We start from the raw sequence: 72,089 nt of genomic DNA on the forward strand, positions 1-72,089 counted from the left end.
GTGGTCCGTGATTTTTTTTCTCTACACTGGAGGGTTTTTCACGTAAATCTTGGTGTGCTTTATTTTTCATGCGTTTTTTTATTATTGATTGTTGTCTATTACTGTAGGTATATTGCGATATATTGCTTCTATATTGTTGTGATTATTGCTTCAGACGTAACAAATGGTATCAGAGCGAGGGTTATTTTGAGACATCGATACAGAAGCAACTCAGGACATAAGTAAATCATGTTTGAGATCATGGAAAGTGATACAGGTTCCATGATAAAATTGATAGAATCGAATTGTTCAATTTGAAAGCCTATGATGGAAGATCATTTATACTGTAAAGATTTGTATGAGCCAGTATTGGGTGATTCGGTTAAACCAGTAGATATGAAAGATGAAAGTTGAAAGAAGCTAGGCAAAAAGATGTTGACTACAATCAAAAAATAGGTTGATATCAGCGTGTTTCATCATATAGTGCAGGAGTCAGATGCTTACATTGTTTGAGAAAAATTGATAGCATTATATGAGAAAAAAACAGGTATGAATAAAGTTATGCTTGTTAAAAAGCTTGCAACTTTACAGTACAGGGATGGACGATCTGTTACAGAGCACTTGAGTGATTTTCAAGATATATTTAATCAAATGACTACTATGGAGCTTAAGATGGATGATGAAATGAAGACGTTATTTCTTTTGGGTTCATTACCAGACAGTTGGAATACTCTAGTTGTGACTATTTTTAATTCAAATCCTGATTACAAGGTGACATTGGAGATGATAAAGGACAGTATGCTTAATAAAGAAGCAAGGTAAAAAGATGTAAACCCTGAAAATCAAGCTCTAATCACAGAGAATAGGGGTAGAAACATCGACAGAGGTCAAAACTCAAAAGGCTATAGTAAGTCTAAACATAAATCCAAGTCCAAAGATAAAGTGAAGTATTTCCATTGTGGTAAGATAGGTCATATAAAATGACACTATAAAATCTTAAAGCAAGAGCGAAAAGATGAGAGAAGCAAGAGTTTAGATTATGGCAATGTTGCAATAGTGAATTCAGATAGTGATTTAGTTACTTTGGTTTGTACACATGATTGGTGATCCTGGCATTGAGTGGATAGTTGACACAGGAGTGACATATCATTGTGTTCTTAAGAGATAATTGTTTACAACTTACAAAACATGAGACTTTGGTTGTACCAAGATGAAAAATAAGAGTGTGTCATAGATTATTGGAATTAGTGATATTGTTGTACAAACTAGTACAGACTGTATGTTGACTTTGAGGGATATCAGATATATTTTAGATATGAGAATGAACTTGCTTGCTATTAATGTCTTTGATAAGGAGGGATATGAAAGTCGACAAAAGAATAGACAGTGAAAGCTTCTTAAAGGATCTATGGTAGTTACAAAGTAAAATTATGCTGCACAATGTATAAGATATGGATGTAATTGAATGGTAACAGGGTAAATACCATTGAGAATGATGTTTCAGCAAACTTGTGGCACAAGAGGCTGACACACATAAGTGAAAAAGGGTTACAAGTTTTGGCAAGATAGTCTCTCATTCCCTTAACCAAAGGCATGTCTCTTGATTCATGTGATTATTATTTTTTTGGTAAGCATCGTAGAGTTTTTTTTTATAATAGTTCTCAAAGAAAAAAATAAATTAGAATTAATTTATTCTGACGTATGTGGTTCCATTGAGGTTGAGTCATTAGGTGGTAGCAGTTATTCTGTTACTTTTATTAATGATGCTTCACGTAAAACTTAGGTGTATATGTTGAAATACAAAAATCAGGTATTGCAATATTTTTAAAAATTTCATGCTATGGTAAAAAGGATGACAGGATTATCCTTGAAGTGTATTTGAACTAATAATAGTGGGAAATACACATCCAAAGACTTTGAAGAGTATTATTCAAAACATGGGATCAAGTATGAGATGACAGAACTTGGAACACCATAGCATAATGGTGTAGCTGAAAGAATGAATCACACAATTATGAAAAAAGTCAGATGTATGTTGAGGATGGTAAAATTATCAAAGTCATTATAGGGTGAAGCAGTCAACACAGCTTGTTATTTGCTTAACAAGTCACCATCAGTTCTTTTGAGCTTTAACATTCCAAAAAAAGTATGGATAGAGAAAGATACTTTATACTCTCACTTGAAAGTTTTTTGGTGTAAAGCATTCATGCATGTGCTAAAAGAGCAAAGGTCAAGCTTGACAGTAAAGCCACATAGTGTGTGTTTGTAGGATATGGTGATAAGAAATTTGACTACAGGGTATGAGATCCAGTGAAGAGAGATAGTCAAAAGAAGAGATGAGGTCTTTCATGAAAAAAAAATCATAACAAACCTTGAAAAAAATGAAAAGACTACACGAGTTACTATTAAGCGTGATATTTCAACACCAACAGGGATTCCACAGAGAAGAGCCACAGATGATGAAAATGAGCAAGAAACAGAACTTAGAGATATGAATGAGCCAGCCACAGTTAGTGATAAGCTACATGCAATTAGTTTTGAGCAGGAGGAGAAATCCTCTCTACCTGAAAGTGTTGAGCAATGGGAGCTACCTTAGACATAAGGTGATGTAGAGTCTTAGCTTAAAAGATCTACTAGAGAGCACAGACCATCTACCAGGTATCCAATTTCAAATTTTATTTTAGTTACTAGTGAGGGAGAGCCAGAAAGCTTTCAAGATGTGCAAGCTACTCCGGATAAAGAGCACTGGCTAAAAGTAATGAAAGAAGAGATAGAGTCATTACGAAAAATGGTACTTATGATCTTGTTAAACTTTCAAAAGAGAAAAGGTCGTTAAAAAATAAATGAGTGTTCAAGTTGAAAAAGGATGATGACAAACTAGTGAGGTACAAAGCTCAATTGGTAGTAAAATATTTTTCTCAGTGGCATCGATTTTGATAAGATCTTTGCTCCAGTTGTAAAGATGAGTTCCATTCGAGTGGTATTAGGATTAACAGCTAGTTTGAATCTTGAGCTTAAGTAACTTGGTGTTAAAACTACATTCTTTCATGGTGACTTGCATGAGGACATTTATATGAATTAGCCTGAGGGTTTTGAAGTAAAAAGGAAATAGCACTTAGTTTGCAAATTGAAGAAAAGCTTATTGGCTTAAAACAAGCTCCGCGACAATGGTACAAGAAGTTTAATTCTTTTATGGTGTGTAGACACCGATTTTATCCGGGTCTACTGTTTTATTTTTTTATAATAATAATATTTAACAAAACAAAACAAAAAAGAAAAAAAATAAAACAAGTAAACAAACAAAAAAAAAAGAAAGAAGTCAAGGAGTTGGTGCGATGCCGAGCTGCCTCGACCAACTCCTTGACCAACTCCTTATCAGCAACCCAACCAGCCCCCCGACCAGCTTCCTGCCAGCCACCCTACAGCCAGCAAAATCCCACTTAATTGAAACTCTATAAAATCAACACATAAACGTAAAAAAAAAAAAGAAGGAAAAAGAAAAAAAAAATTTTCAGGTGAGAGTTCTGAAACAAAAAATTTTTCCAGCTTGAGAGTTCAAGAATGAAAAATTTCGATCTACCCACCCAAACACCCAAAATACCCAAACACAAAAACCAACCGAAAACAACCACAAACAGAACCGCCACAAAAAAAACCAAAACAGAAACAAAAATAAAAAAAATACACAGTCCTCTCCTACAGCGAGGAACCTCAGCGCCAAGCTTCCTGCACGAAGAAGAGAAAGAAAGGTCAGCTTCAAAAAAAAAAAAAAAAAAAGAACGCAAAAAAAAAAAATTTTTTTTGGCCGAAAATTTGAAGACAGATCTAGGAATTTTGAGACTCATTTTGGTGAAAAGGAGGTCAGATCTACGCTCAGGGGGTCGAGAAGAGCTTGTGGGAGAATTTTAGAATTTTTCGACCACCGGAGACGGCGACCGGAGACCGGCGGCGACGACGGACGGCGGCGGCACCAACGGTTGACCGGCGATCTGCTGAAGAAGAAGAAAAAAAGTTTTTTTTTTTTTTTGGAAAAATGAAAAACTGACCCAAAAAAAAAATTTGAGCCTTTTATATAAACTGCCAAAATCAAAACGACGTCGTTTCATTAAAGGCCCAAAACGACGTCGTTTTAAGCCCGAAGATCCGCGCGTCAACCCGCGACCCGACCAGGGGTCCGCGCGCCAGACCCGCGACCCGCTTCCTTCATCCGTTCTGCCCGGTCTGACTGGACCGGACCGAACCGCCAGACAAAACCTAACCGACACTGAACCGCCGAACCAACCAGACCGAATTGAACCGCCGATCCAACCGTCGAACCGGTCAGACCGCCCGGACCAGCGTTGACCGGACCGTTGACCGGACCGGTTCAGGTAAAAAAAAATTATTTTTTTTTAATTTTCTAATTTTTTATTATTATTATTATTTTGTTATTTTAAATATATTTTTATATTTATGCATGATAAATTTATAAATTTGTTAGAATAAATGTTTAATCTTTTAATAATAATAAAATTAAAAACAAATAATAATTAAAATATATTAAAATGCTTTAAAATAATAATAATAATTTTCCCTGCCTAGATGTTGGAGGGAATAAAAATATTTTTCTAAAACAATAAGTCTGCCTAGATGTTGGGGAATTATTGTTAATAATAAATAAACATAAGAAATTTTTAATTAATTTTAAAAAATTATTAAAATCGAACTTGCTTCAAAAATCCGCCTAGATGTTGGGGATTTTTAGAGATGTTTGTATTTTCTTAAAAACGAAACCTTAAGCGCTATTTCTTAATCCTAGGTTTCTAAAACCCTTAAAAATTCAAAATTCATTAAATCCAAAACCGCTCGAAATCCAAAATCCTTGAAGTCCAAAGTCCGAAAAATCCTAAGGACACGTGTGAAAATTTTATTAGAAGCAATTTGTTCCCGAATGCCGCCTAGATGATGGGGTATTTAGGAAATTTTACTTCATTAAGTCTTTTCACACGAGTTCATAATTCATATTAATAATAAGATTAATAAATAAAATGTATAATAAAATTGGGATTTTAAATATAAACAGTCGCACCTAAGCTCTGCCTAGATGTTGGAGAGTCGGGGTGGTCTCATTATATTTAAGAATCCAACTCTTAAATTGCATTTTATTAATAATAAGATTAATAAATAAAAAAGTATAATAAAATTGGGATCTTAAATATAAACAGTCGCACCTAAGCTCTGCCTAGATGTTGGAGAGTCGAGGTGGTCTCATTATATTTAAGAATCCAACTCTTAAATTGCATTTCATTTTACATGACATTCATTAGCATACATATGTTATCGTATTATCATCAATAATTGTCTGCATTATTCTCTCTTTAATTTACTCATGGTACTCTGCCTAGATGTTAGAGAGTCACCAACAATTTTCTGTAAAGAGTATTATTTCATTTTAAGGATTGTTATGTTAAATCTTAAACGAAAAGGGTTACTTTAAATTCTGCCTAGATGTTGAAGAATTTTAAGATAATTCTTTAACTTAAAGATTTTCTCAATATTCCTAAATAAAAATTTTAGCAAAAAAAAAAATATTTTTTAAATAAAGGAAATTAATGTTAAATTTCAAATTAAAACCATTTTTATCCGACATTGAAAATAGCGCATAGTTGAATGGTACCAATTTATGGACTTTGTGGGGGTACTAATCCTTCCCCACGCGTAACCGACTCCCGGACCCAACCTGATTTTTTCGTAGACCGAAATATATCTTTTTGATAAACTTTAAACAACCCGTTTTTATAGTTTTATTAAAAAGATAAACTTTTGGGTGGCCAATCACACCCTAATAAAGATTAGTGGCGACTCCCTCTTTTTTTTTTATTTTTCTCAATTTTAAAACAACTCGTTTTTATGTCTGGCGGTCTCAAAACTGTTACGACAGCTTGGCGACTCCGCTGGGGACTTATTTGAGAGTCAGGCCAAAATTTTAATTATGCGCTATTGACAATGGTTGGATTTAATTGATTTTATTTGATATTTAATTTAATTTCTTTTATTTTAATTTTTTTTTCTGAAAACAGTCATGTTAATAAATGAAATAAATTATGTGCTAGTTATTACTTCATTTTGATTTTGGTTTTTGATTTATTCATGATTAATACATTACCTTGCACACACTTTGCATATTCACTTGCATACATGAGCTCTATACCCAGGCTCCGTCCTTTTAAGAGGAAGTGAAGTAGCTACGCTCTCGTGAGGTGATAACCTCCGCATTTGCTAGCGAAACACTTTCACTCAGATTGAACCCGTTCCGTTAGTAGCCTGTAATGGGTGAGGATCGGGGAGCCTTACTAGTCTATAATGGACGATGATGTGAGGAATAGTCTGGGAACCTTTAGACATGCAAATCTTAACCCAGCATATAATGAGCCGTAAAGTCCAACTTTAGGATAGAGCCATACTGTCCATTTTGTGAAAAGATTACCTAAATTAGGACACTATGTATATTCTGTTATGCTTGTTCATTCATTTACTCAGTTTTATTTATTTGTTTTATTTACATTATTGATTTGTTTTATTGTCTTCAATTTTGTTGCATGCATCATATAGGTACCATTTTTAAAAGGGTATTGTTTTGGACCAATCTAAAAAAAAAAACTTTCAAAAAACCTAAAGGATGTCATCTGTGTGTAAGAGCTACTTAGAGGTCAAGAGCCATTCAGAAGGTATTCAGAGGAAAGAAGGAGATTGCTTAGTAGATGGTCACATATCGGTGCTATTATAGTCAGTGCATGTGAATCTCAGTCAGAATAATATATCAAAATTGGAAGCCATTTGGAAGCAGTGGAGAATAGAGAAAAAAGAATCTTTTTCCAAGAAATACGGGGATGTGGCACTGCTTATGTCTGTGAAGGTTGATGAACAGCTAATGAGAGCCGCAATACAGTTCTGGGATCCATCTTATCGATGCTTTGTATTCAACCAAGAAGACTTGGCTCCCACGATCGAAGAATATTCTTCTTTACTCCGGATAGAGTCTACCAATCAAGACAAGATCTATTGGAAAGAGCATAAGACCACTGGATATAGAAAAAAATTAGCCAAGATCATGCAAGTGGAGGTTGAAGCGATAGATAAGCACAAGAAAGAAAAAAATAGGGTTGACATCATTCCATCAGCTTTTCTGCTCGAGTACATAAGAAAGTATATTGATACCGATCAGGGGTCGGATGTGTTTACTTTGGCCATCTATGGATTGATGATATTCCCTAAGGTTTTAGGACATATAGAAGCATCAGTGGTTGATTTCTTTGAGCAATTAGATAAAGGTATAAACCCTTCACCAACTATTTTGGCAAAAACTATTAGATCACTTAATTTTTGTCGAAGAAAGGGTGAAGGACGATTTATGGGGTGTGCTCAGTTACTATTTGTCTGGCTCAGAAGCCATTTTTGGGGAAAAGAGAAGACATCATTTCGACCATTCTCCGTGCATTTCAGTCCTATCAAGGAGTTTATGACTAAAGAATGGAGAAAAGATTGGACAAAAGGTCAGTGGTTGACATTCTTTTTAAAGCTCACTAGTGAAGATGTAACATGGAGGGCACCATGAATGCTTTCGATGGCTATCTTATATAGTTATGGAGATGAGTCATGGGTACCTCTGTTAGGAATATGGGGGGCAGTGAGTTATGCGCCCCTTATGGTTCAAAGACAATATGATTCACGACAGTTTATTCCTATGACTCATAGGCTTGGTTCACTCGAGTTTGATTATGGAACACCCGGTTATATGAAAAGGGTTCGTGAAATCATCAAAGCATGAAAGCAGGTCAACCGAATGAGCCCAGCTAGACTCACTGATAATGTTGCTGAAGGTTACCTTGCGTGGAGGATGAAAAGAGTTAACGAAATTAGGCCTCTACCAGCTGATGTTTCAGAGAAGTTGTCGGCTCCTGTTTCAGTATCGGTATTGTCGACTCTTGAGATCGCTCAACGAGAGTTTGAGATTGAAAAGAAAAGGTTAAAGAAAGAAAATGTGGCTATGATGGATCATGTTAACCAATTAAGATATGATTTGATGATGAAAAATGATGCAGTACAGAAGTTGACTAAAGAATGAAAGAGGATCTGCAAGATTTGCATCAAGAAAATAAGAAATTAAGGTTGGATAGTAGACCTTTGAAGGGATCCAAGAAGGAGGTGGAAGAACTACGAGACATGGTGGAATATTGGAAGAACAGAGCTCGAGAGAACAAAGAAATGATCTTCACACTCACCAAAGAGCAACATGAATGGAAAAAAAAACTTTCAGGGGCCTCTGAAAAGGTAACAAGGCACCAAAGAGAAAGTGAAAAGCTAAAAGCTGAGCTAATGAGGGAACAAAGCAAGAACTCCGATTTGTAAAGCAAGAAAAAAGCCTTAGAGCATGAATTAATGAGTTTGGAGCTTCAATTGACAAGCAATCAGAGGCACATAAATGAGATTTTGACTGAGTGGCAAGATAGAGAAGATTATTGGGCTCGCACTTGTAATATGGAGGTAGATGCTCGAGAGATGTGGAGAGCAGAAAGTTTAGGGAGGCAGCAATACATCGAACACCTGACTGCTCAAATCTACAAGGCTGTTCAAAAAGCAGGCAACATGGTTGAAAAGGCAAAAGCACTGGAACGAGAGATTGTACCAACCCAAAGCCACAATCAAAGATTATTGCACTTTTTTCATGAAGCTAGGGAGCAATATGCTCAAATCAAATGTTTTTATGACTTTAATGCAAGAATGATTGGATGATGTGTAAAGACTCCCATGGTTAATGAAAGTTTCTTTTTGTTTCGATCGATCCAAGATAATACCCTAATTTGCATTTCATTCATTTCATGCATGCATTTTCATACTAACAATAATATCAACGACATTATATCATGCGATCTAATTCGTGGTTGATAAACTAAGGTTCAAGGATAGCAAAGCCAAGGAACCACAACTCGTCAATTTCACATAGATATAATACTCGTTCCCAGACTCGAGCCATGGCAGAAGAGAATACAGCTAGGTTTGAAAGGGTTGAAAGGGTATAGGAGGAGATACAAGAAAGAGTGATGGAAATACAACAAAGAATTGAAGCACAAATGGCTGAATTAGGACAACTATTGATTGGATCAATGAAAGGAAAAGGAGTCGCTGGTATATCTAGGACAGGAGATGAGATTAATGTGGAAGAGCCATTATACCCTCCTGGATTCACTCCACCTCAAGTTCAGATTCAAGTTCCTCGGGGTATACACATACAACCATCAAGTGCGCAGCCATACCCCTATGTCAATCATTCTGCAAATCAGCAGCCGACCCACTTGAATGCCAATTCGGGACCCATCCCAATCGATCCCATCATGGTACCAAATCTTGATGACCCTGTTGAGCAAGAAAAGTCTCACGAAATGTCAGAACCTGTTATAAATTCAAAAATTCAAGACAAATATGACCAGCTTGAAGAGAGGCTTAAAGCGGTTGAAGGTAATGACACTTATGAGGTTATTGACGCCAACGAGCTTAGCCTAGTGCCGAACTTGGTTATCCCACCAAAATTTAAGACCCCAGATTTCGAGAAATACGATGGGACAAAGTGTCCATCTGCTCATATCACTATGTTTTGTAGAAAGATGACGGGTTATACCCATAATGACAAACTATTGATACACTGTTTTCAGGATAGTTTGACTGGTTCAGCAGCTAAATGGTACGTGCAATTAGATCGAAATAAGATCAGTTCATGAAAAAACTTGGCCAAAGTTTTTCTTACTCAGTATAAGCACGTCTTGGATACAGCCCATGATAGACTGTCATTACAAAATATGGAGAAAAAGTTGACGGAAACCTTCAAAGAATACGCACATCGGTGGAGAGATGCAGCAGCCCAAGTACAACCACCACTGACTGAAAAAGAGATAACCGTGCTATTCATTAATACACTGAAGGCCCCGTATTATGACAGATTGGTGGGAAATACCACGAAAAACTTCTCTGACATGGTAATTTCAGGGGAGATGATAGAAAATGCTATCAAAAGTGGTAAAATTGAAGGGTCTGAAAAGAAGATAGCTACATTAAGGAAGAAAGAGCAGGAGACACATGTTGTCACTCACACAAATCCCCCACACCTTCCTTTTGTTTCATATAACCCACACCCCCATTACTATTCTACCATAAACCAAATCTTTCAACAACCATACCATTACCGAACCCCCCAACAATCATTACCCAGATCAAGTTTTAGCCCTCAACCATCCAATTACACCCCAGCACCTCTAGCTCGACCATTTACTCGACCAACCTACCCAAACAGCAATCAAAAAAACTCACAAAATAATAACAATCGAGAAAGACCTCATTTTGACCCAATTCCCATGACATACACAGATTTGTATCCTCGACTTGTTGAAAAACATCTGCTTGCTCCTGTTATTATTGAACCTTTGAAACCTCCTTTTCCCAAATGGTATGACCCCAATGCACATTGTGATTATCATTATGAGAATCCAGGTCATTCCACTGAGCATTGTATTGCTTTAAAGCATAAAGTGCAGGGGTTAATCAATGAAAGAGTATTAAATTTTGATACCAGCCAACAAGGGACTCCAAATGTCAATGGAAACCCTCTACCAAATCATACCAGACCATCAATAAATGCTTTGATTGATGGGCAAACAAGTTACGTGAAAAGAAGAATAGAAGAGGTCAAAACTCATATGGCTAAAGTGTTTGAAACCTTGGTCAAAGCTGACATGCTGAAGTCGATAGAACCTCAAAATTACTCTGAAGTGGTTAACTCAACTGAAAACTGCCATTATCATAGAGGTGTTCTGGGGCATTCTATCAAAAATTGTCACCAATTTCGTCAAGAGGTGCAAAAATTGATGGATGAAGGTCAAATAGAGTTTTACCAAGAGAGAGAAGAGTTGGTGAAAGTGTCTACCATTGATTCAAAGAATAAGTTTAGGCGTAGACCAGTAACTATCTATTATGATGAGAAGCCAACATCGAAGCTAAAAAAACCCGTCTCTCGACCAGTGGTGACAATTAAAGTTTCTGGCCCTTTTCCATATCAGAATGATAAAGCAGTACCTTGAAAGTATGATTATGATGTCGTAGTCAACCCAGATACTGCCAACATAACGGGTGTAGGAGGCATAACTCGAAGTGGGAGGTGTTATACCCCAGAAGCTCTAGAAAAAGCTAGAAAGGAGAAAGCCAAGGTAGGAGAAGAAAATGAAAGTCAGAGTGGTCTTGACACAACCCTAAAAAAAGAATGGCAGAAGCCAGTATCTGAGAGTGAAGCAGGTGAATTTTTAAAGTTAATAAAACATAGCGAGTATAGCGTGGTAGAACAGCTTAACAAGATGCCAGCTAGAATTTCGCTATTGTCATTATTGCTCAGTTCAGAGTCACACCGTAATGCTTTGCTGAAAGTGTTAAATCAAGCATATGTGTTTCACAATGCTTCTGTTGAATATGTGGAACAGCTTGTTGGCAATCTGACGATTTCAAACTATATCTCTTTCAGTGATGAAGAGATTCCTCCTGAAGGTAGAGGAAGTACCAGGGCTCTTCACATTACTGTGAAATGTAAAAGTCATATAATGGCTAAGGTTTTGATTGATAATGGCTCATCCATCAATGTTATACCTACGACTACTCTGGTAAAACTCCCTGTTGATGGATCTTATATGAAACCTAGTCATATGATAGTGAGAGCCTTTGATGGAACCAGAAGAGAAGTGTTGAGAGATATAAAAGTGCCATTGCAGATTGGCCCATGTACTTTCAATGTGAAATTTTAAGTCATGGACATCTCTCCTTCATATAGTTGTTTATTGGGTAGACCGTGGATCCATATGGCAGGTGCTTCCCATCCTCATTACATCAAAAAGTTAAATTTATTGTTGAAGGGAAGCTAACATGTGTGGCAGGAGAAGAAGATTTATTGGTAACTCAACCGATAAATACTCCTTATGTGGAATCGGCAGATGAAGCTTTAGAATGCTCTTATAGATCTTTCGAGATTGCCAATGCAACATATATAGCTGGAGGATCTAAATTATATTCACCACACTTATCTGCGACTACTAAAATGGTAGTCAAACAGCTTACCAAGATGGGATGGCGACCTGAAGTCAGACTTGGAAAGAACCTATAAGGAATTACGAAGCCATCGGCCATATATGAAAAGAGAGACATGTTTGGCTTGGGATATAAGCCAACAAGAGGGGACAGAGTAAGAATGATGAATGAGAAAAGAGATAAGAGGATAGCTAATCTTAAGGGATATGAGCTAGAGTCAAAGCCGATAGTCATTCCATACCTTTATGATTCTTTTCACTTGGGAGGATACGTTTATTCAGATTTATCGAGAGCTTCAAGTGCAGGATTCATGGAAAAATTTTCAGAGTTGGCCATTCAAATGGTGGATGATGGAGAAAAGAAGAGTCGAAGTGAAGAGCTATTCGTGTACCCTTGTCCTTCAGATTTTGAGTTGGATAATTGGAAAGTTATAGAGCTGCCTGTTGCCTTTAAAACTTTGGAAAAGTAATGTGAAACTTAAAATCTCTAATTACTTTCTACGAGTATTAGGAGATCTTTTATGGTGTGTTTATGTTTGTCATTTTAATAAAAGACTTAGAAGATGCATCCGTATTTTTTCTGTCATTTTTATCTTCATTTTACCTTTCATCTTTTTCTTTCCTACATTTTCTTGCCATTCCATTTTTGTGTGCCAATATTCTCTCCATATTACCCTTTGCAGGGTCTCAAACAATGAACATGAGGATAATCATGGCATTAATCTCGGATTTGATTTTGAAAACTTAATTCATGTTGATGAACTTGATAATGAGGAAGATTCAGATAACTATACACTGCCTCTTGATTTGTTAAAATTAATAGAACATGAAGATAAGCCAATTGAACCCCACCAAGAAATTACTGAATCAGTAAATTTGAGAGATGGTGAGAATAAAAGAGAGGTCAAAGTTGGTACATCTCTTTTACCAGCTGAAAGACAGAAACTAGAAGAGCTGCTACAAGAATATGTAGATGTGTTCGCATGGACTTACCAGGATATGCCAAGACTCAACACTGATATTGTAGAGCACAAGTTACCTTTAAAACCAGGATGTAAGCCGATGCAGCAAAAGCTAAGGTGCATGAAACCAGAGATGCTGCTGAAAATTAAAGAGGAAGTGAAGAAACAATTCGATGCTGGATTTTTAGAAGTGGCAAAATATCCTGAATGGGTAGCCAACATAGTGCCAGTTCCTAAGAAGGATGAAAAAGTGAGAATGTGTGTTGATTATCGAGATTTGAATAGAGCAAGCCCTAAGGATAACTTTTCTTTACCTCACATCGATACTCTAGTGGATAATACTGCTAGGCACTCCATATTTTCCTTTATGGATGGTTTCTCAGGCTATAATCAGATCAAGATGGCTCGAGATGATATGGAGAAAACTACATTTGTGACCATGTGGGGAACATTCTGTTACAAAGTCATGCCTTTTGGGTTGAAAAATGCTAGTCTACTTATCAAAAAGCAATGGTGACTCTTTTTCATGACATGATACATAAAGAGATAGAAGTGTATGTAGATGATATGATTGCAAAATCTCATGAAAGAGAGGATCATATAGTCAGTCTCAAAAAACTGTTCGATAGGTTGAGAAGATTTCAGTTGAAGTTGAATCCTGCCAAATGTACATTTGGAGCCAAATCAGGAAAACTATTGGGCTTTGTAGTCAGTAAAAAAGAAATTGAAGTTGATCCAGATAAGATACAAGCCATCCAAAACTTATCTCCTTCTCATACCTCAAAAGAAGTGTGAGGCTTCTTAGGGAGATTAAATTATATTGCTCGCTTCATCTCTCAACTCACTTATAAGTGTGATCCTATTTTCAAGCTTCTCAAAAAACATGATCCTGGAGAATGGAATGATGAATGCCAAGAAGTTTTTGATAAGATCAAAGAATACTTGTCAAATCCATCTGTGTTGGTGCCACCAATGCCAAGAAAACCTTTGATTTTGTACTTGATAGTGCATGAAAATTCAATGGGATGTGTGCTGGGACAAAGAGATGAAACCGATAAGAAAGAACGAGCAATTTACTACTTAAGCAAGAAGTTCACTGATTATGAGTCAAAGTATTCACCATTAGAGAAGATGTGTTGTGCATTAACCTGGACAGCTCGAAGGCTTAGACAATACATGCTTTATCACACTACTTGGCTCATAGCAAAGCTGGATCCTATTAAGTATATCTTCGAAAAGCCCTTATTGACAGGAAGAATAGCATGGTGGCAAGTTATGCTTTCAGAATATGATATCATTTACGTGACTCAAAAAGCTATTAAAGGGAGTGCAATAGCTGAATTCCTTGCTGATCGTGCAGTCGAAGATTATGAGCCAATGAAATTAGATTTTTCTGATGAGGATGTGATGGCCATTGAAAAAAATGAACCTGTTGAAAAATCATAGAGGATGTATTTTGATGGAGCTGCTAATGCTTTGGGTCATGGTATTGGGGCAATTTTGATATCTCATGATGGACATTATTACCCCATCACAGCCAGATTAAATTTTAATTGCACAAACAATGTGGCTGAATATGAGGCCTGTGTTATGGGTCTACAAGCAGCAATTGAAAAGAAGATCAAAGTGATAGATGTGTTTGGAGATTCAGCTTTAGTCATCTATCAGTTACGAGGTGAATGGGAAACAAGAGACTTTAAGTTGATTCGGTATCATAACTACATCTCTGAGTTGGTCAAGCAATTTAAAGAAGTTCAGTTTGAGCATCTACCTAGAGAGGAAAACCAAATTGCTGATGCACTGGCTATTCTAACTGCAATGATCAAAATAGATGTAAATACTGAAATCCAACCCATCAAGCTGGATGTGAAAGATGTACCAGCACATTGCTCAGGTGTTGAAAAAGAAATTGATAGAAGGCCATGGTATCATGATATCATGCAATACATTAAAAGCCAGCAGTACCCAGAACATGCAACAGAAAATGATAAGAGGACTATTAGAAGATTGGCTATGAATTTCTTCATTGACGGAGATATCCTTTACAAAAGAGGTCGAGATCAAGTGCTTTTAAGATGTGTAAATGCAGCAGAAGCAAAGAAGATTATTGAAGAAGTGCATGATGGAGTTTGTGGGGCACATGTAAATGGTCATATGATGGCTAGACAAATTATGAGGGCTGGCTATTATTGGTTGACAATGGAGAGTGACTGTATTGATTATGCTAGGAGATGTCATAAATGTCAGATTTATGCTGACAAGATTTATGCTCCACCATCAACATTACATGTTTTAGCTCCTCCCTGGCCATTCTCAATGTGAGGCATGGATGTCATTGGTCCCATCACTCCAAAAGCTTCGAATGGGCATAGATTCATTTTTGTGATGATTGATTACTTCACCAAATGGGTAGAAGCTGCATCATATGCTAGCGTGACCTGATCTGTGGTATGTAAGTTCATGAAAAGAGAGATAATATATAGATATGAGCTTCCAGAGATAATTATTTCTGATAATGCCAAAAACTTGAACAACAAAATGATGAATGAAGTATGCACTCAGTTCAAGATCCGCCATCGTAATTCGGCACCATATCGTCCAAAAATGAATGGGGCAGTGGAGGCTGCGAATAAGAATATCAAGAGAATCCTGGAGAAAATGACTGAAACTTACAAAGATTGGCATGAGAAGTTATCTTTTGCCTTGCATGCTTATAGAACATCAGTCAGAACGTCTACTGGAGCCACACCGTTCTCTTTGGTATATGGTATGGAAGCTGTGCTACCAGTCGAAGTGGAAATTCCCTCACTGAGAGTCCTGATGGAGGTGGAGTTAGAAGAAGCAGAATGGGTCCGAAATCGCTATGAGCAGTTAAACCTCATTGAAGAGAAAAGATTATCAGCACTTTGTCATGGTCAATTATATCAAAAGAGGATGATGATAGCACATGACAAGAAAACTCGTCCCCGTTGCTTTAGGGAAGGAGACTTAGTGCTAAAAAGATTCTTTCCAAATCAACATGATAATCGGAGGAAATGGACACCAAATTGGGAAGGCCCGTATGTGGTGAAAAAGGCTTTTTCTGGCGGGGCATTGATTTTGGCAGAAATGGACGGAGGTGATTTGCCTACCCCAATAAATTCAGATGTTGTGAAGAAATATTTTGCTTAAAAAAAAAATGATGACTTATCTAAGTTGAAAACCTGAAAAGGCGGCTTAGATGTGAAGCAAAAGCATCATCAAGAAAAGATCTCACAATGCAAGGGCAAGTGTAGTTTGATGAACTCTAAATAATCAAGGAAGTCATCTGATTTAGTTTTAGAGAAAGAATCTGAGAATATTTTGTTCATGATTATCTTGTGATCATTCTTTTGACACCTTTATTTCAATTCAAACACTTTGACATACACTTGTTATCAGCCATAAGAAATACATTATCCTTTATTTGAAATAATGCCTATCCTTTCCTTTATCCTTATTTGATATTTTTTGTCCATCAGAGAAATGTGTGATTGCATTTTATTTGTCTTGAACTTAAAATGATGAAAAGAAAAACAAACATGAAAGATCTCAGCATTACTTTTAAAGTTGACAAAGGCAAATGAAAAAGGATGAGAAAAGCATGACAAGACATTGATGTTGCAGACTTTTGAAGAAAAAATATTGTGGTCAGATGTTGAAGACAGATTGGTCATATAAGAATTTGGATAAAAGAAGCTGAAAGCGAGAGATTTTGAGAACCTTTTTACTACAATGAATGATTTTGATTGCATTACATGCATTGCATCATGAGCACTCAGTACATGCATCCATGAGAAGTTGTAACAAAGATAGAAATTTTCCTTTTCTTAATGAAAAAAACAAGATTTTGGTAAAGACAATGATCAAACAAAGGAATTCAAAAGAGAGAAATTTACTTGTTCAAAGATGAAAACTCAAATTTGAAAACAAATGAGATTTTTAAAGTTGTTGAGCCTCTATTGAGAGGAGCTTTTTCAAGAAAAGATTTTAAAGTCGTTGAGCCTCTGTTGAGAGGAGCTTTTTCAAGAAAAAATTTTTAAAGTTGTGGAGCCTCTGTTGAGAGGAGCTTTTTCAAGAAAGAATTTTAAAGTTGTAGAGCCTCTGTTGAGAGGAGCTTTTTCAAAATGAAATTTTAAAGTTATGGAGCCTCTGTTGAGAGGAGCTTTTTCAGATGAGATTTTAAAGTTGTGGAGCCTCTGTTGAGAGGAGCTTTTTCAAGAAAGAATTTTAAAGTTGTTGAGCCTCTGCTGAGAGGAGCCTTTCCAAAATGAAATTTTAAAGTTGTGGAGCCTCTGTTGAGAGGAGCTTTTTCGAAATGAGAATTTTTAAAGTTGTTGAGCCTCTGCTGAGGGGAGCCTTTTTCAAGAAAGAATTTTAAAGTTGTTAAGCCTCTGCTGAGAGGAGCCTTTCCAAAATGAAATTTTAAAGTTGTGGAACCTCTGCTGAGAGGAGCCTTTCCAAAATGAAATTTTAAAGTTGTGAAACCTCTGCTGAGAGGAGCTTTTCCAAAACGAAATTTTAAAGTTATGGAACCTCTGTTGAGAGGAGCTTTTTCAAGAAAAAATTTTAAAGTTGTTGAGCCTCTACTAAGAGGAGCCCTTTTCTGTAAAACCAAAAAATAACACGATTTATTTTCAGACAAAATCGTTGTCTTTGTCTTTGCCCTATTCCTGATTCTCAGAAACGTGCAAAGAGGGGCAGCTGTAGATACCGATTTTGTCCGGGTCTACTGTTTTATTTTTTTATAATAATAATATTTAACAAAACAAAACAAAAAAGAAAAAAACAAAACAGAAAAAAATAAAACAAGTAAACAAACAAAAAAAAAAGAAAGAAGTCAAGGAGTTGGTGCGATGCTGAGCTGCCTCGACCAACTCCTTGACCAACTCCTTATCAGCAACCCAACCAGCCCCCCGACCAGCTTCCTGCCAGCCACCCTACAGCTACCAACTAACCACCCTACAGCCAGCAAAATCCCACTTAATTGAAACTCTATAAAATCAACACATAAACGTAAAAAAAAAAAGAAGGAAAAAGAAAAAAAAAATTTTTAGGTGAGAGTTCTGAAACAAAAAATTTTTCCAGCTTGAGAGTTCAGGAATGAAAAATTTCGATCTACCCACCCAAACACCCAAAATACCCAAACACAAAAACCAACCGAAAATAACCACAAACAGAACCGTCACAAAAAAAACCAAAACAGAAACAAAAATAAAAAAAATACACAGTCCTCGCCTACGGCGAGGAACCTCAGCGCCAAGCTTCCTGCACGAAGAAGAGAAAGAAAGGTCAGCTTCAAAAAAAAAAAAAAAAAAAAACGCAAAAAAAAAAAATTTTTTTTGGCCGAAACTTTGAAGACAGATCTAGGAATTTTGAGACTCCTTTTGGTGAAAAGGAGGTCAGATCTACGCTCAGGGGTCGAGAAGAGCTTGTGGGAGAATTTTAGAATTTTTCGACCACCGGAGACGGCGGTCGGAGACCGGCGGTGACGACGGACGGCGGCGGCACCAACGGTTGACCGACGATCTGCTGAAGAAGAAGAAAAAAAGTTTTTTTTTTTTCTGGAAAATGAAAAACTGACCCAAAAAAAAATTTGAGCCTTTTATATAAACTACCAAAATCAAAACGACGTCGTTTCATTAAAGGCCCAAAACGACGTCGTTTTAAGCCCGAAGATCCGCGCGTCAACCCGCGACCTGACCCGGGGTCCGCGCACCAGACCCGCGATTCGCTTTCTTCATCCGTTCTGCCCGGTCTGACTGGACCGGACCGAATCGTCAGACAAAACCGAACCGATACTGAACCGTCGAACCAACCAGACCGAATCAAACCGCCGATCCAACCGCCGAACCGGTCAGACCGCCCGGACCAGCGTTGACCGGACCGTTGACCGGTCCGGTTCAGGTAAAAAAAAATTTTTTTTTTTAATTTTCTAATTTTTTATTATTATTATTATTATTTTTATTTTAAATATATTTTTATATTTATGCATGATAAATTTATAAATTTGTTAGAATAAATGTTTAATCGTTTTAATAATAATAAAATTAAAAACAAATAATAATTAAAATATATTAAAATGCTTTAAAATAATAATAATAATTTTCCCTGCCTAGATGTTTGAGGGAATAAAAATATTTTTCTAAAACAATAATTCTGCCTAGATGTTGGGGAATTATTGTTAATAATAAATAAACATAAAAAATTTTTAATTAATTTTCAAAAATTATTAAAATCGAACTTGCTTCAAAAATCCGCCTAGATGTTGGGGATTTTTAGAGATGTTTGTATTTTCTTAAAAACGAAACCTTAAGCGCTATTTCTTAATCCTAGGTTTCTAAAACCCTTAAAAATCCAAAATCCATTAAATCCAAAACCGCTCGAAATCCAAAATCCTTGAAGTCCAAAGTCCGAAAAATCCTAAGGACACGTGTGAAAATTTTATTGGAAGCAATTTGTTCCCGAATGCCGCCTAGATGATGGGGTATTTAGGAAATTTTACTTCATTAAGTCTTTTCACACGAGTTCATAATTCATATTAATAATAAGATTAATAAATAAAAAGTATAATAAATTTGGGATTTTAAATATAAACAGTCGCACCTAAGCTCTGCCTAGATGTTGGAGAGTCGGGGTGGTCTCATTATATTTAAGAATCCAACTCTTAAATTACATTTTATTAATAATAAGATTAATAAATAAAAAAGTATAATAAAATTGGGATCTTAAATATAAACAGTCGCACCTAAGCTCTGCCTAGATGTTGGAGAGTCGGGGTGGTCTCATTATATTTAAGAATCCAACTCTTAAATTGCATTTCATTTTACATGACATTCATTAGCATACATATGTTATCGTATTATCATCAATAATTGTCTGCATTATTCTCTCTTTAATTTACTCATGGTACTCTGCCTAGATGTTGGAGAGTCACCAACAATTTTCTGTAAAGAGTGTTATTTCATTTTAAGGATTGTTGTGTTAAATCTTAAGCGAAAAGGGTTACTTTAAATTCTGCCTAGATGTTGGAGAATTTTAAGATAATTCTTTAACTTAAAGATTTTCTTAATATTCCTAAATAAAAATTTTAGCAAAAAAAAAAATATTTTTTAAATAAAGGAAATTAATGTTAAATTTCAAATTAAAACCATTTTTATCCGACATTGAAAATAGCGCATAGTTGAATGGTACCAATTTATGGACGTTGTGGGGGTGCTAATCCTTCCCCACGCATAACCGACTCCAGGACCCAACCTGATTTTTTCGTAGACCGAAATATATCTTTTTGATAAACTTTAAACAACCTGTTTTTATAGTTTTATTAAAAAGATAAACTTTTGGGTGGCCAATCACACCCTAATAAAGATTGGTGGCGACTCCCTCTTTTTTTTATTTTTTTTCAATTTTAAAACAACTCGTTTTTATGTCTGACGGTCTCAAAACTGTTACGACATGGTGAGTCATAACTATAAAAAAACGACAGCGAATTCTTATGTGTATGTTAAAAAAAATTTTGATGGTAACTTTATTATTCTCTTATATATGTTGATGATATGTTGATTGTGGGATAAGATACTAGTATGGTTTACAGATTGAAAGAACAATTGTCTAAGTCGTTTGATATGAAGGATTTAGGTCCAGCAAAACAGATTCTCGGTATGGATATTATCCGGGATAGATGAGCTGAAAAACTATGGTTGTCACAGGAAAAGTATGTTGAATGAGTGCTTAGTAGATTCAACATACAACATGCTAAATCAGTTAGCAGTCCACTTGCCAACCATTTTCATCTAAATAAGAAATCTTGTATAATGTTTAAGAAAGAGCAACTAGCTCTGTCTAGTATTTTTTATTATTTTGCAGTCGGTTCTTTAATGTATCTTATAATTTGTACATGGTCTGACATTGCTCATGCAGTTGGTGTAGTAAGCAAATTTCTTTCTAATCCAAAAAAAGTTCACTAAAAAGCAACAAAAGGGATTTTTATATATTTGAGGGGCACACAAAAAATGTGCTTAACTTAAAAAGTTTTACAATCAGTTCTAAAATGGTATACTGATGTTGACATGATAGGCAATCTTGATGGTAAGAAATCTACTTCAAGATATTTGTTCACTTTTTCAGGAGAAGCTGTGTTTTGGTAGTCTAAGTTATAAAAGTGTGTTGCTTTGTCAACTACAAAGGCTGAGTATATTGCAGCAATTGAAGCAGGTAAAGAAATGCTTTGGATGAAATATTTTTTTGAATTGGGGTTGAATCAAAAAGAGTATGTAATGTTTTGTGATAGCTAGAGTACTTCAGATTAGAGTAAGAATGTCATGTACCATGCTAGAATAAAATTCATTGATGTTAGATATCATTGGTTACGTTTAGTGATTAAAAAATAATAGATGTTGTTGAAAAAAATCCATACTGATGATAATGTAACAAATATGTTAACTAAGACACTTCCCAAGAAAAAGCTTGAGCTTTGTAGTAACTTGGCCGAAATGAGTTCCTTGGCCAAGGTAAGTTCCAAATGAAACTGCTATGGTGATGAATCTCCTCCTAATGGGGCTGGAGGGGAGATTGTTAGGAAAATGGGGTCCAGCCCCATGTAATTGGTTTTTGACCAAGTAAAGGCCATGGCCTTGATCTTTCTTTTTACACATAGCCCTAGCTGCTTAATAAAAAAAGAAGTGGGGTTATTTTGAAGTGGTGTCACAAAACCAAGAAGAGAAAGAAGAAAAGCCAAGAAAAAAAAAAGAAAAAAGAAAAGAGAGAGTTGATTGAACGGAAGTCGATTCGTGGTCCGATTGAATTGAAACTGTCAGGAGAATTATGATTCAGAGTTCTACATTCTGAACAGTGAAAATCGGGTTTGAAGCTTTCTAAGAACAAATCCAAAGCGTATTTGTTGAGTGACCTATTTGGTGAGATTTCTCCAATTGTCTCTCTAGTTGTTAATTAGCTCTAGTTTTAGCTAGAGAAGAACTTTGTATATTAATTATCTGATAATGGAGATTTTTCTGATGATCCGTGATTTTTCTCTCTACACTTGAGGGTTTTTCATGTAAATCTTGGTGTGCTTTATTTTTTCTGTATTTTTTTATTATTAATTGTTGTCTATTACTGTGGGTTTATTGCGATATATTGCTTTTGTATTGTTGTAATTATTGCTTCAGGTGCAACAAAAAATTATCGTGATAAGCAAACAGAACCACAGAAGTCAGTTATGTTTGAGTGGAAATAGGAAAACCTTGATTTGGAATGGCTTGAACGATGTGCAGTAACGGGGGTAAAAGATCCACTGGCAATAAACTTCCTATAGCAACAAATATTCAGTCAAGGGGTTATGCACTTCTCAGTTACCTTCATGGGGAGGTAGTATGGTGTTACTACAGTTTGAGTCGAGAGGAAATGTTGGGGATGCTTGAAGATGGAAAGGTGTGGTTAAGTGATTGGTTCTTCTGGACTAGGTCGTGGAATCCAAAGATACATCCAAGTGACAAGTTTGTTTGGATTAAACTTGAAAATATCCCACTTCATGCATGGAATTATGAGCTATTTAGTAGAATTGGAAGCGCTTGGGGAACTTTTATTACCATCGATAATAGTATGATGAGAAAACGAAGATTGGACGTAGCAAGAGTTTTAGCTCTCATCAGAACAGATACTCATCTCCCAAGTTACTTGCAGATAGTAATAAACGGGAAATCATATCATGTTAAAGTAACGCTGGAAGACGGGTCAGGTTTCTTATGGAATACTGGGATAAAACAAATCAAAAAGAGTCAATCAACACCATCGTCCTCATCAAGTTCAGCTTCCTCAAGCACAGAAAAGGAACTCCAACTGTGCAGTAATGGATAGTGCGACGATGAAGGAGGTGAAAAGTCGGACCTGGGAAACTTTGACACACGAGCAAGTAGCGAGATATTGGTAAATGGTTATACAGCTGGGGGAGAGTTAAGTCAGCCGCAAATTTCAGACAGCGTGCAGTCGCAAATAACGTGGTATTAATTTTGGAAAACAGGGAAAAAAACCCCAGTCACAACACATGAAGACAAGCACTGACTGATGATATTTGGGCTATAGAGGAAATTTTGGCTGAAAAAGAGATAGAATTAGGCGTTGAACTAAGCCCAAACTGTGCCAGCAAGATAAGTGCTCAATACAAAGTTGAAAGGCCAAGGACCCAATCGAAAGATGAAAATAATGACGAGACTGGACAAGAATTATGGGGGCCGAAAATTGCAAAGCTTCAGACAGTTGTCGATGGCGGAAAATATTATTCTTCAAAGTCAGAAAGGGGAGCTAATACATGGCAGAAAGGATAGAAAAACTACTGGTAGAAGAAGAAATGATACAAAGCCGAGGAAAAAAGGGAAAACGACGCCAGAAGGTATTAAAAGGAAGAGAGGACTGTGGGCAAGATACAGCCATAGGGAAGAAAGCCTTGAAGACACAGTATTGGGAGGAGGCTGATTTATCTGATGAAGATATTCGAAGCAGGAATAGGGTCCTTAGAAGAGAATTAGAGAAAACACTTGAAGTGGGCAAGCTGCTAGGCCTATCAGTAAGAGGAGACGAAGAAGAAGTACTGTAAAAGCTAATAGAGATAGAGGCGGCAGAGGAGGAATGGGAAGGTAATTCTTAATTACTTATTCTCAGTAGGAAAAATGGTAGAATCAAGGGGTTTTTATTTCTCACAATGAAGATTATTTCTGTAAATATTAGAGGAATTGGAAGGAGTGAAAAAATGAGACCTTTAGGACGATAATGTCAAACGAAAAACCAAAGTATTTTTACATAAGAAACCAAGACCCATAAAGTGACTGACAAAACAATTAGACAACTATGGGAAAGAAAAGGAGTAAAGTTTACCCAAAATGACCCAAATGGAGTTGCGGGGGTATTGATATGTATGTGGGCAGAGGAGGATTTCTCATTCATATCCTACACTTGTAGAGAGATGTTCATTTGGAGTTTCACAAATAAATCTGGCACTTTTAATTTATGCAATGTGTATGCCCCTAATGATGTATACGAAAGGAAAGTATTTTGGTAAGAACTAGCAGAAGTAAAATCAAGTAGCTCAAAATTGTGGTGCTTTGCAAGCGACTTTAATGCAGTGCCAAACGAGGAGGAAAGAATTGGGATAGCAAATATTGCCAGATCATCAACAGACTTTGCAAACTTCATACAAGAAGCAGAGTTAATTGATCTTCCCCTAGCTGGTAAAAAATTCACGTGGTATAGGAGAGGTGAAAGAATCGCAATGAGCAGACTGGATATATTCCTTATCATACAGAACTGGTTAGTGCTCTTCTCAACGATCAATCAATGGTGCTTAGAATACTCTATATCTGACCATATTCCTCTCTGTCTGGGAATTGAAGCACAGGATTGGAGACCGAAACCGTTTAAAACTTTTAATCACTGGCTTAAGAATGAGGAGTTTCATTGGCTGGTAGAAAATAAATGGAGCTTATACGAGGTGGAGGGATACACAGGTAACATGGCGATGCATAAGCTCAAACTTCTGAAGAAGGACATCAGACAATGGAACGATCATGGGTAAGGAGATATGGAAGCCTCAATAGACTCACTAGAGAAGGAGATAGCATTGTTGGAGAGAGAGCATGGAGTCAAACCAATGGATGAAAGCATCAACTTGGCTATAGTAACAAAAAAAGAAATGTTATGAGGATTACAAGGAGAGGAAGAACAAACATGGGGGCAGAAGGCAAGAGTAAAATGGATATAAGAGGGAGATAAGAACACAAAATATTTTCACTGTACTTCCAACAACAGATGGAGAAATAATTTCCTCAGCTACATATCCCACAGAGGCAAAAGACTTAACAACCCAAAGTAGATTAGAGCAGCGGCAGAGAATCATTTCCAAAATATGTTCAGAAAATTTTTAAAGCAATTGTTCTTCGTGGAGGAATTAGAAACCAAGAAGTTAACTGTGATGGAATCCCAGAGGCTAGAGGTACCATTCACAGAAGAGGAAGTATGGAATGCAGTTGAAGGATGTTATGGAGATAAGGTGCCTGAACCGGATATATTCAACTTCAACTTTATAAAAGGGAAATGGAGCTTACTAAAGTCTGATATACTGGATTTTTTGGAAGAGTTTGAAAAAACTGAAAAATTGGCAAAAGGTATAAATTGCTCCTTCATTATGTCATCAACTAAAAAAACAGTGCTACAAGTCCCTAAATGGACTTTCGTCCATTATCTCTAATCAGTAGCTTATACAAGATAGGAGCAAGAGTATTAGCTAATAGATTGAAGCAAGTCATCTGCCTTTGTGGAGGGAAAACATATTAGGGACGGTGTTCTTATTGAAAATGAGGTGATAAATAGTATGAAAAAATCGTCAGAGGGGGGTATTATTTTGAAGCTTGACTTTGAGAAGGCTTTTGACATTGTTGACTGGAACTTCTTAATATCAATGATGGTAAAAATGGGTTTCAACAGAAAATGGATTTCATGGATATGGGGGTGCATATCAACAGCATCAGTGGCTCACTCACCAGACTAATAATGATGCAAAAGAGACTTAGACAAGCTGATCCGCTCTCTCCACTGTTGTTTCTGATAGTTGCAGAAGGATTAAGTATGATGCTAAGAAGGGCGGTTGATCTGAATTTGTTTAATGGAATAAAGGATGGGCATGGAAACCTTCATATCTCACACCTACAGTTCGCAAATGATATGATTATCTTCTGCAAAGGCGATGTGGGACAGCTAAGGCAAATAAAAAGAATCTTAAAATGCTACCAGCTAACCTCTGGTCTAAAAGTGAACTTCTTAAAGAGTGCACTATATGAGATGATGGTGGAGCATCAATTGATGCTTAATTGGGTAGAGATCCTTAGGTGCAAAATTGAAACTCTTCCACCAAAATATCTGGGTCTTCCTCTTGGAGCAAACCCAAGATTGGTATCAACATGGAAGCGGGTGATTAATTCTTTTAAGAATAGACTGAGCAAATGGAAAGGCAAACTTCTGTCAATATGAGGTAGAATTGCTTTGATAAAATCTATTCTCATAAACCTTTCGATATACTATATGTCCATTTTCAAAATGCCTGCAGGTGTCAGAAAAGAGTTGGAAAAAACCCAGAGACAATTCCTATGGGGAGACACATATGAAAAAAGAGAAATGAGGATGGTTTTATTGGGATACGGTCTGTAGAAGTAAGAAATTTGGTGGTCTGGGAATAATAAGCCTTGAATCGGGTAATCAGGCACTGCTGTTGAAATGGCCATTGAGATTCGGCAATGAAAATCAAGCTCTTTGGAGAGAGGTTATCTGTGACAATTGTAACATGCCCCATGCGACTGTTTGGCCGGATCCTTGTTCTATTTGTTTCCTCTCTAGAGTGGAGTGACATTCAAAAATAGTTAGAATGTGGGAGATTTTTCTAACCTCATAAAATCCAGGTTTTTTCCTTTTGCAGGTAACGATTCCAGAATCCTATTTTGGAGTGATAAATGGCTCAACAGTCTCATATTGAAAGACGTCTATGCAAGAATTTATGCAATATCAGGAAATAAGGTTTGGATGATTAACGAATTTGGAGAATGGAGAGGGAACAATTGGGTTGGGCACATTCCTTTGAGACAAGAAGTTCTTGACTGGGAGAAGGAATCGTGGTGGCAGCTTATGAATCTTCTCGGTAAAGTCACACTTTCAACATATGGTCAGGATAGATTGATAAGGGCGCATGCGATAAATGGTGAATACAGTCCAAAAGCTTTCAGAACAGAGTTGATGGAGCTTGTCAACGAAGAGATACCAACAGAGAGCCAAATTTGGCAAGGAATCACACCACCGAAAGTGGAACTTTTCTGCTGGAATTTGCTGAGAGGAAGTATTGCAGTTATGGAAGTATTACAAGCAAGGGGGTGTTTGAGAGGAGTAGAAAACAAATGTGTCATCTGTAATAAGGCCAAATCGATAGAGCATTTCTTCCTCTACTGTCAGATGGCATGGAAAATTTGGTTAGTTTTTGTCAGAGATGGAACATCTATTGGTCAATGCCAAACTCTTTAAAAACTCTATTTTACGTTGTTGTTTGGTCCATATGGCTAGCTTGAAATGAAAAGATTTTCAACAAGAAAGAGATGACCAGACAAATTGATGAATTTAATCTGTACCAGGCTTGGTTGGTGGATGAAGGCTAAATTCCCTAACATTCACCTTAGTGTGCTGAATTTCATGGAAAATCTTGAATGCCTTATGATTCCAACTCAGAAGAAAACTAAGAGACAACTAACAGTTTGGTCCCTTCCACCTGCAGATTCGTGGAAGATTAATGTTATGGATCAGTTTTTGGGAAACCTGGACTGGGAGGTATTGGTGGAGTAATAAGAGATTGTAACGGAAATGTCAGGCTCATGTCCTCCAAAAGCATAGGAGTGGTTGACTATAACTTAGCAGAACTTCTAGCAATTCAGGAGATACTCTCAATCATGGTGAAAGCTAACATCAGCTCAAAACCAGAGATTTTGGTTGAAAGTGATTCAAAAGTGGTAATACCATGGATCAACACAGCGGAGCAAAGGCCATGGAAATACGACGTCTTCTACAAAATCACCAAATCTGGTAGCTTCAATCAAGAAGGTTTCTCTGTCATGTGCTTAGAGAATGTAACAATTTTGCCGATAATCTTGCTAAACTGGGTGTTTTTAGAAATGCTGATTTCGTAGCTTGGATTTTGTAACAATTAAGCGACTTCCTTCATAAAATTTTTAACGTTTTTTTTTTAAAAAGTGGAGTTTGGTATAATAAAAATATGTAAGAAAGTTATACGGTATTATTGGGATAAACATCCTATAGGATTAAAGTAGATTGAGAGTGTTTTTAAGGATGTGTATATTTGAAAAGATTAGAGGAGAATGAGAAGGTCTATGTAAGTATGATGCATGAGTGTATATTTGTTTGGGTTTATAATATTATATAGAATTAGAGGAAATTAAGAAGGTTTGTGTGCATTGATTGTTGAATGAATGATTGAGATTGTATGTTTGTGATTCTCTATAAATAGTAAATTTTTTCTCTCATCTCTGGATACAAGTTAATTGGATTAAATCACATTAAATTGTTATCTTCAACGGCGGAACCTTTAAAAAAATTGCCCCTAAAAAATTTTAAATTTTTTTATACATATATTATTTTTATAATAATTTTGAAAATTTTTTATAAAAAAATTAGTTTCGCCCCCTTAACCTTAATGTTATTGTGTTGATATATATTATTCTTTATTCTATATATTTATAATTGATATATAGTTACTGTGGAAAAATGAGATTGTGGAAAAATGAGAGTATATTGAAAAACTTGTGTATCGAATCATACAAATTCCATAGATTTAAATACAACTAACTAGAGAGTAAATTAGGAAATTAAATATTCCTAAATCTAATCCCTATAATCAAGAAATTGTTTATCCTGATATTCTGTCTTTAATTCTAGAGATACAAATTCTCAATTTTAGGGATACAAATATATACAAATTACAATCAGCAAATTACAAAATACAACCACTTGTAACTAAATGTTTTCCCACACTCCCCTTCAAGCTGGTGAATATGTGTTTTCCATTCCTAGCTTGGAAATAATTTCCCGAAATGTTGCACTATTGAGGCCTTTAGTCAACACATCTGTAAGTTGACTCTTGGTTGATACATATGGGGTACAAATCAATCCACTGTCTAGTTTTTCCTTTATGAAGTGTCGGTCTACTTCAATGTGTTTTGTTTTGTCATGTTGCACAGGATTATGTGCAATGCTTATTGCAGATTTGTTATCACAATAAAGTATCATTAGTCCATCCCATTTGATCTTCAAGTCTTCTAAAATAATCTTTAACCATAGTAGTTCACAAATTCCTTGAGCCATTGCCTTAAACTTTGCTTCAGCACTTGATCTTACCACCACATTCTGTTTTTTACTCTTCCAAATTACAAGATTACCACATAAAAAAGTGCAGTAGCATGAGGTAAATCTTCTGTCAGTTACTGAACCTGCACAATCAGCATCTGTATATGTCTCTAGTACCAACCCTAAATTTCTTTTAAATAAGATACCTCTCCTTGGATTAGCCTTCAAATAGTGTAGTACACGGTAGACAGCCTATAGGTGTACTTCTTTAGGACTATGCATAAATTGACTTATCACACTCACAACATATGCTATGTCAGGTCTAGTATGTGAGAGATAAATAAGTCTTCCAAATAATCTCTGGTATATCTCCCTATCTACAACAGCATCTTCATTAGCTTCTCTAAGCTTATGATTAGGATCTATAGGGGTACTTACAGGTTTACATGCGAGCTTTCCAGTTTTTCTCAAAAGATCCATCACATATTTTTGTTGTGAGATAAAAATACCATGACATGAGTGGGCTACTTCAATTCCTAGGAAGTACTTCAATCTCTCTAGCTCTTTTATCTCGAATTCTCTGGCCAAATACTATTTTAGAGACTCTCTCTCTTTTTCATCATCTCTAGTTACAATTATATCATCATCATATACTAATAGAATTGTGACCTTCCCTGAATCTGAGTGCTTGATAAACAGTGTGTGATCCCCTTGACTCTATTTATATTTCATTCCTAGCATCACTTTGGTAAATCTCTCGAACCAGGCCCTAGGAGACTGTTTAAGGCCATATAAAGCCTTTTTCAGCTTGCATACTTTTTTTGCTTCTAGATGACCCTCAAATCCTGATGAAACTTTCATATATATTTCTTCTTCCAAATCACCATGTAAAAAGGCATTCTTTACATCAAATTGTTGAAGCTACCAATTGTAATTTACCGTCAAGGATAATAAAATCCTAACATATTCATCTTGGCAACTGAGCAAAAATTTCTTGATAATCCACTCCATAAGTTTGAGTGTAGCCCTTAGCCACCAGCCTGGCCTTGTATCTTTCAATAGTACCATCTGCCTTATACTTTATAGTAAAAACCCATTTACACCCAACTGGATGTTTTTCTGTAGGTAACTCTACCAGTTCCCATGTCTTATTTTTCTCTAAGGCCTCCATTTCTATTTCATCGCCTGCATCCATTTCTCATTGGATAATACCTCAGATAATGTAGCTGGAATAGAAATAGTATTTAGGCTCACAAGAAAATTTTTATGGGATGGTGAAAACTTTTCAAATGACATAAAATTAGAGATTGGGTATAATGGATGTTTAGTACATTCTTTAGTTCCTATCCTAATGGTAATAGGTAGATCATAATCACTAATTTTAAAAGAGTCATGCTCATTTTAAGAAATAAAATCAGAGACTGTAATTACCTCATTTCCAGAGTTAGGATTAGATTCTTAGATTTGCACTGGTTCAGGAGTTGAAACTTTTTTTCTTGAGTACACCTGTAATTCTTTCACAGAATCAAGAATAGTATTATCCTTAGTCACAACTTCTGTGTTTGGAATGGGTTCAGATTTAGAATCAGTGTTTGACTTGGACTTTGAAGAAATGGGTTTAGGCTTAAAAAAATTAATGGGTGAAATTGTTTTGGAGGAGGATAACAAGTCAAGCAAAAAGAAGTCTTTATCCTTATCTTCTATAAATGATGTCTCCCCCTGAAGATAAGGTTGAGTAAAAAATGGTTTACTTTTTTCAAAAGTGACATCTGCAGACACATAAAATTTTTTGATAAGAGGATAATAGCACTTATACCCTTTCTGAGTTGATGAATACCCCATAAAGATACACTTAATTGCTATTGGATCCAACTTTTCCCTATTATGATTGTGAACATGAATAAATGATGTACAACCGAATATCCTAGGTGTGAGGTTGTTTATGGTATTAAGGTTAGGGTAGAATTGTGATAGTAGTTCCATAGGAGTTTTAAATTTCAAAACCCTTAAAGGTAACCTATTTATAATGTATGTAGAAGTGAGAACAGCTTCCCTCCAGTAAAATTTGGGCACATTTTCTTGAAAAAAGAAGGTCGGATTGTGGCTAGTAAATGGCTATTTTTTCTCTCTGTCACTCCATTTTGTTATGGAGTATTAACACAAGATAATTCATGGATAATCCTCTCACTTTGAAAATAGGTGGATAGATTCTGGTTGAAATAGTCTCTTGCATTATCATACCTAAATCTTTTGATTCTCACTCCAAATTGATTTTGGATCATATTTTGGAAGCTAAAAAACATACCATTCACATTTGATTTGGATTTAAGTAAAAAAAATCCAAGAAACCCTGGTACAATCATCTATGAATGAAACAAACCATCTTGCCCCAGAAATATTAAAAATTATAGAGGGACCCCAAATGTCACTATGAATCAAGTAAAAGGAAGTAGAACTTCTTTTGTTACTAATTGGAAAAGATACATGTCTATGTTTTGTAAGTTCACAAACATCACAATGAAAATCTTCAACGTTTAATTCTTTGAACAAAGAAGGAAACATGTTTTTCAAAGTTTCAAAAAAAAGATGTCCAAGACGAAAATAATAAAGCCAGATTTTATCTTTATTAGAAGATTGTTCAGAAAGAAATGACAAAGGTAAACTATTCTTGATATTACTTATGTTGTTGGATGTCTCAAGATAGTATAGTCTACCCTTCTCCTTAGCAAGTCTAATCCTTTTTCTCGAACCCTGATCCTGAAATTCACAGTAAAAGGGATAAAAAGTCACATTGCAGTTTATGTCGCTAGTAAGTCTTTGTATAGATATCAGATTAGTAGATAATCTAAGAACATGAAGAACATTTTTAAGAACGAATGAGGGATTAATTTGAACATCTCCTAATCCTGCAACTGTGTAAGTGAACCATCTGCAACAGTAATTTTTTTATTACCAGGACATAGGGTATATGCATTAAACTTTTATGAAGAATGTGTCATGTGATCTGTGACTCCTGAGTCAATGACCCAAAAACTCTTAATGGACTTATCTGAGACATTTAATCCATGAGAATTAGAGACTTTACCTGCACTAGAGTCCTTACCTAAATGTGCCAAGGAGCATACACCAGTAGCCATTTCAAGAATTCTCAATAGGCTTTTCAGTTTCTCAATCTCTTTCTTATCCAACTCTCCTTGTTCCTGAGACTTCTCCTGGTTTAACTCCATTGCAGTCATGTGAGCTTGTCCTTGATTTCTTGGTTGTCCTCATTTATAACCCCATTTGTTGCTTGAAGTTGAAGGTTTTCCATGTAGTTTCCAGCAACGATCTCTGATGTGCCTTGGCTTCTTGCAATAGGTGCACAAAGATTGTCGCGATTTGAAGTTTTAACCGAATCACCTTTCTCATTCTCACTGACTGGTAATTGTTCTAAGCTTTGGTTCTTCCCACCATTAGAGACCATAGCAGATCTTTTTACATGCACACTGTCAAACATCATTCATCTTCTGCTCTTTTTTGCTCTAACCATGGATATCACTTCATTTAAAGAAGGCAAATCTTGTTTTCCCAAAATTTGGACTCTGACTTGATCAAACTCAACATTCAGTCCAGAAAAAAAATCATAGACTCGATCTTTTTCAATAAATTTTTTCAAAGTTGTTACATCTTCACTGCACTTCATTTCTATGCACCGATAGTGATCCATCTCTTGCCAAAGATTTTTAAAAAGAATAGCATACTCTATGACTGACTTATTCCTTTGTTTGAGAGCTGCAATCTTGATCTTTACCTTATAAACTTGAGCAGCATCTTTAACTTTGGAATAGGTTTGACGAATTGATTCCCAAATGTCTTTGGCCGTGGACAAAAACATACAAGTGTCACTAATATTTGGCGTCATAGAATTTTACAGCCATGACATAACCATAGAATCCTCTTCATCCCAAGCCTCAAATTTTGGATCTCCTTTCTCAGGACCAGTGCCAAGAAGATGACTCAATTTTCCTTTCCCTTTTAGAAAGGTTTGAACCAATTGAAACCACTTTAAGTAGTTCTTTCCATTCAATCTATATGCCGCTTGGATATTCTGTAGTTCCCCTATGGTTTGACCAGTTGTTACTTCTCCAAATCGAGTAGTAGCAACAGATTCTGCTATTTCTGACATGATTACCTTTCTCAAGACTGAAACGAGTATAGGCAATGAAGGCCAAAAAGGAAAAAAAAATAAAAGTATGACAGACTTAACATAATTTGTCTATGAAGGCCTAAAAAAAATTCAACAATGAAGGCTAAAAAATTTTTTTCCCAAGAAGAGTCTAAAACTCTGATACCATGTGAAAAAATGAGAGTATATTGAAAAACTTGTGTATCGAATCATACAAACACCATAGATTTAAATACAACTAACTAGAGGATAAACTAGGAAACTAAATATTCCTAAATTTAATCCCTATAATCAAGGAATTGTCTATCCTGATATTCTGTCTTTAATTCTAGAGATATAAATTCTCAATTTTAAGGATACAGATATATACAGATTACAATTAACAGATTACAAAATACAATCACTTGTAACTAAATGTTTTCCCACAGTTACAAAAGTTATTTGTATCTAAATATTACAACTCTTAATCTAAAAAAAAAAAAATTGCTTTAACTTGTGTTTACTTATGATAAATACTTTTCAATTTAAAATGAATAATAAATTTGTCAACATTTTATTTTCACAAACATGTAAATTTAAGTTTAATACATATACAAGTATTCTAATAACTAAAATTGAATCGACAAATATCCAATTGTGATTCTTTTTTTTAAATCAATTTTTTTATTATATTCTGCATGCTCATTTTATTTGAAAATTGTTACATGTCAAAATAATTAATATGATTAATTTAAACATATTTTCATTTTTTATAATGTAAAAATATAATGTAAAAAATTAGAAGATTTTAATTTATTGTATTAAAGTCTTTACTTTATTCTTTTCAAATTTAATTTATTTAAAAATATATTTTTTGTGATTTTTCATTTTAATACTTTAAATATTAAATATGATAAAATAATGTGTTAATATTGTAAAAAATATAATGATTTTATTTTTATAAAGAAATTATTAGTGATTCATAATTAGAAATCGTGAGACCAATTGTTTAATATATTCATTTTGTTATATATATATATATATATATATATATATATATATAGCATACTTATAATTATAAGTTTTGTTATTATTTATTTGCATTTATTTTTTATTATTAATAGATTTGATATATTTTGAAAAAAATTATTATAAAATATTATTTTAGCCCTCACAAAATTAAAGATCAAGATCTACCACTGACTGTCTCTTGTGTGATTGATTGATTATTTGATTTTGCTTCCTGTTTGATTATATTAGGGCTTTTTTAGCCTAACAATTAGTAACATAGCTGAAGGTTCGAAGTATAGGAAAAGACAAACCTAAAAAAAATTTATTCAAGAGTAGAGTTCGACTTTGTATTTTGAAGATCAATTTGTATGAAGCATAAAGACACACGGAGAAGTTTGTTACAAGACTTCCATTGTGATTGGAATCAAACATGTGCAACATGAAAATTAAGATTGATGAAATTTGAATCAATATTGAGATTGTTGGGATTAACTAAAATAATATAAAAGATTTAAATAAAGATTTATTCCAAATGAGATTGGTTAGATATTATTTTATGGATAAAAAAACTTGCAAAAAAAGATTTCTAAGATGAAAGGGATTCCTAATAAATAAGTTTGTATGCTTATAAATAGGTAGAGTCTCAATAAGGTTAGGTATAACAAAAAAATGTAAGAGAGTTATAAGATTTTATTCGCATAGACACCCCATAGGACTAAAAGAGATTGAGAGTGTCTTTATGGATATGTATGTTTGAGTGAACTAGAGAAAAATGAGAGCATTTACATAGATATAATGCATGGATGCACATGGGTATATATTTGTTTGGCTTTAAAATACTTCGTAGGCTTAAAAAAGATTGAGAAAGTTTATGAGTATTAATTATTGAATGATTGATTGAAATTGTATATTTGTAATTCTCTACAACTAGTGAATTTTTTCTCTTATCCGTGGACATAAACCGATTAAGTTGAATCATATTAAATTATAATTTTTTGTGTGATTGATTAATCATTTAGTTTTGCTTTCACTGATTTAGATGTTTGATTAGATCAGGCATTTTTTAACCTAACAATATCCATATTTTGAAATTTGACTCAAAAATTCTTTTTTTTTTTTTTGAAAAAGGAAGCACTTAAAACTTGGGATTTTGGTAAACTTCCTATTTGCCATTTGAAGATATCATCAATAAACTAATGGAGTTGGAATAGGAGAATTTCATGAAAATTAATGAAATTGAATCAGCACGATCAATGAATTCGATTAAAACCTTGAATACCCTATTTATTGCATTGTCCATTTAAGATCACATTAAAATGAAAACATAATTTAATTTTTATAAGCTGCAAGCTATGCTTTTGATTCGTTAATCCTAACTTGAGATATGTTGTCAATGTATAAATTATATGGATAGATAAGAATTTGATAAAGTAATATTTTCACATTAAAATGAGAGAAATTATTAAATACATTTGCAATGTAGTTTTTTAATTTTTACAAGCGCAGTTAATAGAGTAACACATTTTTTAAGGTATATTTAAAATAAAAAAATAAGACATGCGTTACCATATTCATCTCACTTGTAAAAAAATTTCACTGAAAATATATTAAAGAATTTCTCTTCAATGAATACATAACTGAATTATTTATAATATTTTGTTGTGAAATCATATACAATATTATATTACAACATACATAAAAATCTGATAAGTTTTGCTAATGTGGACTCTTATTAGACAATTTATTTGAATGACACGTAAGATAATACTAATTAAATATTATTCGAAACAATCAAATATAAAAAACTTTCAAATTAAATCATTGAATCATATTAAATATTCAAAATATATAAATATTGATTCGAATCCATCTAGACATATCTAAATCTAATTATATATTATTCAAAATAATAAAAAATCAACATGTAAGATAGTTTCTAATTTTATACTATTTATCAAATAAATAGATTTAAAAAATTATTTAATTATCGAAATCTTTTAAATTTTAACTTAAATAGAATCATATGTATATTTAATTATTTATGTTTTGGTTTAAGTTATAGTTAAAATATAATAAAAAATCAAATCAATCATTATTAATTCAAATTCAAAAATAAAAAATTTTAATTTTAATTCAAAATATTCTTACCAAATATTTTCTTAGAATTTAAGTATGATAATATTATTTCTTATATATGGATTTAAAATAAATTTAGATTATATAAACCTTAGAAAATTGGCTAAATAAACTTAATTCAGTTAATCTATTTAAACTAAATTAAAAAAAATAAATATTTCTTAAATTATTGTTATGTGATATGATTTTTTTAAAGATTTTAAAAATAAATCATTAGAGAAAAATCACTCTTAAAACTCTTTCATAAATCGGGAAGCATAAAAAAAAAAAAAAAAAGGGAAGAGTTAGTATAAACTTAGAAAGTTAAAAATGAAGTGAGCCATTATAAAAAGAATTCTATGAAGAAGGATTTTACAGTTTCAGCCAAAGAAAAAAAGGAAAGGGAGATCCTGGAGAAGTAAGTGGTAGATTTTAGCTTGAGCAAGAAAGAAGAAAAGCTTCAAACCTACAACAATCTACAAGCTATGAAGCTAAAAGCCTTTGAAATTTTGGCTTTCACATGAAAGCTCTCTTACAATTGCATAATCAAGTAATCTTGCTTTCTTTTCCATTCCATTAAGTCATAATGATCAATCAAAGGTAGTATAAAAAGAAGTCACATGTGAGTTCTACTACTATTACATTGTATTTACTTTTGTTTATTTAGTGGTAATGTTTGTAACAAATCAGCAAATGCTTATAAAATTTCAAAATTGTTATTCATGTGTTCTCTTTAGGTATTCATTTTTTTTTATTTTATTTTGATCTAATCTTTAATTAGAGGTTTTTATTTAATGAAGTAATTAACAATTAAATTTTATTAAAGTTAATTTTGATGGGCAACTAGCAAGAAAGGAAGTGGAAAGTAGAAAAAGGAGAAACAAGCTGCACAGCAAAGCTGCATGAGTCTTTCACACATTAAACATAGTCTACTCTAATATTTAATTAGAGGTTTTTACTTAATGAAGTAATTAATAGTTAAATTTTATTAAAGTCAATTTTGATGGAACTATTTGTATGACAAATGCAATTATAGTGATAATGGACTTGCCATATATAGGGATAGGATAGTCGTTGCTCTTCAGTCTTCCAAGAATGGCAGATCTTACAACAGTTATTGCTAAAGACACAGGGTATACATAGTGCTTGAAAGGGATGCGTTAGGCATAATAAACCTAATCCAACTAGTTTCAACATACCTTTCAATGATAGGTAACTTTGTAGATGATGCAAGGCTTAGGAGAAGAGATTCTATTTCTTGTTCTGTAGAGCATGTTAGGCTAGAAGCAAATTAGGTTAGGCAATGTATTAGTACAATTTGAACTTTACATTACTAATGATCTAATTTAAATAGAAGAATACTAGAGAATTATAAAAGATATTATCATTGCTAATTGTAACTCAAGTTATTAGCAATGCAAGTTTCTTATTTGATTCAAAATAAAAGTTCAATTTTATTTAATTGGAGTAGATAAAATCTCAAAATTTTATTTTGATAAAAAACTGCATAATATAATTTAATACTTTTTAAAATAAACATAACTTATTTTTATTAATGATATAAACATATAGCTATAGATGCAATTTTTTATTTATTTTTTTATCGTGTATTTTTATTTTATGATTTTAATAATATTTATCACAGTTATTTTAAAATAAGTTTATTTTTCTTGATATATCATTTCAATATTTAAATTTTAAGTATGTTGTAATTTTTAAAGTTTAAACATAGGTGTCTATAAAATATTATTTTTTATGTATTTACAAATATATAAGTAGACAACTAATTTATGCATTACCCAGATCACAAGCCAGTATGTATTATATAATCGTACTATTTTTTTTTGGACAGAATATAACTATACTGGTAATGATAGATTTAAGGTGTTTATTGTCTTTGGGTTCTTTATATAATTTTCTAAAGTTTTGTATGATTTTGTACTACAACCATGATTTTTGTGTGATTTTGTTTCCACCCATATCTTTTAAAAGTCAAAGTTTCGTTTATGACTTTTTAAAAAATATAATAAATATATATGCCACATATATATTTATATGACAAATTTTAACTTAAAAGTCAACAAAGCCTGTATTTGTTTTTTTTCATTTGGACATTCACATGAACATACATATGGTTGAGATGCCACATTTTTTCAAATTTTAACTAAGAATAATTTAATAGATGAATTTGGATCATTTTAAAAGCTTATGGATAAAAAAATTATGTTTTAAAGGTCGTGGTTGAAAATAAAATATTACACACAGATCATGATGAATATATGATGTAATTTACTAGTTCTCTTGGTGTTTGTTCATTTAATGAGAGTGACTAATTAAATTTGATATCATGAAACTATATCAGTAAGTAAAATTGCATTGACATCTAATAAAACTATAACATAATATATAAAATAATCTATATTATATATAACCAGAAGGATGCCCCGGCTTCACTCCAGGTATATTATTAGCATTTGATTAAATTAATCTGTAAAACTATAAAAACATTTAAAATGATAATGAAATAAACTAAAGCATTGAACAATTAAAATAATATGAAACAACTCGTTGTCCTATAATGAAATGACTTGTACGAGGAAGACATTCAGTGATAGAAGTTTTTAATGGTTTTTTACCTTGGCAAAAAACTTGCTTTTGCTTCTGAAAGGTGGTTTGTGGCATACAGATGCTTGAAAAATATCACGCTTAACATCTTGTTGACTACTGCTGCAAAGAAATGCAGATTGACTTCATAACAATATGATTAAAGGTGTGAATTTTGAAGAGACTTTAACAAATAATATTATATTTTGAAATAAAAAAAAGCAAGCATGAAAAAAGCATAGGTCTAGAAATGCAAAAAGAAAATAGCAGAAAATTGGAGACACATACCACATTCAATCAATGCTGCACTATAGCAGAACTTGATAACCAAGCCTATGCAATATAAACCTTGCTTTGAATCACCCTTATGGCACTAACAGAACCTGGATTAGCTGGTAAAGACCCAAAAACTTCTAGAGCCTCGAGGAAGAACCTCTTATTAGGTACCACAGCATCTTTTTCCATTTGGTTCACCAACTTCTGTTGACTGTTGAGCAACTTGTTATCAAATTTGTCAACCTAGGACCTGATCATAAAATCTTGGCTCAATTATTTGGTTTAGTACCAATAACCAGCTCAACCAAGCATTAAGATTAAGACCTTTAAAATTCCCAAGCAGAAACATATAAAATACATCTATTAATTAAATATTAGGAGAGTTCAAACATTTTTTAGAGTATAAATATGAGATTACTTTAAGTGCTCTGGAGTAATAAAATTAAGACAAACAGTTAGTTTAGCTTATTTAGGCAATGTTGCATTAGCTGTGGAACTGTTTTTTCCCATGTTTTCTATTATCTTATCTTTCAAAAGCCTTCTCATGATCTTCACCGATGAGGATTTTGGAATTGTGTCCAAAAATTGCATAAACCTCACTTTCTTGTAGTATGCAACATCGGAGGCTGCAAAGTCCATTATGTCTATTTGGCTTTCTTTGGCATTTGGGTTCATGACAACACATGCAGCTAGGATTTCACCCACCTCTTCATCAGGCAGCCTGCAGTTACATAACATTTGGTGAAATACCATAAAAAAGAAGCTTTTATGTTATGAAATTGTAATGAAGCAAACTGCTTACTTACCACTGCTTCATCTTCAACAGAGGGAGAAGTTTATATGTTGATGAGTCAGGAATCACCCCCATGTCATGTACATTATCAAAAAGCCTATCGACCTCCATAGGTAGACCATTTATCCAGTAAACTTCAAGCATGGCATTTCGGCTTGACCCTTTCATCGCCTTCCCAGAGTCATCAGTCCCATCAAATATATCCCTAGCCCTAGAAACAGAGTCACAAAAGCCATACATCATTATAAGACGTCATAAGTGATGAAACTTGGTGTCTATTGCATTATTCCCAAGCCTTTGACTTAATGGCTAAAAGTGTTTAAGGGAACATTAAGGGCTGGTTTCAAGTCAGGTCTTTCCCTTCCCTTTTACTTGTAATAAGATTTTATCCTTTTGATGTAACAAAAAAAAATTGCATTGACTTGATTAAAGCAGTCAATGACAATCAAAATATTTACATTTAGGGTGGAAAACCCCGCTAGTGTCATTTTATTGTAATTTTTACTAGCATTATCCAAAAAAAAAAAAGAAATTGCAAAACGTGATTTGCGCTCCTATGGATTTGGCACTAATCCTAACAAACTAGATTTTACTTTTTTAAGCAGGAGTAGGTGAGACAGTTTTTTTTTTATTTATTTAAAAGATGGGTAAGGTTGTTATATAATTTTTAAGAGGATTTATTATAATCATTTTTTTATGAAGGACAATTCAAAGCAATTGACAGCTGCACCGTCATGAATAGGCCGTTCTTGTTTGTTCTAAGTTCCGTTGTTTTCAACTTTAACGCGTTGTTGGGTAAGGTGAATAAAAAATTTTCAAAAATGAAAAAAAAATGTGAAAAGATAAAAGAAGATTTTTTTTCCTTTCATTTTTTATTTGGTAAAAATGAAATAATGAAAAGTAAAAGTAATTTTATTTTCATTTATTATTTGACGAAGTTAAAAAATATAATAAAAATGAAAATTATATTTTATTATAATTATATCATTTGTTAGTTGAGATAAAAAGAAACTTTAAAAAATGAATATTATGCACACTTGACTCGCATCTCTTTCATTTTCTATCTTCTTATCTTTCTAATTTGGAATCATAGGTTTTTATGAATAAGGGTGGAAAATGATCAGTTTTTTATTTTCCTTTTCCTTACATTTTTTTTTTTATCAACTATAGTCAGAATTTATTTTCTTTTTACTTTTCTATCCACTTTTATCCATTGTTTTTTTTTTTTTTTCACTTTACCAAACACACTTTATCATTGGTATTGTTATCACTTAGCATTATCATTAGAAGTGCTCATGAGTAGAATCAAAATGAGCCAAGTTCAAATGATATTTCAAAATCCCTGTCCAAGGTTTGGCTTGGCTTGGGAAGCCTAAAATTTTTTAAAAATATTGAAATATTAAAATATATATAAAAATATTTTTTAATATTTTAAAATATATTTTAAAAATAAATTAATATTTAAATCTTTTAAATTAACATATTTAATAACTATATTAATATACTAAAATTAATTAAATAATAATTCGAATTGAATTGGATTAAACTAAAACTTAAAAATTCTTATACATAATTGTGTTGAAATAAAATTGAACCCAACAAATCAAACAAGCCCAATCCTTTAACAAATCTATTAACTACTTTCAATCAATATTTTCACATTTAAGAAACCAGTTAGCAAAAGGCAAATAAAACATAGTACAATCCAATGTTTAGCTTCATTTATAACTTTGGCAACTATAATCGAGCAAGAAGAGGAAAATAAGGCGCAGGTAAGGGCCATGGCCCTCCAAAACTTTTTTTTTTACCTCATTATATTATAGAAATTTGGTTCATCTAACAATAATTTTTATTAAAGATGTCAAATATATCCGAATTTGTTGAGTTTCAATTCGATTAGAGTTTATAAAGTTGATTTTTTTAAAAAAATTGGATTTCATATCGGATTGGATTTTTATTGTAAGTCTAGGTTGGGTCAAAATTGAGTTTTAGGTAAATCAGTTTCGATCTGAATTGATATATATTTTATTAGTTATTTAATTTTATATTTATATATATGTATTATATTAATAAAATTATTAATTTTTACTTTAATTTAAGATATGAATTTAATAAAAATGTTATATTTTTGTATAATTAAGATGTAAAATGATATTTTATAAATATTATATTAAATTAAAATTATTAAATTAATTTAGATCGAATCAATTATAATTATATATATATATATATATACAAATTAAATCGAATTGAGCATAAAAAAATATTTTTTATCAAATTGAATTGAAATAAAAAATTGAATTAAAATCGAAGCGAATAAAAATCTTCATCCGTTACCATTGTTAGTCTCAACTCCTTTTCTCATTTACTTCATTGTTTGGCACTTCTTAACCTGATATACGGCTTCGTCCCATCGCACAAGTGACAGGTCAATCAAAACACTATTTGCAAACAGGATGAACATAGGACACACAACCACCCAAATTTCTGTACAATTTTGTATTAAATGTTAATGTCTTATTTAAGATTCATATTTAATGTATGGTTGATGCATGAATCATATGCATTAATTAATAAGAATGTCATATCATGCAAATGTCATATATGTAGGAAATGTCCTCACTTAAATTTATGTTTAATGTGTTATCTATGCATTGACAAGAATTGATAAAATTATAAACTTCAAGTAATGTCATATAAAGGCCAATGACCACACAAGAATGCATTTGTAAATATCTTTCATACTTAAATTCATATTTAATGTATCATCTTTACATGACAAAAATTGTAAAATAATCTCAATTTCAAATATGTTGTATATGTAAGTATCTTTCACACTTAAATTTATATTTTATGTATCGTTTATTTGTTGCGGATCCAGAATTTTGAGTTAGGAAGCGGGGTGGGGGGAATTAAAATTAAGGCAACAACATCCAAAATCGAGTTAATATTGCTAGATAACATGGTCATGGTATGGTGATAAGAAAGTTACTAAATTTATAATGTATAAAGGACATACTAAAAATATACACTAGGTTGCACATAAACTATGTTTATATTTTTATACGCAGAAATACATAAAATGTAATAGAATAAAATGAATAGAAAATAGTATATAATTGCTTTTATTTATATTATGTTCTAAATATTTTAAGAATTATCTATATTATTTTTTATTAACTGTCGTAATGATTTTGTCTGAAACTTTGAAAAATAAACTCCACCATTTCTGTCGCTACCTCCGATGCCGTCAACTGTGGCTTTTCTAAGCTTTGTTTCTTCCTCAATTCCTCCTCTCTCAATACCTGAATAAAACTTTCCTAAAATTTTTCGGAACCTGAAAATTGCCTCAAACTCGAAAACCCTTCTCTTTTTTGTTGTTTCTTTTTTCTTTTTTGTAGGTTTTTTGTGTTGTGAGTGTTGGCTGAATTTTCCCTTAGATTGATAGTACCTATGGAAGCGATGATCTGAATGACCAGGTGTTGGGATTTGGTGTTGATGATGAGTGGTCAAAGGGGTTGGGATTTTTGGCTGAGGGTTCGGGTGCAGTGATAGTCTTCGCATACCCAAATATGATGGTGCACGGTCGTAGATATGGCTAGATATTGAATATATTACCAAAATACATTTTTTAAGAGGTGTTTATTTAGTGTTTTTTATAAAGTAATCGATAAAAATACATATAATTTGCATTTGTGTTAAATAAATAAAGTTTAAAAATATAGAAATAGACTTTGAAATGAAACTAGCAAGAATAACTGGCAGTCAATTGCATCTTTCGCATTGTTTAAAATTTTGTTCAGGACAATCAAATGCCTTGAGGTTGACAGTAGAATGCTCAGAAAGATTACATGTTTTGTGAGAAATTTTGCTTTGTGAGAATATTTATTTGTGACATTTGAATATCATGGTTTTAGCTTTTGAATTCAATTGTTAAAAAAAAAAAAATTATTCCTTGGATATGATATTTTATATCAAAAGTGATGATTTTTTACCTAAATAATATATATTTATAAAAAAAATTTTAAACACCAATTGAGACTTATATATCTATTTATCTATTACACTACTTTATGTGATAATAGAAAGATAAATATGTGTTTATGTGATTGAATGTTTAGTTGCATGTTAATGGTTTTAATAATTGTTTTTAACAATAATGTGGACTGAAGTTTTTCAAGAAAGTATATATTTTTATTGGATTATCATTGATAGATTTAATTTTCAAATTTTTTAATTTGTTTTTAATCATTAACATTTAAAATGTTATTATTTTGATCACGCATCCATTAAAAAATAATTAGATTAGGATTTATTCCATGTCATTGTACTTTGTTCGAATGGTATATTCATGTCATAGATGATCAAAACATTATTTTTCAAAGTTAGATGAATAAAACAAAAATTTTGAAAAGTTAAATTATAAAAAAAAAGGTAATTTACTCTAAGTTCTATAGTTAAATATAAGTTGCATTCAATTAAATTAATAATGAAGATTTTCATTTTCAAGTCTTGGTTGTCTCCTCTATTTTTTAAAAAATGAGTTTTAATTTTTTATTTCTTACCAAACCATTTAAATAATCGTATATTTGGTAGACATTATAAACCAAGTTTTACAAATTCTTTTTTAGCTAAAAACTTATTTAAAAATTATTGATCATGTATTGTGGTTAAAAAAATTCACATAAATATCATGTAATTAAAAAATATTTACAAAATTCGATAAACATGTCACATTATTAAACTTAACATCAATTATCATTTTCAATGATCATGTCACTGTCATAAATTAGAAATTCTGTTAGTGATTGGATTGAATTTTACAATTTATAAAAGTTGAGGGATTCAGTTTGTAAAAATAAATTTATAGCATTAAATCCTCCTCCTCACCTAAGTACAAGAACCAATAGTATAATTTCAGCTTTTATTTATTTAATAGTATTAGCATTTAATGCAGGAAAAGAATATTTGTTTTTTGTCTCATGTAAAATGTTACGTTCCTAGCCACTTGATAAACGTCAAGATTCAACGATTTTTCTTCGACCGAAAAGGAAGAGCACCTATACTTTTTTTTTTGGTGAAAAAATTAATCCTATCTTCACAAACTATATTGGTGATTTTAATGGAAAACGTGCTTTAGCTACCTACCAGGATGTTGGTTCATTGGACAATCTTATATACAGCGCCACCTTTTATCTTTTGATCCAAATTTACAATGCCCTTAAGATTCTAAGTTTTAAAAAAGAAAGATCCAGCAAACGATGACTTGGAAGATGATGATGATGATTTGGAGCTTGGGTCCGAGCAAGTGTTTATCTCCGAGGTCCCCAAGAACATTCGTCAAGGAAATGAAAAAAAACTATACTCCTCAATTAATTTCAATAGGCCCTCTTCATTACTGAAAAACAATTTTGGCTAAAATGGCAAAGTATAAATTGAGCTATCAAAAGAAATTTTGTGAAAGGACTTCGACTAAGACATTGGAAAATTTTCGGAGCTTCGTTGAACACAAGGAAAAAGCAATTCTCAACTGTTATGAAGCATTATCCATCATTGACGATGACTTTGTAGTGATGATATTTTATGATGCACTCTTCATCGTCGATCTCTTATTGAGGAACTATGAGAAGGAAATGCAAAAGAGTTGGGAATTAAAGACTTCTTATTAAAAGGAACGTGGTCAGCTGGTCTTCGGAGGAACTTCATCTTACTTGAAAATCAGATCCCTTTGTTTGTGCTTGAAGAACTGTGTAAGTTATAATGTTAACTTCCCTTGTGAAGACCAATTTGATTCTTGTGCTGCCTCTGCCTCTGCTTTTCCCTTTCTTTATCATGCTTGCCTCTACTTTGATATTCCATGGGATAAAAGGTTCGAGGATACAGAATTCCTACACTTCACCAGTTTGTTAAGATGCCATCTGGTCAAAAATTGCTCCTCAAATTCAGATCCATCCATGGCCCCAAAAAGAAAAATTGAAACAGTGTATAGTGCGACAATGTTGCATGACGCTGGTGTTGAGCTTAAAGCTGTAGATGATCGAAGTGCAGGCTGGCTAGATATAGAATTTGAAGGGAAAAAGAGCTTAAAATCTCCAAATTGAAACCTTACATTGGCAACGTGATGACCTTGGAGATGCGCCACTATCCAGGTGAAACCTATGTTTGTGCTTACATAGAACTAATGAATTATCTCATTGGAACTGACAAAGATGTAGATTTGTTAATGGAAAAGGGGGTTTTAAGCAAAGACGGTAAAAACGACGGAATTATCGTTAGCAGAATAATTAATCCCAGTAAAGCATTGGCAGGTATGATTAAGAAACTTATGCAGGGAGTTGGCAACCTGCTGCTTGCTATCGGAAAACAGGGAATCGACTAAACAAATATTACAAAAATGCTCGGAAGCACATAATAGCAACATTCTGCAAGGAGAATCTAGCAATTCTGAAGCGTGTGTATTTCACCAATCTTTGGCAAGGAACTGGAACTGTCGCTGCTTTTTTGGTGGTTGCGCTGACTCTCATTCTAACCTTGTTGGCATTTCTTAAATGAATTTTTTTTTTTTAACCACATGTAACAAGTTAAAAAAATTATTTTGAATAAAATATTTAAAAATAATCTTTTAGAATTTTAAAAAATATTAATTATTATTTAATTAAAATAAAATATGATAATTTTTAGATTCTCAACATGCAAAGTCATCACCAAAATATTATGCCACCAAATTAAAGGCAAAATCTTAACATTTTTATCAAGAAAAATTATTTCATGCACTTTTAGACTCTAGCAATGGGAACAACGTTCACATGCACTTTTAGGCAGATTACAAAGTAAAAAATAATATAATAAAAAATTATTAATATGGTCATTATTAATACTGTTAGTAAATTTTAACAACTTCACCAACTATGTATAGAAAACGAATTCTTGTTATCAATTGTTCTTAAATCAATATTTAATGAAAATGTTAGGACCAAATTTAAGAAATTTGGAGTAAAAGGACTAAAACAACAAAATTGAAATATTAAAGAGATCAAATTAAAACTCTAACTAAATTTATTGCACAATTAATATACTAATTACAAATAATCACACCTTACCAGATATATCAAATTAAGAAGTATATATATGCACAAACCATAAGAAATTACTAATTACAAACATAAGACATTAATTATATCTTACAGGGAAGCCAAAAACTTATTTAGTTTACAGTACTTAATACATTACCTGGCTTCACTTCACAGCACCCTGCCTCCAATCTGCAAATTAAGCAAAAGAAACATTGCACTTACTGATGTACATAAGAAAGAACTGAAAATATAGCTTGTAGCTCTGCAAGTAGGAGCAAGACAAGTGCAGCGAGAAAGGAAATGGGCGACTAGGGCGAGTTGAAATAATCTTTCTTCAATGATGCCTTCCATTTGTTCCATCTCTTCTGGCAATGTTGCTCGTTCACCTTAATTACGAATTATCTTCTCATAGTAGAAGTCATTTGACGAGTAAGTAAAGTCGAGAATTTTGTTAAACGTTTGGGGCAACGTTTTCATCAAGTTATCAATAATTCCATGTCTGCGGAGTATTTGTATGTCCTTGCCTGAGTTGATGAGCTTATCCATGAACTCCAGGTAATCAAAAGTGTAGGTAAGTTGGTTCCGAACTTGAGATAAATGGTTCATAGGCCAAGAAATTACGCAAGATACGCTCTGTATAATCGTCAAGGTTGGAATTTTCAGTTTCGCATCTTTTGTAAAGTCTACATCGAACAAGCTTTTAACTTGCTACTTCTCCCCGTTCTTAACTTTCCCCTCCTTACCTTTCTTTACGAAGTTGATTGGCAGCTGTGTTGCAGAGTGTATGAATTTCCATGAGCCTTTTTCCTACAGCTCTGTTGCACTCCACAGCGTTTGAGTCACGCGAATATTAATCCCTTTGCTTTTGCTTCTGCTTCTGCTGCTTTAATAAAAGCCTTGAGCTGTTCTTTTGCGTTTAAATAAGTATTGCTTCTGCTTTTGCTTTTAATTTTGGATAACCCAAGAATGTCAAAAGAAACTCATTTGGCAAAGGAGAATGGAGTCGGAAAAGAATCCTGATTTTTTTGAAGAGGATTAAAGGAGTTTTTTTTTTTTCCTTTCAATTGTGATTTTTTGGAAGATTTTTTATTTTGTTGGTATGACTTGTCATATATTTATGATGATGTGGATTACATGTGTACAATGTAATTTATTTTGAGAATTAAATTTAAAATTACTCTAGTTTGGGAAATAAAAAATAGCACCTGCATATAGGAAAAACTCTTCAAACTTTCCTAAGTTTTTTTTTTTTTTTTATGAAATTGTAAGTATAAAAAAGTTAATAATTATAATTAGTCTATGAAATTAATACTAAAATAATATAGTGACTAAGTCTTCAATAACTTTCAAATGTGCTTAGTCCAAAATTATTTGATAACACCCAAATATCTTTTGCCACTTAATAAAAATCTTTCAACATTGAGGGATGTGTACAATTGGAAGAAAATTCGCCAATATAACTTAAATTGTCCAAAAACATAAAAAATTTGGTTAAAGTCAATGCTCACAATTTCAAGGGAAAAACCTATGAAAACAATTGATGGCAATAAGATTTGGATTGAAAGATGAAAGGGAGTTGCATATTCATCAATCCCTTGAGAAAATATCAAAGTGATCATGGCAAAAGAAAGCGCTGAATTAAAACATATGATTTTTGGCAGCACAAGTTAAACAAATTCTATTGCTAGGAAACCCAGAGAATAAGCATTAATCCATCAAAGCAATTACACAATTAATTAATACACGTACAGACAACTATGAAATTAATACACATACATGGCTGTTTGCAGCAGTCAAGTATTTATTTTATTATATGTAATAGCTTATTAACATGAGCTTTTAGCACTTCCCCTGCCTCCGATCAACCATGGAAACTTAAAGAAAAGTTAGACTTACTGATGAACATAAGAAAGAACCGAAAATAAAGTTTGTATGATGGTAAGTAGGAGCAAGACAACCGCAGCAAGAAAGGAAATGAGCGACCACGGCGAATTAAAATAATCTCTCTTCAATTTTGCCTCCATTTGTTCCATTTTCTCTGGCAATGCTCGTTCACCTTACCAAATATCTCCGCACAGTAGAAATCATCGGACAAGTAAATAAGATTGCGAAGTTTGTTAAACATTTGGGCAACTGCTTCATCATCCCCTAACCATTCATCAATAACTCCACAGATACAGAGTAATTGCACATCCTTGCCTGTGTTGATGAGGTTATCCATGAACGTCACATAATCACAAACGTAAGTTGGTTCCGAACTTGGGATGGATTGTTCGTAGGCCATTAAATTTCGCAAGATACGCTCCGTATTACTGTAAACGAGTAAGGTTGGAATCTTCAGTACTTTTGTATCATCAGTAAATTCTATATCGAACAAGCTCTCTACCCCTGATTTATTCTTCTTATCTTGCACCTTCTCACCAAAGAACTTGATTCCTGCCTCTTCCAGCTCTGTTGCACAGCGTATGAATTTCCATGAGCGTTGGGATTTTGGTTCTTTTGCTTCTGCTTCTTCTTTTCGTTTAAAATCAAAGTGGCGTTCTCTTCCTTGAGCTGAAGGAAGGCAAGTAGCATGTACCAAGCCCAGAAGATGCTTGATATCATTCATGTCTCTGTCTGTGGGATAGTACTTTTCAGACCACATCTCTGGTCCTTGCGCCCCGTTTGTGAATAAAGAAAGAGCCAAACGAGCGAACTCATCAAGAGCATCTTCACCCTTTGACGTTATTATGCGATATAGATCGAAAAGCACAAAGAAAGGAAGCTGATTTTCGAGCAGTAACAAATCACACCGAATGTCAGTTTGAATCCATCCCAGTTTGCAATAATCTTCTTCTGGGTACTCCCCCAGTATTAGCTGAACAATAAAGCATCCATCCTGGGCCAGCATTTCCGCAAAAGAATGAGAACGAGAGGGAGCACGGTAATCTTGATAGCATTTGTCAACTCGTTCTGCTATTAAATTCATGGCCTCTACAAATACGCTGGGATCAAGCTTGGTTTTCTCAATAAGCCTACTGAAGCAATTCTTTTTGACAACTTCCATTGCCTGCGTGTGTTCCCCATAACCACAACTTGCATAGGGACCAATTGAAATCACATATGGTTCATAGGCTTCTTTATTTACTTCATGTAGTCGATGAGGCACTCTACTAATACTGAAAAGGTTGCACATGCAGTGATTTTTAATCAGCTATCATTTTAATAAAATGCATTTTTCAAGATTTGAAATTGTTAAAATAATTCCATTAAAATTTAAGTAAACAACAGTTTTTTTTTTCTTGAAAATAAATTATATAAGGAAGCTTCTGTTCTTTAATATTATTTATACCCTAATTTTTTTATTACAAAAATATTCTTATGTATAATTACTTAACCTTTGACAAAGTACTTTTCAATCTCACACCCATTTTTACTCCTTTTTATTCTTCATCTTCTTTTCTACTCTCTTTTTTTTTTTCGTTTTTCTTTTTATTCATATATAAACATCCCATTTCATCCAAAGATTTTTTCAACATTAATTATATTTCAAATTTTAATTTGATTATACAATTTAACTTTAATACAAAAGATGAATTTTGGATCCAAGAGTTAGAAGCCCAAATTTTGATTTTGCTTTTTGTTTTAGATTTCGATTTTAATTTTATTTTTAGTTTTAATTTGGTCATGAAAAAACAGTTAGAAAAGCCAAAACAGAAACAGTGGGATTCTTTGTGAAGATCTTGATTTTTCTTAAGATTTGGAATTAATGACTGGGACATCCTGGGGAAGAAATCTAAAATTAAACCAAGATCGAATCTGTCAAAAGCAAACAATCGGCAGAAAATCAAGCAAAACAGAGAGTCACGAGCAAAGGCCAGGGATAGAAATCAATCGAAGAAGCAATTCAAGCCAGAAGCAAAAATCAACAAAAAATAAGCATTCAAACCAACCAGCAATTCAACAAAAGCAGACAAGCACATTCGGGCAATATAGCCAACAGAAGCAGACCAAGACAAGCAAAATCAAGTCTGCAAATCAGGCATCAAGCAACAAGCAAGAAGCAATAATCAAGAGCAATTCGACAAAAAGAGAAATTTGGCATTCAAGTTTGATTTTCTAGTCAACAGCAATTTAACAAAGGCAACATAGAGCCAACAAGCAATTCCACCGAGAAGCCTCTACCCAGAAGCAAAGAATTGAAATAAGTCGACCCAGAACCGAACCCATACACAAACCGAGCAGGAAATCATCAACAAGCAGAAATAGAGTCGGCACCGAAACAGAGTCAATACATACAACCTCAAAAGATAAAAAAATTTCAGCAACAACAAACAGCTCCAGCAAAGCAAACAATTGTCAAAATAAAAAAATAAGGACCCAACCCAGAAGTTCAAGCCACAATCTCCACAACCCAAAATGAAAAAATCGATTTTCATAGCAAATCCAAATCCATCCAAAGACCTTCGATCGAAAACCACTATCCACAATACACAATCATCAGAAAATAGCAGCAATCAAACACAAACAGTAAAAAAGAAAAGGAAATTGTCGGGCAGGGAATTCTTCTTTGAGGTTTCGATTTGGGTTTTACGTTTTTGGATATTGTTGGAGGAAAGGAAGAAGGTTGTCTGGGATAGCGTAGGCAGGCGGCTAATTCAGGCAATTGCAGAGAGTCTCTTGAAAATCTACCAAAGGGAAGAGGCAGCGGTCTTCAATCGGTTTCAAGTTTTGTTCTCGGTGTTTTAAAGAAAAGAAGAGGGTCGGTGGTGGCGGTCACCGGCGACAAAAGGCGGCATTAGTGACAGACTACCGCCGGTTTCTGGGAATTGCAGAGGCTGTTAATTGCTTTGGTTCTTGACCTGGTTTAAGAGAACGGAGAGTTTGATTGCAGAGCTTGACAGACGGAAATTACAGACTTTAATGCTCGTCTAAAACGCTGCCGTTTGGGGCTGAAAAAGGGCTACTGATCCATTTGCTGAGGACCCACGTGGCTTGTGTTCTTATTTGACACGTCTTTTTGGCCTTTGACCAGAATTTTATTTATTTTTGACTTTTTTTTTTATTTTTTGCTTTTATGATTTGTGTGAAAAAAATTTTTGGTAAGATATGGTTTTGTTTGCATATTTTGTTTATATGATTTATTAATTATTATTTGTATGATATTTGATTTTATTACATGTTATTTCATATTATTACATAATATTTTTGCATTAATATTCTGGTATAATTTTGTCATGATTTTATATTATTGAATAATATCTTAACATAATTTTTGACATAATAATATTTGACATGATATTTGTGATAGTTACATGATGGCATGTCTCGATCATATTTTTTATAAAGTTTTTGTTTGATAATATTGTGTAAATAAATAAATAGATTGAAATTAATTTTTGTATAATTTACATGATAAAAATTATATTTAATTAAAACTTAAATTAGATAACACATAATTAATTTAGTATCAATTTTAAACATAAAACTATGCTAAAATTTTTTTTGTACGTAACTAACTGTTAAACTTTATTTCTATTGATATAAAGATTAAAACTTATTTTTAAAAAAAACTCTTAATTCACACTTAAAATAATATTAAAAAAAATAAATTTATATAAATAATCAATCACACTTAAATAAAAAAAATTAATGACAACTTCATAATTTTTGTGTTTAATAACTAATCAAAATAAATAAAAAGATTGAAATTGATTTTTGTATGATTTGCATGATAAAAAATTATATTCGGTTAAAGCTTAAATCAAATAATACATAATTAATTTAGTATTAATTTTAGACAAAAGGATATTAAAACATTTTTTACATGTAAGCGACTCTCAACCCTTAGTTTTATTAATATAGAGCAATACTTATTTTTTTTAGAAAGCTCTTAGTTTATACTTAAGATATTCTTTAAAAAATAAATTTACATAAATGACCAATACAATTAGATAAAAAAATTAATAACAAATTTATGATTTTTGTGTCTACCAAATAAATCCTCGAATTTAAATTTTATGACACCATATACTCATATATATTACAAATTCATAAAATTTACAATTATTATCTAGTATATTTTTAAAAAAATGGATACCAACACTAGAAAAAAAAAACCAATGGGATGAAAAGATTGAGATTTAGAGTATAGGGTTTACAAGTTTCTAGATTTGCCTTCCGAAAACTTGCAACAACTTTTAGATTTGAATTTTTAAAAACTTTTAAAAGCTTTTGCTTATTGAAATGTAAATCTCAAGCTTCTAAAAGTTTTGAAAAATACAAATCTAAAAGCTTGTAAATCCAAAATTAACGATTTCACCCAAAAGTAATTCAATATTAGATTTCAATTTAATCAACATCTTATCAAAATCAAACAACATTACATGTCATTTATCTTTAAATTGTAGTTTAGTGGCTTGATTAACTTCAACACTTGTGATTTTAGAGTTCATATTGATGTTTTTAGGATGATTTTTAAGGTTAAGGTTTGAAAGTTTAGGTTGAATAAAAATTAAAAAAGAAATATAAAAAAGTCTATTAAGGTTATTCAAGGAAAATAAGAAAAATGATTATGTGTGTAACTAATTAAAAAAATTTAAATTTAAATTTGAAGAGTAAAAAGTAATTGAATTTAGAGAATACTTATGAGATATGAATAAAAGCTCCCATCATATAATTTATTGTCTAAATAATCATATAAGAATATCAAATTTCAACTACTATCTTCTTAATTCAAATAAAATTTGGTAACACTTTTAGTTTTTAACTTAATTATTTATGGAATATGTTAAAATTTGTGTAAAGATAAAATAATTATTTTACTTTTTTTAATTAAGCTCTTATAATTTGTATTCAAATAAAATATTAATTTATACTAAAATTTTATTTGAAGCGAATTAAATATTAAAAAAAACTTTTTTTTTTTAGTTCAAGGGAAGAAATATCCCTTACAAGGAAAGAAGGAGATAAGATCTTAACTCGAAACTAGATCATTTATATCCTCATAAAACCTTCTTACCTACTAAACTAGGAGTTGGAAGACTAAAAAAATGTATTTTGGTAAAATAAAGATTGAAAATATAGAAACTTCCTTAAATAAAATGATAAAATTCATAATTTTTTTATTATTTTAACTGCTAAAAGGCAAAAGAGAAAAGAAAAAGATAATCACAAAACAAAAGGAAATTATATATAATATTATATTACAAGATACATGATTACCTAAATAAATTTGTTTACTTAAACGTTTAGAGGGATAATCTATTTATTTGAATGTAAAACAATTCTTATTTTTATGCTATTTATCAATTGAATAAATTCATTTAAAATAATTATTAGTTATCTATATCTCTATTAATATTATAAATCAAGTATTGATTTAATTTTATAATTTACAAATTAAAGAATCTGAAAAATAAATATTTTAAATTTGATAAAAATGAAGAATCAAATTCAAAATTAAATCACGAAATAAAATTTTAAAACTTTAAAATATCAAAAAGATATTTTTTCTTAATAAATTTCCTCATAATTTTTTTATTTTTTAAACTTTTTTAAAATTTAAAATCATAATATCACTTACTTTGTTTTTTAAATTGAAATATATTTATCGATTTAAATAAAATAAATTTTACTTCAAAACTCACTCTTTTAAAATTATAAAAAAAATATAAATTATAAATTACAAAAAATATAATAAAAAATCTTGTGTATCGTGGGTTCAAAAAGTTAGTATAGTTATATACCGTACAAAACCAATAAGAACCCAGCATCAGCCACAATCTCTTATAACAACCCAGAGACAATAGACCCAGTAGACATGGTCGAAATGACCAATAGGCAACCAAGAATACAACAAACCACAATTAAGCAACACGGACGCAATACCAAAGAGGAAATCAACAATAACTGATCGGAAACAGGAAACAAGAAACATAGAAACACACAATCGGAAAAAAAACAAAAAAAAAAAAAACACAATTAGATCTTGATCTCATACGTAAAAAACGAAAAAGAAAAAAAAAAGCATATATTAAATTGAAAACGGCAAAGCTAACCACGAAATTCATATATATACGGCAACGCTTTTCAATTACCTCTCCGCAAATTTTTTTTGTCTGTCCATGCATAAGCGTAATATTGTGAACTCCCCCATCTGTAGCAATTACCTGCACAAAAACATGGGATATACACTACGCTATTATGAATTAATTGAAGAGAAAGATAATAATACCTCTTGAAGAATGAATTGTAATTTGTTTACTAAGAAAAGAATGAATGGTAATTTTGTTTAAGATTTACCAGCCAAAGTGGAAAGCAGAATCGTGCCTGGGCAGCTGTGAAATTTGGTGTTGATTGATGTAACTGATCACCTATAAATATTGGACTGGGCGACTCACACCAAGTTACGTATAATGACATATGAATGAATGACATCAGGTACATTACTTCACATTTTCAATAATATAACTATTACACATCTTCACATTTATGCTCAAAGTCATGTGATGTACTATTGTCGACTATAACATAACAATCACTTTTAGAGAAGGGATAACACAATTGTCACATTTTCAACAATCATACGTCTTTGTGATAATTACACATCTTCACATTTCATGACTACTACATTGCTCAAAGTCACGTGATGTACATTTGTCGGTTATGACACACTAACTACCTTTAGAGAAAAGATTATAGAATTGTCTGTTTTAAATAATTTTTGATAATTTTAAACACAATTATATTAATTTCATAATGAAATAAATAAGAGCAACCTTTGCTAAGCAAAAGCAATCAATTGTCCTAACAACAGCTTATCAACAAATGGTATCAATTTTGACTTTCGAGGGATTTTTTTGCAAAATATATGCATGAGAAGTGGATTGTTTTTTAAGGTAACCAACTATTTTTTAGGAGCAATCGACCACTCATTAGTTCGCAGTTAAATGCTCAGGTTATTGATACATTTTGTTTGAACTTTTGTCAAAAGCAGTCAAATACTTAAAAAGATAATGGACTTCTCTGAAGAAATTTACATTTTGTGTGAAAATTTATCTAAAAATATTAAATGCTCAAAGGAAAAAAGTCGAATGCTTGTCATAATTTTATATTCTATTGAGAATTTGTTTAAAGCAATTGAATGTCATTATTAAGCATCGCCGTTATTGGAAAATAAAAAATATGTCCGCTCAAAATGATGTTTTATTTCAGAACAATGACCCTACATCCGATATATATCTGTACACTGCAGCGTTGATTTTATTCCAATTCGATGATTCAGATTCAGACAATTCTTTCTAGTAAGTTGTAGTCCTTGCATAGGGGATTGGTCCAGCCCCCATTTTTGAGTAAATGGCTATTGGGCGTTTCAGATTTATACGAAGGAAATGAAAATTTTTGGAACCGTATTGAGAAAGGAATCGGTGGTGGTATAATGATGTTGGGACCGAAGGAAGGAAAAAGGAGCCGAAAGTGGATGGAATCGGGGGGAGCAAACGGGAAGATTGGGTGACTTCTGAGAGTATCCAAGGATGCTACGCTATGCCACCTTTTTTTTTTAATTTTTATTAATTTTTAATAAAATGATTTTGGGTTTTTGGATTTGAGTGAACTTTGGACTTTGACCCATGAAAGATGACTCATCATTGATTTTGATCCATATAAAATGATTTAAGAAAACTTATTATATGAAACAAACAAAGTTAAACTCAATTAAAATGCTCGAATCTAGAATCAAAAATAAAATCCGAACGCGTTCAATTGTTCACAGATAAAATTAGATTTGTTTAACAACGCTTTATTTTTTAGCTCAAGATTTTGCAGACCAAGCCTCCCAAGCACTTTGCTTCTTGTGATGGATGACCAGTCAACAAAGTGAATTTTGTTCTTCTGACAGTTGCCTCTCCAAAAAATCGTCTTAGAGTTTTTCAACGGTATTCGCACACCGATTAGAAGTTGAAGCAAAGGCTTGTAATAAAAAGGTGGATTTGTGAAATTTGGTGTTGATTAAGGACTGATGTATCTGATCATCTATCAATAACAATATATTAAAACTATTCGGAGGCATTTTAAAACTCAATTTTTATATAGATAGGATAGGATATTAAGATTGATTTGAGAGATATATTTATTAAGGTTACAATTGATTTTTGCAACATGACTTCGGGGTTAATTAAGTAAAAAAAAAACACTTTCTTTTACTTGGGTGAGGGCCAAAACTACATTGTTTGGCATTCATATTGGAAAAAAAAATCGTAAGAATCAAGAGAGGAAAGAAGTGAGAGACAAGAAAGAGTTTAGCCTTCTAAGATTCCGGTGGCCTATGGAGAAAAAGAGAAAAAGAGAAAAAGAGAAAGGAAAAGAAAAAGGGCGGGCTACATGTCGTTAGATTTGTGGTAGTTTAGGTTTTTAACCATTTTATACATTCAATAAAGTGGTGCTTTATAAAAGCTGGAAAATCCTTTAAAAGGTGAAAAGAAAAGTTTTGTACAGTTATTTGTTCAACTAAACCAAGTTCAATACTTTTTATATCAAAACTTTCATGGTCAAGTCGAAACTTTAGTTTAGGTATATATTCACCAAAAGATGTATTATACATATACTTAGAAGTATAATAATCTGAAAACTTTTCAACCAACAGTTTTTCTGTTGATTGTAGAATAGAAGAATTAATATGCTGGAATAATTCTTGGGTTAAGAATATTACAGCTTTTTCAAAGAGAAGAATTCTTTTAAGCTTCTTTAGCTTAGAAGAAATAAAATTTTCTTTCTCAAAATATTCACATAAATTCAAGAAATTGTTTATCTCTTGAATACTGTACTGATTTTCTTACCAACCCTACCAAATATGGGAATTTAATACCGTATCTGGTGGACACTTCCTTCAACCCATCAGTATACTAGATCCACCTACAGACCATATCGAATTCTCTGATGATTTAAACCGAATCATCTCTAAATATACCAACCCAAACTCTTATCACTTCCAAACAGGAACAGACCTTATGGATAAAGCAAAATTCTTTTTCCATTTAGCCACCAAACACGACTATCCAAAAATAGCCTGTTGGACAAATGGCAGACGCATTTTTGTTAAAAGATTTCTTGAACCCCAAGAAGGTCTTGACATCGAAAATGCACCAGAAGTCATTGAACTTTTGGATAAATTATCTAAAATGGAAGATCTGGATCATCCAACTGATCTACTATACCAGTATAAAAAAGGATGGCAGATGTGGAACAAATCACATTCAGGATCTCCCTCTTCTCCCCAGTCACTCAATGCACTAGATGAAGAATTCCATAACATAAACAATGCAATGGAAGGATAAACTGTGCATGTTCTAATCCAGAATAAGCCAGAACAGACAGCCGACACAAAAAGATAAAACTCTATTCGGCGCTAACAACTAGCAGACAAAAAATACTGTAGCAGTCAACTGTAGCAGTCACTGTAGCAGTAGATAAGACGTCACTGTAACAGTCACTGTAGCAAAAAAAGACAGAGACCTACTACAGAAGACACTGTAGCAAGTCACTGTAGCGGTACTATAGATAAAAATTCTACTGTACACTGTAGCGGGTAACTGTACAGAGTTACTATTTATAGGAACATTTAGGGGTGGTAAAATCAGGTTTGGATTAAAACTGGTTGATTCATTAGGATTTTTAAAGTAAAGATTTTTTCCTGATGAGAAAAATTCTAAACTTGGTACTTTCTGTTTTTCAGAAGTATTTGAAAGATCCTTCGAGACACCATCCTTTCTGTTTGACAATATCAGAATCGTTAGGTGTCCAGAAAAAATCATTAATATTTTAGGTATAATAAACTTTATATCATTTAAGGCAATAGGTATGTTCTTTGCCTTGAGGTTAACAATGGTTTCTTTACCATCGATACCTACTATTATTATAGGATGCTTTATTGGTTGCCATTTGGTTGACGGTAAAGCATTAGGTCGATAGCTAGAGATTGTTGCTCCTGTGTCAATCAGAACATTTAAACTATAGGGTTTATAGTTTTGAAAATAAAAATAACCTTCAACATAAGTATAATATCTTACTTTGTTAGCAAATGATATTATCTCATGAGAAATACGAAAATTATTAATAGAATGAAACATTTTAATATCTTCATTTCTAGTTTTTCTAGAAGAAGAAATGTGCGAATTAATCACAGAATTAACAGAATGATAATGGGTTTGATTATCAACTGTACCTTGCTGAGATGGATTATCTCCGGTAAAAATAGGAATCTCAGCAAGGTACAGTTGATAATCAAACCCATTATCATTCTATTAATTCTGTGATTAATTCACACACTTCTTCTTCTAGAATGATAGAATGATAATGGGTTTGATTATCAACTGTACCTTGCTGAGATTCCTATTTTTACCGGAGATAATCCATCTCAGCAAGGTACAGTTGATAATCAAACCCATTATCATTCTGTTAATTCTGTGATTAATTCGCACATTTCTTCTTCTAGAAAAACTAGAAATGAAGATATTAAAATGTTTCATTCTATTAATAATTTTCGTATTTCTCATGAGATAATATCATTTGCTAACAAAGTAAGATATTATACTTATGTTGAAGGTTATTTACAACAGCTGTTAGGTATACTTAATTATGACAGGTAATTTTTCAAAAACCTTTCTAAAAAAGAAAGCTATCTTTTGCGTAAATTACGTAAAGATAATGATTTTGTCTAGACAGCTAACGATTCTGATATTGTCAAACAGATCAAATCAAAATTAATTACTATACCTAAAGTTTATCTACCTAAACAAGGTGACCTATTGATTTTAGAGACAGATGCCAATGATGAACATTAGGGATGTGTCTTAAAAGCTAAAAATCTTCATAAAAAAGATGAATTGATTTGTGGATATAATTCTGGTAAGTTCAAACTGAACGAAATTAATTATATTATATTTGAAAAAGAATTATTAGCCATAAAAAATGGTGTACAGCGTTTTCACATCTATTTAGCCCCGAAGTTCTTTGTTATCCGAACAGATAACCAAGCAGTCAAAAACTTTCTCCAAAATAGAAAGCTTTCTGATAATCTCAGGTGAATTAGGTGGTACAATTTTCTTCCTTGACTACTGGGTTAGTAGCAAGAATTTCAAAATTATTTTCAACTATATCACTATTTGCTTCTTCACTACTGATACTGGTTGTACATAGTTGAGCATATAATGATATTTGTATTTAAGAAAAAGATCTTTATGTTCTTCATAAAGAGTCTCAATAGCATTAAGATAATCAATCCGTTGTTACGGATCATTACTTTGCTCCATTTTTAATTTAAAATTTTCAATTATATATTTATAAGAGTCAAAATCAAGTTGTTCTTGTTTCGCCTTTGCAGAGGTAGAAGATGAGGGTTTATCATCATTCATCATAATATTGCCATAGTAAAGTGGTCCAAAATCCTTAGATGTTTCAGGGGGATCATGCTTTTGGTCCATCTTTTCTACCAGCATATCTACTTTATCTTTTATATTATCAATTTTTACAAAAAGTTTATGAAAGAAAGAAGAAGTTAAATCTATTAAACCATTTACAGTTCTACTTATGCTAATATTACTAGATTCATACTTAGGATCTATATGCAAATCATGATTATAAGACTTATCTTGACAAATACAAGTATTTTCTTCATAAGTTTTCATGTTTCTGATGCTTAAAACCGGTGTGCTGTTCTGAAATGCTAGCAACAAAAGGTAACTTAAGCCACAAAAGCCAGCTATCAACTCAGATATGCACGTATGAGCTTTGAAACAAAGAGCTTATGCAGAGAATGCAAGTAAAAGTAAAGAAAATCTTACAAGATGAATAACAAGTAGACCTTTATTATAGAATCAGCAATACAAGCTTAAGCAAACTTTTATACAAGACTGAGCTCTGATACCATTTACAAGGGGGGTGCGAAAAGGATTTATTGTATAAGAGATTTACAAAAGCTTATATATATATATCTATAACTGAAGATAAAAAAGAGAGAGAATGTAAGAGAGAAAAGGTGAGAAGTAAGATCGATGCCTCTAAAAGAGTTACAATGAGGCTTTAAATAGAAAAATTCTAACCTATGAATAGTAACTCTGTACAGTTACCCGTTACAGTATACAGTAGAATTTTTATCTACAGTACCGTTACAGTGACTTGCTACAGTGTCTTCCGTAGTAGGTCTCTATCTTTTTTTGCTACAGTGACTGTTACAGTGACGTCTTATCTGCTGCTACAGTTGACTACTATAGTGTTTTCTGTCAGCTAGTCGTTAGCGTTGAATGGAGTTTTGTCCTTTTGTGTCGGCTGTCTGTTCTGGCTTATTCTAGATTAGAACATGCACAGTTTATCCTTTCATTGCATTGTTTATGTTATGTAATTCTTCATCTAGTGCATTGAGTGACTGGGGAGAAGAGGGAGATCCTGAATGTGATTTGTTCCACATCTACCATCATTCTTGATACTGGTATAGTAGATCAGTTGGATGATCCAGATCTTCCATTTTAGATAATTTATCCAAAAGTTTAATGACTTATGGTGCATTTTCGATATCTAGATCTTCATGTGGTTCAAGAAATCTTTGAACAAAAATACGTCTGCCATCGGTCCAACATGCTATTTTTGGATAGCCGTGTTTGGTGGCAAAATGGAGAAAGAATTTTGCTTTATCCATAAGGTCTGTTCCTGTTTGAAAGTGATAAGAGTTTGGGTTGATATATTTAGAGATGATTCGATTTAAATCATCAGAGAATTCGATGTGGTCGGTAGATGGATCAAGTATACTGAAAGGTTGAAGGAAGTGTCCACCGGTTACGGTATCAAATTCCTATATTTGATAGGGTTGGTAAAATCTTTCTCATTGAAAGGTACCCAAAAAACTGTATATAGTAAAGTGAACGTAAAAAAGGTGTTTTGACCATTTTATACATTCAATAAAGTGGTGCTTTATAAAAGCTGGAAAATCCTTTAAAAGGTGAAAAGAAAAGTTTTGTACAGTTATTTGTCCAACTAAATCAAGTTCAATACTTTTTATATCAAAACTTTCATGGTCAAGTCGAAACTTTAGTTTAGGTATATATTGACCAAAAGATGTATTATACATATATGTAGAAGTATAATAATCTAAAAACTTTTCAACCAACAGTTTTTCTGTTGACTATAAAATAGAAGAGTTAATTTGCTGGAATATATCCGGGGTTAGGAATATCGCAACTTTTTCAAAGAGAAGAATTCTTTTAAGCTTGTTTAGCTTAGAAGAAATAAAATTTTCTTTCTCAAAATATTCACATAAATTCAAGAAATTGTTTATCTCTTGAATACTATATTGATTTTCTTCCAAAGCAAAGAAATCAATATCTTGCTATTTTAGCAGATTAGTTGATAGAAGACTTTGGAAAGATATTTCTTTAAAAGTCTGAAATTCTTTAGCCTGTTTGACTAAGAACTCAACTAAGTTGGTCATCCCTTTTCGAAAGCTAGTTTTGTTTTCTGAGAGATGGGATTTCCAAACTTTGTTTAACAAATTATAGACTTGTGGTTCAAGTCCAGGATTGTAAAAATCTTTTATCTCTTGGTTAGAGAATGTAAAGTTTGTTCTTGCCAACAGTTGTTCTGTGGAAGAAACAATTTCAAAATAACTCATAAGAGTCCAGTCGTTTGGATCCTGAGCAAACTGTGAGTATTATGGTTGAATCCTCATAAAAGAGGGTCGATAAAGAGGTTGTTGGTAGAGATATAATCCTTGGTTAGGATTATTGTAAAAGTTTAATCCTTGGTTAGGATTTGTAAACATCTGGGGTCTTGGAGAAGAAGGAGTAAAAGAGGAAGAAGAAAAAGAAGATTTTTTACCTGATTTCTTCTTTACCGTTCTCTATCCACTAGTATCATGGATTGGGTGTTTTCCTCGATCCATGAGGACGACTCAGGAAGTCTGCAAGGAGATTTTTATCTCCGTTGATGAACTCTACCTGAAAATGATAAGAACAAAGAAAATTGTACCACCTAATTCACCTGGGATTATCAGAAAGCTTTCTATTTTGGAGAAAGTTTTTGACTGCTTGGTTATCTGTTCGGATAACAAAGAACTCCGGGGCTAAATAGATGTGAAAATGCTGTACATCATTTTTTATGGCTAATAATTCTTTTTCAAATATAATATAATTAATTTCGTTCGGTTTGAACTTACCAGAATTATATCCACAAATCAATTCATCTTTTTGATGAAGATTTTTAGCTTTTAAGACACATCCCCAATGTTCATCACTGACATCTGTCTCTAAAATCAATAGGTCACCTTGTTTAAGTAGATAGACCTTAGGTATAGCAATTAATTCTGATTTGATCTGTTTGACAATATCAGAATCGTTAGCTGTCCAGACAAAATCATTATCTTTACGCAATTTACGTAAAAGATAGCTTTCTTTTTTAGAAAGGTTTTTGAAATATTGCCTGCCATAATTAGGTATACCTAACAGCTGTTGTAGCTATTTGACGTTATCCAGTTCTTCTAGAAAGTCTCTGATCTTGGAAATAATGTGATCCTGCAGGGTTAGTCCATTTGCAGAAAGATTAAGACCAAGAAATTCAATTTCGGTTTTTTCAAGTTCAACCTTTTTGGGACTTAAAATAATACCATGCAAAATAAATTCTTGAGCAATAATATTCAGGTGTTTCATGTGCTCATCAAGAGTATTAGAAAAAACTAAAATATCATCAATATATACACAGCAAAATTGTTTATGTTTGCTGAAAATACTGTCCATCCAACGCTGAAAGATTTGAGGTGCGTTGCATAGACCGAAAGGCATAACAGTCCATTGGTAATGTCCTGCTGGTGCACTAAAAGTAGTAAGGGGTTTAGAGGTTTCATTTAGCATGATTTGCCAAAAACCTGACTTACAATTAAATTTAGAAAAGTATTTAGCATTTTTTGCTAAATTAATTAAAACATCTTTACGAGGGATAAAATAGCCATCAAAAACAAGATTTTGGTTTAATTTCTTGTAATTAATAACCATACGGGGTTTACCTCATTTGATCTCAGAATGGTTTCTTACCATGAATGCTGGACTGGAGTGAGGACTGGTAGTTGTTTCTATCAGACCTTTGTCAAGCAATTCTGAAATTTGAACTTCAAATTCATCTATATCCTGTTTAGTATAGATCATTGGTTTTACTCGGACGATCTTTTTTGGAGACTGAAGAGTAAGTTCACAGTATCGAGGACTGCGCTTCCAAAGCTTCAATGGGTCTTCACTGAAGTTTTCCTGTAAAATTCTATAAAGCCAATGTTTTTCATTAATAGCTTTAAGTTCAAAAATATGTGTTATTTCTGGTCGAAAACCATTATCACAAACATGGTTGTGTTTGGATAATAAAGGAACATCTATTGATTTTTTATCAATAGTAAAAACAAGATAATCAGAAAAAACTGAAAAGGGTAAATATTTATGTATAAAATTATTTCCTAATAACATGTCTCCATGCATATTGGGAAAACATAATATTTTAGGTATAATAAACTTTATATCATTTAAGGCAATAGGTATGTTCTTTGCCTTGAGGTTAACAATGGTTTCTTTACCATCGATACCTACTATTATTATAGGATGCTTCATTGGTTACCATTTGGTTGACGGCAAAGCATTAGGTCGACAGCTAAAGATTGTTGCTCCTGTGTCAATCAGAACATTTAAACTATAGGGTTTATAGTTTTGAAAATAAAAATAACCTTCAACATAAGTATAATATCTTACTTTGTTAGCAAATGATATTATCTCATGAGAAATACGAAAATTATTAATAGAATGAAACATTTTAATATCTTCATTTCTAGTTTTTCTAGAAGAAGAAGTGTGTGAATTAATCACAGAATTAATAGAATGATAATGGGTTTGATTATCAACTGTACCTTGCTGAGATGGATTATCTCCGGCAAAAATAAAAATTTGAGCAGTTTCAATATTACTTGATTGACACATACTATTTGCTCGTCTGAGGGTTTCTGTACTGTTGGTACCTTGAAATCCTGAAAAAGAACTTCGATATGGAGTACAAAAAGATTGGTTACTAGTTATACTCTCGATATCATCATCTGTTTGATGTTCAAAAACATTTAGGGGTGGTAAAACCAGGTTTGGATTAAAACTGGTTGATTCATTGGGATTTTTAAGTAAAGATTTTTTCCTGATGAGAAAAATTCTAAACTTGGTACTTTCTGTTTTTCATAAGTATTTGAAAGATCTTCGAGACACCATCCTTTTGGGATTGATAAGTCTACAAGATTTACTAATCTAGGTTTTATTTCTGAATTAAAAGAGTTTGGTTCAAAATTTTCTATAATATTAGAATCTATCGGTTTGATAGAAGTATTGGTAGTATTGGTAGTATTTGTAAATTCATAAACTGCTGACCAGTTGATTGAAAGATCATGCGATGTCGATTCGAAATCATAATTGAGTATTTTGATTTGAAGACATAAACATTTTTCAATGTTTTCATCAAAAATAGAAATAAAATAGTTTGGTTTAACTTTAAATAAAACTACTCCTGCTGCTAAATTGGATTGGATTCCTCCGATTACAGCATTAGCAGGGTTTTGAAAACGATGGTCTATTAAAACAGCTATTATGGGGATATCCTTTGTGGATAAAAATAGTGGTTTAATGGTGATCAAAATCATTCCTATATAGATGTATTTGACCTTTGGGTATTTAGAAAGAAAATTGTTTATTTTCTTTTTGTTAAAAAGAAAAATTTCTACTGAGCCTTGTTTAGTGTCAATAGCGACAGTATCACCAAATAGTTTTTCTATATGGCGTTTAGACCAAGGTTGAAACTTTTTAAACCAACTTGTTTTGTAGATCTCATCGGGTTTGATGAGTTGTAATTCTTTAATTTTATCATCAGAAAAAAAATGAGTTTTTTTCATGATATTTTTGAGTTTTACCATACTTTCTTCATTGGCAGTGGTTGTACCTGTAGAAAAAGAAACTGAAACATTATCTGTGTTAGATTCAGTATTCAGCATAAAAATAAAATGAGATTCATCGTCAGAAGAACTATAATCAGTTTCCAAAAAAACTTCATAATAAATTTCTTCATCAGATAATTCATCAGCAAAACAAATTTGAAGAAAACTTTCATCAAGTTTTTTGATCATTTTCTTCCCACTTTTTCCTTTATTAGGACAAGCGTTTGCATAATGACCTTCTTGATCACAAAGAAAACATTTACAAGTTGTTTTAGAAGATTTTTTCTTCTTTTTAACAACAAATTTACCTTTTTTAGGTTTGAAAGGTGTAGGCTTCCATTTTTTCCAAAAATATTTTCGTTTTTTCTTAAAACGAGATTTCTTAGAAAAAGATGGTTTGTTACAACCAAATTCAAATTCATTTTCCAAAATCTTTGTACATTATTTATACAAAAGTTTGGATTTTACCTGTTTTGCAGCTTTTCGCTTCAAACAATATTCTGTTACCTGATTCTGAACGTAGTGTATTCTACATCCAAGAGTATCATACAGTTCTATACTGAGATTTACAGCATGAACAGTTTTAAGTTTTAACTCAAGGTAAACAGGGTAATTTTGAGAACATAATTCATCCCATGGTGAGGGAAGTTTAAGAAAATATTGTTGTAACCAAAATTTGGAATGTTTTTCATCCAATTTTTGATATTCAGAAAGATACTTTTTAGAAAAATCATCTAAAAACTTTATATCATATAATTTTAATTTAGATAAAATAAATTGAGCTTCTTGAGTAGGATCCAGAGATTCTGTACTACCGCAAAACTCATTTTTCAAGATTTGGGTTAAATCTTTTAAAAGTTGAGGGATATTATCGACAGCTAACAAAGAGGATTTCTGCTATTCTCTGAGGGTTGTTTTCTCCCATTTATTGAGGAATTGAAGGACATCACCTTGCCATGTGCCACAAAAATAGTTGAGGAATCTGTCTTTGCCCCAAGTCTCCTTGTAATTTGTGACTACAATAGACATAGATTGTGCCCAATCATCTATGATTTTTTCATAGTGTTGAAGAGGGACTTTGGTTAAGTCTAAATATGTACCTCCTTGAGAAACCGTTCGTTTGTTTAACGAATCGATTATAGGAATTTCAGTCTGAACCTGACTTGTTTAGCCAGAATCAGCTGTTTGATTAATCTCATCTTTGATCTCATCCTTGTTTAGGTGAGCGTATTTTTCCTTAAGATGAGGAAGATGTCAATCCATTATATCAGGATCTAATAAATCTGAAAATCGTCTTAGATCATCAATATCTGGGTTAGATATTGCTTCGACTTTTCTCTTCTCATGCGCCTCTGTTTGAGGGGTTAGAATTTCAAGTTGTTCTGGATCTGTTTGATCTGCAGAACTATCTTCTTCATCAAATATGGTTTCATCAGATGAAGGTGTTTCATCCTTGACTACTGGGTTAGTAGCAAGAATTTTAAAATTTTTTCAACTATATCACTATTTACTTCTTCACTACTGATACTGGTTGTATCATAGTTGAGCATATAATGATATTTATATTTAAGAAAAAGATCTTTATGTTCTTCATAAAGAGTCTCAATAGCATTAAGATAATCAATCTGTTGTTACGGATCATTACTTTGCTCCATTTTTAATTTAAAATTTTCAATTATATATTTATAAGAGTCGAAATCAAGTTGTTCTTGTTTCGCCTTTGCAGAGGTAGAAGATGAGGGTTTATCATCATTCATCATAATATTGCCATAGTAAAGTGGTCCAAAATCCTTAGATGTTTCAAGGGGATCATGCTTTTGGTCCATCTTTTCTACCAGTATATCTACTTTATCTTCTATATTATCAATTTTTACAAAAAGTTTATGAAAGAAAGAATAAGTTAAATCTATTAAATCATTTACAGTTCTACTTATGCTAATATTACTAGATTCATACTTAGGATCTATATGTAAATCATGATTATAAGACTTATCTTGACAAATACAAGTATTTTTTTCATAAGTTTCCATGTTTCTGGTGCTTAAAACCAGTGTGTTATTCTGAAACGCTAGCAAAAAAAGGTAACTCAGGCCACAAAAGCCAGCTATCAACTCAGATATGCACGTATGAGCTTTGAAACAAAGAGCTTATGTAAAGAATACAAGTAAAAGTAAAGAAAATCTTACAAGATGAATAACAAGTAGACCTTTATTATAGAATCAGCAATACAAGCTTGAGCAAATTTTTTTACAAGACTGAACTCTGATACCATTTACAAGGGGGGTATCTATAATACCGCTACAGTGACTTGCTACAGTGTCTTCTGTAGTAGGTCTCTATTTTTTTTTTTTTGCTACAGTGACTGTTATAGTGACGTCTTATCTGCTGCTACAGTGACTGCTACAGTTGACTGCTACAGTATTTCCTGTCTGCTAGTTGTTAGCGTCGAATGGAGTATCTTTTTGTGTCGGCTGTCTTTTCTGGCTTATTATGGATTAGAACATGCACAGTTTATCCTTCCATTGCATTGTTTATGTTATGGAATTCTTCATCCAGTGCATTGAGTGACTGGGGAGAAGAGGGAGATCCTGAATGTGATTTGTTCCACATCTGCCATCCTTCTTGATACTGGTATAGTAGATTAGTTGGATGATCCAGATCTTTCATTTTAGATAATTTATCCAAAAGTTCAATGACTTCTGGTGCATTTTTGATATCAAGATCTTCATTTGGTTCAAGAAATCTTTTAACAAAAATGCGTCTGCCATCGGTCCAATAGGCTATTTTTGGATAGTCATGTTTCGTGGCTAAATGGAGAAAGAATTTTGCTTTATCCATAAGGTCTGTTCCTGTTTGAAAGTGATAAGAGTTTGGGTTGGTATATTTAGAGATGATTCGGTTTAAATCATCAAAGAATTCGATGTGGTCGGTAGGTGGATCATGTGATGTACTATTATCGACTATGGCATAATAGCTACCTTTAGAGAAAAGATAATATAATTGTCTATTTTGAATAATTTTTGATAATTTTAAAAACGAATATATTAATTTTGAAATGAAATAAATAAGAGCTATCAATTGTTACATCGGTTGCTAAGCAAAAGCAATCAATTGTCCTAACAACTTCTTATCAACAAATAGTGTCAATTTTGACTTTTGAGTGATTTTTTTGCAAAACATATACATGAGAAGTGGATTGCATTTTAAGGTAACCAACTTCTTTTTAAGGGCAATCGACCACTCATTAGGTCGCAGTTAAATGCTCAGGTTATTCATACATTTTGTTTGAACTTTTGTCAAGAGTAGTCGAATACTAAAAAAGATAATGGAATGAAATTTACATTTTGTGTGAAAATTTGTCCAAAATAATCAAATGCTCTAAGAAAGAAAGTCGAATGCTTGTCATGATTTTATATTTTATTGAGAATTTGTTTAAAGCAATTGAATGTCATTATTAGGCATCGCTATTGTTGGAAAATAAAAAATATGTCCATTCGACATAATGTTTTATTTCAAAATAATAATCCTTCATCCGATATATATATATATATATATATATATGTATCAATTCATGAAAAGATGCTTCAAATACTGTTTGAGTCTTATAAATACTTTTACTAACATTTATTTTGCATAACTTTTTGTCATAATATTTAATTATGAGAACCTATCCATTGACACAAAAAATATGGACTCATCACTTATCTCTTTTATATAGGTGTGATTATCCATGTGAATCTATACTTTTTTAAAATTATCCTAAACTTAAACTAAAAGTCTCTAAAAAAAATAAATTTTAATCTACATCAATAGATTTAAGTTCAATAATTGGTTATATGCAGAAAAAATTTTAGAACCCCATTACGCCTAAAATTGATATCAAATTAATCACATGTTGTCTTACCTAAACCTTAATCAAAGATAATTTTTATTTCTTATTTTTATTAACTTTGATATTTAAATATTAAAAAAAATCTTTAGGCTTTCACAAAAAAAAAAAAAATCTCACCTCAAAAATATTCAAGATAAACTTGTTATTCACTTAAAAAGGTTCCATCATCGGATTCATTAAATATCTTATGAAAAATCACATCCCTTTTATTTATTTACAAATATTATTATACAAAGATTCTATCAAGATATCATGCAATAAGGCTATAATTAAAACATGCAAAATAAATCATGTAAATATAATAAATTACACCAAAATCATGCAAAGATCATAATAGAAATATCATGTAATAAATCATAAATCATATAAAAATAATCATGCAAGAACATCATGCAAATACAATAAATCGTGCAAATAGATTAATAATCATACAAAAATAAATTAATAAATAATAAAAACAAAAGAAAAAAAAATAAAATAAAATAAAATAATAAAATAAAAGGAAAAGATAAGGAAAATGAAAATAAAAACCTGCGATTCGAGTTAGGTCAAAACAGGTTGGCGCAGGGATTTGCTTTGGGTCACATGCGGATCTTGACTTTTTCAAACATCATCTAGCTCCAAATATAAAAGCAAAAATATCAAAGCTTTCTTTAAATTTCTTGTTCCCTTTCTTTCGCTAGCTTTTAGATCATTTGCCATCTATATAAAAACAACTAGAAAACTCAACAAATCCTAGAAACCAACCAAGAAACCTAGATTTTGTTATAAAAAAAATTCAAATGGTGCAAAAAAATTCTAATATTTCTAAAAAAACCCATATTGCTAGCCACCGTGCAAACCCCTAATCATTATTAAATTCAATCGAAAAACTTAAACCTATAAAAAAAATTCAAGCCTAAATGTTAAAAAATTTCAGAAAAACAAGAAACTCAACCCAAATTCCAAAACAATCCTAGAAATTTAAACAAACCTAGAATTCCCAAAAAAAAAAAAAAACAAAATCTAAAATCAAATCAAAACCTAGAACTACACACCAAATTCAAGAAAAATCCCAGAATCAGAAATCCAAACTCAGAATAATTTCTAGAAACCATCAAAAAATTGAAACAGAACTTAGAATAAAAAATAAAAACCCAAAGGAATTTTTAATTCTCTAATTGCTGGAATTTTCTAACTTTTTGCATAATTGCTTCTTGTTTATTACGTAATGCTTTTGATCACAGATTAGAGTTTTTTATATAAGGATTAAACCCCTTTCACTTTGGAAAACTTTAAGTCTTACTGAATCTAAGATTTCATTTGAGAACTTATTCCCTTTGCAATCTTTCCTTTTTCGATGACTTAAGGACCAAGAATTTTTATAAGCAATCAATTATTAAATTTCAAAATCTAAAACCAAGGGTTGGTGAATTTTCCAATTTCCTTTTGCTAACAATCCCACTTTTTATTTTGGCTTTTCTTACCTTTTTTTTTTTTTTACTTTGTTGACTTTGATGAAACTAAAATTAGACTAAAAATTAAAATAACATTTATTTTTGGGCTTTCAATTTTTAGACTTAAAATTCAATTTCTTAAATTAAGTCCTAATTAAAAATTAAAGCCCATTTTGATTCCAAAAAATTTTTTAAACAAAATAAGATGTCTACAATTGCCCCTCTTTTTACATTTTTTGTAAAATAAAAAGTTTATGAAGATAAAAAACATCCATTTTGTTTGGATCAAGAAAATCAAAAAGGAAAATCGCAAAAGCTCCTCCTTAACAGAGGCTTAAAAACTTGCAAAAAGTAAAATGCACCCTCACCAAAGGCTTTGAAACTTTTGGAAAATAAAATGTTTCCCCCCCCCAATCGAAGGCTTGAAACTTTCAAAAAATAAAATGTTTCCCCATTAAAGGCTTTCAAACTTCTAAAAAATAAAACGAGATACCTAGGGTTTTCAAGATCATGCTCTAAGGTATTATAGATCATTATCATCTTTGGAAAAAAAACTCCTCTTTCACAGAGGTATTAAAACTTTTAAAAAAAATTTAACTTAAAATGATTCACCATTGATCATCTTTCAATGTCTCTTCCCAATATAATTTCAACATCTACTTTCTCCTTTCTTTCTAAGCATATGTAATGAATGCATACAATGAATACAAATATTTTTCAAAATTTTCAAATTCAATTTCAAAACTCAAACTTTAATTTTTCTTGTTTTTTCAAATTGCATGATGTATGGAATGAACGGATATAATGAATGCCATATTCTCAACTTGATACAT

The 72,089-nt window shown here is 32.3% G+C and overlaps 1 protein-coding gene and 2 pseudogenes across 1 annotated transcript; 2 read left to right on the forward strand and 1 right to left on the reverse strand.

The window, feature by feature from the left end:
* The first annotated feature begins 25,534 nt into the window (after positions 1-25,534).
* LOC149518111 (uncharacterized) lies at positions 25,535-27,768 on the forward strand. The gene is made up of 5 exons (XM_089763421.1): positions 25,535-26,054; positions 26,151-26,243; positions 26,517-27,060; positions 27,220-27,412; positions 27,517-27,768. Exons 1-5 carry the CDS (start codon positions 25,535-25,537, stop codon positions 27,766-27,768), a joined length of 1,602 nt encoding a protein of 533 aa, XP_089619547.1.
* Positions 27,769-42,847: 15,079 nt separating this feature from the next.
* Positions 42,848-46,437, forward strand: LOC149518112 (UPF0481 protein At3g47200-like; annotated as a pseudogene).
* Positions 46,438-48,656: 2,219 nt separating this feature from the next.
* LOC149518113 (UPF0481 protein At3g47200-like) lies at positions 48,657-50,019 on the reverse strand (annotated as a pseudogene).
* Between the last annotated feature and the right edge of the window lie 22,070 nt (positions 50,020-72,089).

This window comes from Durio zibethinus, chromosome 7 (genome assembly GCF_047325235.1).
Source record: "Durio zibethinus cultivar Kanyao isolate XHJ-2024 chromosome 7, ASM4732523v1, whole genome shotgun sequence".
Taxonomy (NCBI): Eukaryota; Viridiplantae; Streptophyta; class Magnoliopsida; order Malvales; family Malvaceae; genus Durio; species Durio zibethinus.

What these genes read in the sequence shown, in the direction of transcription:
- LOC149518111 (XM_089763421.1), top strand. Translation starts at nt 25,535, where the DNA reads ATGGATTTCATGGATATGGGGGTGCATATCAACAGCATCAGTGGCTCA. An exon ending in CAGATGGCATGGAAAATTTG is followed by an intron (nt 27,061 to 27,219) that starts GTTAGTTTTTGT and finishes AATCTGTACCAG; the next exon opens with GCTTGGTTGGTGGATGAAGG. An exon ending in TGGGAAACCTGGACTGGGAG is followed by an intron (nt 27,413 to 27,516) that starts GTATTGGTGGAG and finishes CTAGCAATTCAG; the next exon opens with GAGATACTCTCAATCATGGT.